At 32.3% G+C, this 61933-nt stretch overlaps 6 protein-coding genes and 1 pseudogene across 8 annotated transcripts in view; all 7 read left to right on the top strand.

The window, feature by feature from the left end:
• The first annotated feature begins 6775 nt into the window (after positions 1-6775).
• Positions 6776-9305, top strand: LOC146911379 (uncharacterized; annotated as a pseudogene).
• Positions 9306-12803: 3498 nt separating this feature from the next.
• RBOHB (respiratory burst oxidase-like protein) lies at positions 12804-19286 on the top strand. Its single transcript, XM_085724579.1, has 11 exons — positions 12804-13479; positions 14096-14255; positions 15270-15318; positions 15919-16032; positions 16358-16786; positions 16892-17278; positions 17380-17475; positions 17597-17815; positions 17958-18031; positions 18217-18731; positions 18872-19286. Exons 1-11 carry the CDS (start codon positions 12945-12947, stop codon positions 18979-18981), a joined length of 2688 nt encoding a protein of 895 aa, XP_085580705.1. The 5' UTR covers positions 12804-12944; the 3' UTR covers positions 18982-19286.
• A 2187-nt stretch (positions 19287-21473) lies between these two features.
• Positions 21474-23079, top strand: LOC146911377 (uncharacterized). Its single transcript, XM_085724580.1, has 3 exons — positions 21474-21613; positions 21705-21780; positions 21880-23079. Exons 1-3 carry the CDS (start codon positions 21542-21544, stop codon positions 22812-22814), a joined length of 1083 nt encoding a protein of 360 aa, XP_085580706.1. The 5' UTR covers positions 21474-21541; the 3' UTR covers positions 22815-23079.
• Positions 23080-27229: 4150 nt separating this feature from the next.
• Positions 27230-27857, top strand: LOC146911376 (histone H4). The gene has a single exon (XM_085724577.1). It carries the CDS (start codon positions 27307-27309, stop codon positions 27616-27618), a length of 312 nt encoding a protein of 103 aa, XP_085580703.1. The 5' UTR covers positions 27230-27306; the 3' UTR covers positions 27619-27857.
• Positions 27858-31272: 3415 nt separating this feature from the next.
• RAD9 (cell cycle checkpoint control protein family) lies at positions 31273-36707 on the top strand. The gene is made up of 11 exons (XM_085724576.1): positions 31273-31418; positions 31511-31630; positions 31719-31827; positions 32771-33022; positions 33090-33202; positions 33390-33454; positions 34193-34443; positions 34512-34668; positions 35287-35327; positions 35412-35586; positions 36403-36707. Exons 1-10 carry the CDS (start codon positions 31314-31316, stop codon positions 35549-35551), a joined length of 1353 nt encoding a protein of 450 aa, XP_085580702.1. The 5' UTR covers positions 31273-31313; the 3' UTR covers positions 35552-35586; positions 36403-36707.
• A 4057-nt stretch (positions 36708-40764) lies between these two features.
• Positions 40765-41439, top strand: RALFL22 (ralf-like 22). Its single transcript, XM_085724575.1, has one exon. The coding sequence runs from the start codon at positions 40874-40876 to the stop codon at positions 41255-41257; it is 384 nt and encodes a 127-aa protein (XP_085580701.1). The 5' UTR covers positions 40765-40873; the 3' UTR covers positions 41258-41439.
• A 15319-nt stretch (positions 41440-56758) lies between these two features.
• Positions 56759-61933, top strand: part of LOC146911373 (ATP-dependent caseinolytic (Clp) protease/crotonase family protein) — a 5558-nt gene continuing 383 nt past the window's right edge. The window contains exons 1-10 of one of the 3 annotated variants that reach the window (XM_085724574.1): positions 56759-57091; positions 57292-57396; positions 57713-57835; positions 57944-58003; positions 58771-58867; positions 58959-59032; positions 60473-60526; positions 60623-60706; positions 61105-61232; positions 61349-61573. In XM_085724574.1, the coding sequence (XP_085580700.1) occupies positions 56828-57091; positions 57292-57396; positions 57713-57835; positions 57944-58003; positions 58771-58867; positions 58959-59032; positions 60473-60526; positions 60623-60706; positions 61105-61203 (960 nt within the window). In that variant the 5' untranslated portion in view covers positions 56759-56827 and the 3' untranslated portion in view covers positions 61204-61232; positions 61349-61573. Of the gene's footprint in view, positions 57092-57291; positions 57397-57712; positions 57836-57943; positions 58004-58770; positions 58868-58958; positions 59033-60472; positions 60527-60622; positions 60707-61104; positions 61233-61341; positions 61574-61933 lie in introns of those variants that run through there. The other 2 variants (XM_085724573.1, XM_085724572.1) reach the window with 2 other exon arrangements.

Raw genomic sequence — 61933 nt, 5'->3', positions numbered from 1 at the left:
GTTGTCCAAATAACATTTTTAATATAACAAGATTGAAAATGGTTATCTATGATCATGAGAAATCGATCTATTAGGAAAACAATCCATGAATCTTTTGAAGTCATAAATTCCACCAATGATTCAAACCAATTAAATCGTTGAGCTCAATTTTTTTTTTTCTTTTGATCCATGCACATTCTGGTTGCACATCATGAATGGTTGATCATAAACATTAAAGTTATAAACTTACACATCATGAATCCTTCTTCTATTCACATACCCACTTTATTAGTGGGATATTTATGTCAAATATCAAATATCTATCTTCCTTTCCTCCTATTTTTACTGATACCCATTCATTTTCATTCATATAACTTTTTCTCTTTTACTTTCTTTCCTCACACTTTCTTTTCGAACCCAAATATAACATAAAACTTGTGAACTCGGTTAAAGAATCGAAGTTCAATTCTACTAGAACCGACCTAATTTTGGTACATTTGAAAGAGGATATGGATGCAAAATATCGTTTTTTTTTACTCCGTATTTGATAATTTAAGCCGCCCCTACGCACCCCTACTGCTGCTGCTTTCAACGTCAGGCTCATGTAGTAGTATTTTGTGTCTGTCCTTTCCAGTTCATAATCTGTAGCAAAATCTAATTGTAAAACCTTCAATATGATTTTTTTTTTTTTAAGCAAAACCTTCAATATGATTAGGAGTGGGTTGTTGTTGAAACTTAGAAACTTTTTTTTTTTTTGACAAGTTGAAACTTAGAAACATATAGAACCATAATTCCTGTTCGCATGCTAACGTGACACCTTAAAGATACAAAACTGCTTATACAAATCAGCTTAATACGATTTGTTTTTCAAAAACAACTTATTCAAAACAGCTTATTTATACAAAACTGCTTAATACGATCTCTTTTTCAAAAACAACTTATTTATCCAAAACAGCTTATTACAACCTCTTTTCAAAAAACAGTTTATTCAAAACAGCTTATTTATGCAAAACAGCTTATTACCACGTCTTTATCCAAAACAGCTTATTCAAAACAGCTTATTTATCCAAAACAGTTTACTACAACCTCTTTTCAAAAAACAGCTTATTCAAAACAACTTATTTATGCAAAACAGCTTATTACGATCTCTTTTTCAAAAACAATTTATTCAAAACAGCTTATTTATACAAAACAGTTTATTACAACCTCTTTTCAAAAAACAACTTATTCAAAACAGCTTATTTATGCAAAACAGCTTATTACCACGTCTTTATCAAAAACAGCTTATTATCCAAAATAGTTTATTACAACCTCTTTTTCAAAAAACAGCTTATTCAAAACAGCTTATTTATACAAAACAGCTTATTACAACTTCTTTTCAAAAAACAGCTTATTCAAAACAGCTTATTTATCCAAAACAATTTATTACAACATCTTTTCAAAAAACAGCTTATTCAAAACAGCTTATTTATGCAAAACAACTTATTACGATCTCTTTTTAAAAAAACAATTTATTCAAAACAATTATTTATACAAAACAGCTTATTACCACATGTTTTTCAAAATCAGCTTATTCAAAATAGCTTATTCATCCAAAACAGCTTATTACGACCACTTTTTCAAAAACAGCTTATTGAAAACAAATTATTCATCCAAAACACCTTATTACAATCTCTTTTTCAAAAAAAAAAACTTATTCAAAACAGCTTATTTATACAAAACAGCTTAATACGATCTCTTTTTCAAAAACAGCTTATTGAAAACAGCTTATTCATCCAATAAGCTGCTTTGCATAAATAAGTTGTTTTTGAAAAAGAGATGGTAATAAGCTGTTTTGGATGAATAAGCTGTTTTTGAAAATGAGGTCGTCATAAGCTGTTTTGGATGAATAAGCTGTTTTGAACAAGCTGATTTTGAAAAAGAGGTCGTTAAAAGTTGATTTGCATAAATAAGCGGTTTTGAATAAGCTGTTTTTTTGAAAAGAGATCGTATTAAGCTAATTTGCATAAATAAGTTGTTTTGAATAAGTTGTTTTTGAAAAATAGATCGTATTCAGCTGTTTTGTATAAATAAGTTGTTTTGAATAAGTTGTTTTTGAAAAAGAGATTGTAATAAGCTGTTTTGGATGAATAAGGTGTTTTCAATAAGTTGTTTTTGAAAAAAAAGGTCGTAATAAGCTGTTTTTTGATGAATAAGCTGTTTTGAATAAGCTGATTTTGAAAAAGAGGTCGTTAAAAGCTGATTTGCATAAATAAGCTATTTTGAATAAGCTGTTTTTTGAAAAGAGGTTGTAATAAGCTGTTTTGGATAAATAAGTTGTTTTGAATAAGCTGTTTTTGAAAAAGACGTGGTAATAAGCAGTTTTGCATAAATAAGTTGTTTTGAATAAGCTGTTTTTTGAAAAGAGGTCGTAATAAGCTATTTTGGATAAATAAGCTGTTTTGAATAAGTTGTTTTTGAAAAAGAGATTGTAATAAGCTGTTTTGGATGAATAAGTTGTTTTCAATAAGTTGTTTTTGAAAAAGAGGTCGTAATAAGCTGTTTTTGATGAATAAGCTGTTTTGAATAAGCTGATTTTGAAAACGAGGTCGTTAAAAGCTAATTTGCATAAATAAGTTGTTTTTTGAAAAGATGTTGTAATAAGTTGTTTTTTATAAATAAGCTGTTTAGAAAAAGTTGTTTTGAAAAGAGATCGTAATAATTAGGTTATATCTAAAATTGTCAATTTGAATTATTATGAGGGCAAAATTGTCAATTTGTATGCTTAACCCCTCAAAACCCCCCAATTTGGGGGAACTTTAAAATTGAACAAATGAAGCCCTTCTAAACCCCCCAAAACCTTTCCCTTGTTTTTTAAAACTCGCAAACAAGGGTTTACCTCTCCATAAGCCTTTCCTTCCCATCCCTTCCCCTCCAAAACCCAACTCGCAAACAAAGCCTTAAAGATAAACACGTTTAATTTGTAATCGTTGTCTATTTCTTCCTCTCACTTTTTGTTCTTTGAAGGAATCTTCTTCCACTCACTATTTAGGCGTCTTTTTGTTTTCCAATGGTCTTCCATTTATTACAGAAAATAACACAGACAGTGATGTCAAGTGTATAAGAATGCTTGAGTCATGAAAAAAGTTTAAAGAATGCCATATGCGTTCAAATCAACTTTCCCATATCTTGACATTTTCCTTATACCATTTATTATTTATGTTCACCTTTTTGTTTCAATAAAGGGTTAATTATGTTTCTAGTCCCTATAAAATAGCGACCTTGTAAGTTTAGTCCCTACTTAATTTTAATAGCATTTTTAGTCCCTATAAAAAAAATTTACTTATAATTTTAGTCCCTGCTAAAACAAAGTTTGATTAATTATCCTTAAACTCTTAAATTTTTGAACGATTTTTTTGAGACAAGATTAGAACACTGTGAAAGGTTCGTTTACTAAAATTTAGAATTTTCTGACATGAAATGAATTAAATATGAATTTTTTAAAACGACAAAAGTTAAAGATAAAAAGTAATAAAATCTGGATGTAGAAATCAAATTTTGCGATAATTTTTTGCGGACGAGCTTTTAGTAATGTTCTAAACATGTCTGCAAAAAATTGTTCAAAAATTTAAGAGTTTAAGCATAAATTAAACAAATTTGAATTGAGTAAGGACTAATACTCAGTGCAGAAAAACAAAATTAGGGACTAAAAATGCTATTAAAATTAAGTAGGGACTAAACTTACAAGGTCGCTATTTTATAGGGACTAGAAACATAATTAACCCTTCAATAAATTGAACTATACGAAATTGATCGGTCTCTCCGAAAAAATCAAAGGCTAAAATATGATTTTAGTTTTTGCAAATATGTCTCGTTTTAGTTTTAATCCATGTAACTTTTTTTTGTAGTTTTTGATCCTTGCAAAATGTTTTGTTTTTGAAAATAGTTATATGCACTATTTTCAAAAACAAGGGACTATTTTCAAAAACAAAATATTTTGCAATGACCTTTTTAAAAATCAAAATATTTTGCAGGGACTATTTTTCTACAAAATTAGTTCAGTCATCATGTGCCACATGTGCAAATCATCACAAAAGTGGGACCGGGGACTAAAACCAAAATAAGGAATATTTGTAGGGGCTAAAAACTACAAAAAAAATTACAGAGACTAAAACCAAAACCATATTTTAGCCAAAATCAAATGAATTTAACGTACAAAATGTGTATCACCGAAATAATGTATCCCCTCCATTTTAAAATAAGTGTCGTTTTAGCCATAATAATTTGTTTCTCCGTTTCAAAGTGAGTGTCGTTTTAGCAAGAAAAATTTGTTTTAAAATGAATGTCACTTTCAATTTCCAATGCAATAATAATATATTTTTTCCTAGTGTATCCTTCAATTAATATTATATACATTACTTCCAAAGTATTATTTTTTCTTTAATGAAAAACAAACCAATAGTTGATTAAGATAATTTGGTAAAATAACATCTCTCTTTATTTTAATTAATACATTTCTTAATATTTAAGTAAAAAATTTAAACGACATTAAAACGAAAAGAATATAAGATATATAAAAAAATAAGATATAAAAATTGCACTTTATATTATTATTAATTGATACTACTAGTAAGACAGAGAGTATCTCTAAAAAAAAAAAAAAAAAAGACAGAGAGTAATTAATAAGAATGGGAATTAAGTGGAAAGTTTCAGGTCAAGATTTTGGGTTGGAGGGACGTCACGGATGGAATCAGGGAAGAAGGGCCTGAGTTGAAATTGTTTCTCACGCGCACAGAAAAGTCAAAACAATGCATGGCTTTTCTCCACTGTGGTCAGCGGCTACAATACATATATGCTGTGCAGTGCAATGCATGCAACTCTTTATTGATTCAACAATAAAAAGTGAACTTTTCATTTTAACACTCTTTCAAAAGACTCACACTTTGTCTCGTGAGTTGGCAGGGACATTGCATAATTTATGGAGGGACTGGGGTTCGAATCTCGGACACTCCACTTCTCCATAATTAATTGTGTGAGCTCCAGCCAATAAGCTACTAGACCAAAAAAAAAAGACTCACACTTTTTGTTTAAAAAAAATACTCATTCCGTTTTAAAATGAGTGTCGCTTTAGCCAATTGCAACAGATTAAGGAATGGAATAATACTCCATCCATTTTAAAATAAATGTCGCTTTAGCAAAAATAATTTGTTTCAAAATGAATTTCATTCTCACTTTTCAATGTACTATTAATTACCTTTTTTCAATAGTACCCTTAATTATTATTGTCCACACAATTTCCAAAGTATCATTTTGTACTTTAATTTATAACGATGACAAATGCACCAATAACTAGCGAGGCTATTTTAGTAAAAGTATCATATTTATGGACAACATTATTTCCTTCCTTAATTTGTGCGCAATTGACTAAAGCGACACTCATTTTAAAACGGAGGAAGTAACATTGATGTTATCTATAAAAAAAATTGTTAAGATAATATTGAAAAGTGAATGTTTATATCATTTCTCATGAACTAATAACATCTTTTTTTTAACACTTCGATTTTTATGAGAAAGTCACTCTATTAATTTGAATTTTGAAGTTCGATCGAGAGTTACCAAGTGTTGTTTTTGATATTATAAGTATTGGTAATTTTTCTTTTTCTTTTGTGAATTACTAGATAGACCCTATACATATAGAGTGGTGTCAACAACACTCTTTTCAACACTTTTTTAAATACCCACTCACGTGTTAGTTTAAATGAAGGCGAGTCTGATACTTTAAAAATGAGTTTCAAAGTGGTGAGATATAAATTGATTTCATATAATAAAAGAGTGAATATTAGAGAGAGTGTTGAGAATACAGTGTCCATAACATTTCTCATATATAAACCAACAACTTTTACTAATTGGACTCATATCAATTAATTAAAAGTCTAATTATCCCAAACACTATCGATTGTAGTTTCAGTTCCTTGGCATGATTCAAACCCCTTTATTAAAAGTATCATCCACGCACAACTTTAGAGACTAATCTTCTCGATGTAACTGAAATTTATTTAAGAAATTAATCTCTCGTAACAAATATTCTTTCGTAAACACCGGCACGAGATCTTTCAAAACCTTTTAAATATATACGCTCAATGTGCAGCCGCGCCCGTATATTATCACTTTTCAAGAAAAGTAAGGTGTTTAAATCCTTGGATTCATGGACTTGAGAGCCATGATTCACTCTAACATTTTTTTTAAAGAGGAAAGATATTTGTACAACCATTTTTTGACAGCTTCTGTGATAACGTTCTCTTTCATACTCACATTATGTTTTTACTTTCTTTCTGGTTTTTGTGCCAATGCTTTATTTTCTTTGAAAATTTATGGTTGTATATAAATTTTCATGCAAACGGTTGTTCAAATAACTCAACTATTCTTTAAATTGAGAATATGTGGCGTTTGTTGGGATATGAAGGGAGTCGTAGGGGCTTTCACATCAGACAAAGCAACTGTACAAACGAGAGAGACGTCACAGTCTTGCCAAAACTTTAAAGTCATGGATTTATGGGTCCTCTCGTTATAAAGTGTTCGACTTTTACTTTTTTATCCAATGTAAGACATATAACTCACACTTACACACAACGGCGTTCACTTTCAATTATTTTAAAATATGTTAATATTTTGATTCAATATATGTTAATTTATTTGTTTATAGGAACATAATAATTAAATCAATATTCAACTGGAATCTTTCCATATATAATATTTGCTGAAACAAAATTTTCTTTCGTCTGAATGGGAAGCAAAATAGTTTTTTTTCCATGGTGACATGTCTAATCGCCGTCGCTGTAACACTATTAACTTGGTAAATGTTGATGGAGTTGGTGTTGAAGGAGTTCAGAATATCCGTATGGCAGTCTTTAACCATTTTTCTAGTCATTTTAAATCTATAGGTGTTGATCGGCCGAGTGTGGGCAACATCCCTTTCCGAAAATTATCTTTTGGTGAGGGGGGTAATTTACCTAGACCGTTCTCGTTGGAAGAAGTGAAACAAGCTGTGTGGGATTGCGATAGTTTCAAAGGTCCTGGTCCGGATGGCACCAATTTCGGATTTTTAAGAGTTTTGGGATTTGGTAACGGAAGATTTCATGCGGTTTATGGTGGAATTTCATCGTAACGGAAAATTGACGAAAGGTGTTAACTCTACATTTATAGCTTTGATTCCAAAGGTAAATAGTCCGCAAAGGCTCAGTGACTTTCGTCCTATTTCTCTGGTGGGTTGTATGTATAAGGTGCTTGCGAAGGTTCTAGCTAATCGTCTTCGAGGTGTTCTGGGCAGTGTTATTTCAGACTCCCAATCAGCATTTGTCAAAGGAAAGCAAATTTTAGATGGTATTTTGATTTCCAATGAAGTAGTCGATGAAGCAAAACGTTTGAATAAGGAAGTATTACTATTCAAAGTTGATTTTGAAAAGGCTTATGATTCGGTCGACTTACTTTATCTAGATTCAGTGATGGCGCAAATGAATTTTCCAACTCTTTGGCGTAAGTGGATATCAGAATGTGTGGGTACAACGATGGCTTCAGTTCTTGTAAATGGTAGTCCGACTGACGAGTTTCACTTAGAGAGGGGCCTTCGACAAGGGGACCCTCTTTCTCTGTTTCTTTTTTTGATAGCTACAAAGGGGTTTAATGTCTTGATGAACTCTTTGGTGACGACAAATTTGTTCCATGGCTACGATGTTGGAAGCATGGGTGAGATTACTTTAACTCATCTACAATTTGCAGATGACACTCTCATAATTGGCAAAAAGAGTTGGTTGAATGTCAGATCTATGCGGGCAGTGTTATTATTATTTGAGGAGATTTCAAGGTTAAAGGTGAATTTCAATAAGAGTATGCTGACAGGTGTTAACATATCTGATACTTGGTTAGCGGAGGCGGTTGTAGAAGGGGTTCCATTCCTTTTGTTTATCTGGGGCCACCTATTGGTGGTGATTCGCGAAAATTGAGTTTTTGGAAACCAGTGGTTGATAGTATTACGACTCGCTTGTCCTTGTGGAATAATAAATTTTTGTCTTATGGAGGTCGCTTGATATTACTGAAATCTGTCATGTCTTCGCTCCCGGTTTACTTTCTTTCCTTCTTCAGGGCTCCCACATGTATAATCTCTTCTATAGAATCTATTTTTAATTTTTTTAGGGGGGGGGGGGGGGGTGGTGAGGATAATAGAAAAATTGCTTAGATAAAATGGGATTCTATTTGTGTCCCAAAGGAGGATGGAAGGTTGGGGGTTAGGAGGATGGGTGCTTTTAATTTATCTTTGTTAGGGAAATGGTGTTGGAGGATGTTGATAGATAAGGAAGGCCTTTGGTACAGAGTTTTAAAGGCCCGTTATGGTGAGGTAGGGAGCGGCTGCAGGAGGGTGGGAGATGTGGGTCTTCGTGGTGGAGAAACTTGTGTGTCTTATCCGTAGTGGGGTTGGTGAGGGAGTGGGTAACTGGTTTGATGAGAACACTCGCCGTGTTGTTGGTGACGGACAGACTACTTTATTCTAGCTCGATAACTGGGTCGGGGACATGCCTTTATGCCTTCAATTTCCTCGGCTCTTTAATCTAGCGGTGAATAAGGAGTGTTCGGTGGAGGAGATGGCGAGAAGGGGGTGGGAGGATGGAAGGAGGGCTTGGGTGTGGAGGCGTCGCCTATTAGCATGGGAGGAGGATAATGTGAGGGAGTGCATTTTATTATTACATAACATTGTTTTGCAGGATAATGTTTATGATACTTGGAGATGGCGTTTAGACCATGTTCACGGTTATACAGTCCGCAAAGTATACCGTCTGTTAACTTCCAACGAGCAAACAGATAGAAGCATGGTTGATGATGTTTGGCACAGATACATTCCGACAAAAGTGTCTCTGTTTGTGTGGCGCTTGCTTCTCAATCGTCTTCTCACGAAGGATAATCTGTTGCGGCGAAAAGTTGTTCAGGTTAATGATATTGTGTGTGCCTATGGGTGCGGTGAATCAGAGTCAGCAAATCATCTATTTTTAGAGTGTGACGTGCCCAATAAGGTGTGGTTATATGTGCGGCGCTGGATAGGCATACCGACGGTGCTTCCTTGCCAGGTGAGGGAGCATCATACTCAATTCACGTTATTAGCAGGTATTCCTCGAAGCTTTCAGTGTGTCTTCAAAGTAATTTGGTTTGCTTGTGTCTGGGTGATTTGGAAGGATCGTAATGACCGCGTCTTCAAAAATACGGGTTCACATTCCTCCGTCCTCATAGAGAAAATCAAATTGCATTCTTTTTTGTGGCTGAAAGCTAAATGACCGTCATTTCATTTATGTTATCATGACTGGTGGCAACACCCGCTTCTTTGTATGGGTGTTGGCTTGTAAATATTTTCTTTGATGGTGTCTTTGCTTCCCTGGCACCATCTTGTTGTAGACTTTTGAGCGTTGTTTTTCCTTAGTACACCTTGTGCGGGGAATTGCAACGTCTTTGTTATTATATATATCATTTTGATTTGTTAAAAAAAATAGTTTTTTTTTATTTTTACGAAATGGGAAACAAAGTTTTTTTTTTGGACAAAAATGGGAAAAAAAGTTAAGTAGCAGACTTTAACAAACAAATTATTTATCTAAATGACTAGATATAGTCTGTATCTAGTCCGAAGCAATTTATTTATTGTAAATGTGTTGACGGGCTACGGTCTAAATACTGTGCTTTTCTTTTTAATTAATTGACGGTCAAATATCCATACAAGTTGTCGTTAGATAATTTGTCAAAAAAAGTTGTTGTTAGATAAACCTTGCCATGGTCTCAAACTTCAAACCATTGTTATTTCGAAAGGTAAAAAGAGAATTGATTGGAGAAAAACTCAGCGGTGTGAACGGAGGTAACCTTTTTATGAAGTTGCTTTCAACTAACATTTCTCTTCTCATAATGCAACCAGGAAAGTATTTTTTAAAGTAAAATAAATTTTGACCGGCCACAAAAACAAGACAGACAGTTTTTTTTTTTGTTTTTGTCTACAAAAACAAGACATGTAGCTTAATAGTACAAGGTAGTGAAAATGTGGTAGTCCAAATAGATCCGTCAAATCCAATAAAATTTAGGTTATTACTCTTCTTATTTATAAAGTCGCTCAAAAACCATCTCAGTTAAACTGACTTAAAAGTGATTAAACCGTTTTAAAGTGTTTAACTTCACAAGTGGTTATTTAAAAAAGGGTCTTTATCTTGTGCTGTAATGGCACAAGTTAAGAAAAGAATATGTACAAGTTAAAAAGATAAAATTTAAAGTTTTCAAAATTAAGAATACACAATTTTTATGATTTTATTTCTATTTTTAGTTTTATATATTGTGCCCAACAAAGATCGGCAAGACATAAACAAGTAAACAACGCTGTATATAGATGGAATATTCAAAAAAAGTAAACTCCTACACTTCATACTTCAAAGGTTGAGATAAGGTTGAGACAAAAATCCAAAATCTATCGTGAATGACCACGGAAACTAGTTCCAAACACCTGATACATGCCACTAGTATGAAAAACACACTTACGGTTAAAATAATAGAACAACCCGTGAACGATTTTTTTTGAAAGGAATTGAGACTGAAATTTGTTATCTTGCATTTTGGCACACTTACATGCGCCATTTTTGCACTATAATTCCAATGTACTTTTACGGTTGCACCATGCATTTTAACACACCTTTACAATATATGGGATTTGCTAGAACACACCCACTAGTTTTTATGTGGGAGTGTTTTAGCAAGCTACACCTTAAGGTGTATTTAACTACTTTTTAGTTATAACTTGCTAAAACACACCTTCTAAAAAATAAGTGGGTGTATCCTAGCAAATGCCTATAGGAGTTGCTAACATACACCCACTTATTTTTTAGAAGGTGTGTTTTAGCAACATTCACCTTAAGGTGTATTTAACAACTCTTTAGTTATATTTTTGCTAAAACACACCTTAATAAAATCTAGTGGGTGTATCCTAACAAACCCCTTCATTAAAATAACAAGTGACGTAAACTCTAAATTTAAGAAATGCGTATAATATATTATATATAGAGTTTCGTCTATATATAGAGAGAAAGAGAGTAGTATTACACAATGATAGAGACAAGTGGGCAACAACCGCAAACAAAAGTCAAATGATAAATTTTAAATTTAAGATGTACAATTTTTTATTTTCACAAAAATAGTCATATTTATGGAATTGTTTTATGAGAAAAAAATATATACCATAAAATGATTTTTACGATAAATACGAAAATCTCAAAACTAAAAAAAGATGTGACTATTCGAAGAATTGTGAATAATTTACTTAATACGGCCAATAAAAATTAGGGTCATGTTAACCGGTGCTCCTGCGGCACTGGTTAAACATATAAAAAAAAAAAGGAAATTATTAACATAAAAAGATTTGACTTTTTATAAATTAATTACACAATTTCAATGCATTAACTACTATATAATTTCCTTTTTAGTATATGTGTCCCAGAGACATCAGTTAGTATTTTCCTAAAAATTAATTACATGCCGATCACAATCATATAATGTAATTTTTATCCACAGGTTAATTTTTATTCCACTTTCAAATATACTGACCTTGTTAATTTTTATTAGGTGATGAATAAATTACGACAACTTAGAAAAAACCATGAAAGAAGATAAATTTGGGAGAGATATCTTAGAGATTAAAATAAGAAAAATGCTAAATAGTACGGAACATGTGGCCACGAAAATTCACGGACAGGCTAAACTGCGGCAAATTTTTTTTTTTTTAATAGTATGTGATTTAATTAATTAAAAGAGAGTTTAATTTTTTTTTTTGAAGAATAAAAGAGTGTAAGCACCTTTTTATTTTATTTTTTCGTGAAAGGTTAGCACTCTTTTTTTTTTTTGGTCAAGAGCACTCTTTAATCTTTAACACTATTTTTTTGTTTGTTTGAGGGAATTAATATTAAGCAAACGGTGCAAGTGCAACAAATTGAAACGGTGCTGACCACCCTTTTCTTTTGAATTGCATAACAATGAAGACATAGTGCATAATAATAGATACCCTTCAGATTGCTTATATGTTCAAGCGTCCGTGAATTTTCGTGAAAATAAATCCCGTACTATATAGCACTTCTCTTAAAATAAATTGTTGAAAATGTTGCTGCACTACTGCAGATTTTTTATTACTATGAGATCATCCCCTTATAGATAGAGCAATCCCAGGCCACATTAAATCTTTGTTGGGAATTTAATAGAAGGGAATAAGTGGCACATATTGGCTTGCTAGATTACATATATCACACTTAATTGAGGCTTGACAATCACCTCTTCTCACCTCATATCCAGTACCATCGAGTTTTATTATGACCTGACCTCGTGACATTACTATTTGAGGTAATTAATTTTGTTCCAAGTGTAAGTGACATACAGGTGTAATGCCATTTAGCCTCCACTTCCGCCCAAAAATAAATAAATGAAAGTCATTATCTAGTTGAAGAACAAAACTTATCTGTTGTCGTCTTCTTCTTTGAAATTATTTACGTGAGAATAGAAATACCGTAGTTCCTTCCTTTTTCACTAGTTTGATCAAAAACCATTAACCATTAATTCATCTAGTAGTACTTAGGGGGTTTGAATAATTTGAATCCAACAACTCTAATGCGCGCGTACGTCAACAACGCGCCCAATGACAAAATTGTCCACATGCGCATTATAATACTCATGCCTCCATCTTTGACCCTACTCTCTCTCATCTCTTATTTCATCCATCCATACTCAATCATCACTTTCACTTCTCCTCTCTATATATCTACAGATATTATTTTTCCTCCCCTCTCAATTTCACATATCTTTGTTCATTTCTCCCCCAAACATATTAAACGATCAACCGTCCAGCCTTTCAATTCGAGTTTATTCATTCAAACTTGTGTTCCTCTAAATATTTAAACATACACTATTACACGAGTTGATCATCGGAGATGGAGATTAGTCAAGAGAAAGAGAATCATCATCATCAAGAAATATGGTCGGAGACGGAGAGTAACGGAAGCAGAAGCACGAGAGTAGGCTTGAGTGGATCACTAAGCGGACCTTTAAGCGGTCCGTTAGTTTCCAACAACAAGAAGAAAAGCAGCAAGAAAAGCGCCAGGTTCAGCGATGAGGTGGAGGATTACGTGGAGATTACACTTGACGTTCGCGATGACACCGTTTCGGTCCAGAACATTCGAGGCGGTGATTCTGAGACGGCGTTACTGGCTAGCCGTTTGGAGAAACGGCCATCAACTCTGTCCGTTAAACTGAAGCAGGTTTCGCAGGAACTGAAACGCATGACTTCTTCAAAGAAGTTCGATAGGGTTGATAGGGCGAAATCTGGTGCAGCTCGTGCACTGAAAGGACTTAAGTTTATGACCAAAAACGTTGGTTCTGATCGTGGTTGGTCTCAGGTGGAGAAGCGATTTGATGAATTGGAAGTTGATGGAAAACTCCCCAAAACGCGCTTCAGCCAGTGCATAGGTATATATATTATGCATCATTGTTATTTTGTTTAATTTCCTACTACCTAGCCACTAATTAGTAATTGACTAGTATGATAGAAAATGACACTAGTTAGTAAATTATTCATATATTATCCACTAACCATACAACATACTAGTATATCTTTGTGTCGAGAAAAAAAAAAAATATACTAGAATAGTTGATGGGACCAGTCTATTATGGCAAACTAATTAATTTTCGAATATAGACTCCACTCAAGATGTTCACTTTTAATGCACTACAACAGTAATACTATCAACAAACAAATGATGTCTTTTTATTATCTTAAAAGAAAAAAGATATGTAGGTGTAAAAATGATGAGAAAAATATCATAGATGTTAAAATTGAAAACTCAAAATAGAGATGTAATATATAGAAATGGCTTACGATGGATGGTACTATGGTAAGTACTTAATGTTTGAACTCATGATAAATTTTAACTGAATTTTGATGAGTGAGTGTGATTTTATAAAAACTACACTTTAAAATTTTAATAAAATTACGTCCTTATTGTAATTTTGACAAATTCATTCTGATACAAACATGCACTAGGAATGTCTTTCAATTCTTAAAATTGACGTGAATGTGAAATAGGAATGAACGAGTCAAAGGATTTTGCTGGTGAGTTATTTGATGCATTGGCTCGTCGCCGAGGGATAACATCAGCCTCCATAACCAAGGATGAACTGCGCCAATTTTGGGAACAAATTACGGACCAAAGCTTTGATTCAAGACTGCAGACCTTCTTTGATATGTAAGATTTCATTTCCTTTATCGTTATTGTTTTATAATAATTAATTTTTTATGATTGCTTAGGATATGCCATAGTTAATTAAGAAATTAATCATTTGATCAAAAGAAAAATCGTTATCAAGACATAAGAAAAACAACGCCGCACTCCGTGCTATTTTCATGTGAACATAGAGTACCGAGTCATCGTACTATTATTGTCTTATTTTTTAATTATTAGTGTAGAAAGTATAGAAACCATACAAATTGCATTATGATGATGGTGATGATGACAGGAACGTACCCGAAGAAAGTGATGAGAAATAATGGCCACATGAAATGGTGATATTTTGTTGTGGGGTTGGCAGATTTGAAATCAAACACCTTTTAAAAAATGTAAAAAATGTTTTAAATTTGTTTCATGCATGGTAATGGTATTTCGTATAATTTTTTTTTTTGTGCTGAATGAATGGTATTAAAGTTTGTAACGTGGTATTTTATTGAAGCTAAGCTTTGTGACATCGTTTAATTTTTGGATGTACATTATTTTTCAATTAGTTTCCTTGTTACTGATTGACGGCTCTTTATTCTTGAATAATTCTTGATATTATTTTTCTAGAGATATAACATTGCTCAATAAAAAAAATGTATTTTCAATCTTTTGTTAGTTCTCCCAATCTTGGGAAAATTTAGTAGTATATGGATTGTGAAGAAAAAAGAATCATGAAATCGAATGCAAAGGAATCGAATGAATGGGTAAAACTGTTGGCTCTAGTTTTGAAAGGGAAAGATGGAAATAATCAAGGATTGGGTTGCCCCTTTAAGGAAAAGAACGAGTCAAGGAGTTGTTAACTTAGATTGACAAATTAAAATTTTCAACCAAATTAGTAGCAGCTATTTAAGAAAGAACAATAGTATACGCGTAATATCTTAGTCAAAAATTAGAAGCCAAATGTCAACATTATTGATTTTTGAATGGGTCTACACCCACTCCTTACCTTAATATCCATAATTAACAATTTATTTTAAATCATGCCAGGGTGGACAAGAATGCTGATGGGAGAATCTCCGAAGACGAAGTTAAAGAGGTGAGAATTTATTTACTGTTGGCTGGCTACTCATCACTATTTTATAAGCATCGGCTGGCTACTCGATCACTATTTTATAAAGCATCTTTAGAAGAAAGAAGAAATGGAATCACTATTTTAAATTATTAGATAAATTTACATTTTTTTTTTACAAATATATACATAAATAATACTTTTAATTTGTTTTGGAAGATAAAAAATAAATATTGAATACTACTACATCCTAAGTCACTAAAATGGACGAAAGAAGTTGACTGGTAACAATTTCAACCACCTTTTTTTTTTTAAAGAAATTTCAACCACCCTGACAACATTGTATTATTTTACTGTTTCATTTTTACCAATACAATATTATATTATTATCTCTAAAAAGGGTAATTTTTGCAAACCGTGGGAATAACTCCTGTATCAAATACCCTTTCAAAAAAAAAAACTCCTGTATCAAATATAGCACTGCTCTAATATAAACAGAGTAGTTTGCAACTGAACTGATAATGCATTAAATTAAATTATGTTCACATTGTAATAGTGGTTTAGTATTACTAATTTGGCAAGAAACTTTGTGGAGTTATGAACATTGTTTTATGATGTGTTTAACAGATTATTACCTTAAGTGCTTCTGCTAACAAGCTGTCAAAACTACAAGAACGCGCGGAAGAATACGCTGCTCTGATCATGGAGGAGTTGGATCCAGACAACCTTGGATTTATTGAGGTTTGTATTCTATTTTTAAATATTAAATTCCAAACAAACTAATTAAGCATTGAAACGGCACTTAAATTGGACCAGTAGTATGAACATGTGATTTTTCTAACTAGATTAGTTGGTTAACTTAAGGCGTTAAGCAATGTAAAAGGTTGGATTGGATTACTCTAAAAGGAAATACTCAATTAATGTCAAGGATGTGAAAATATAAACATAGAAATATGTTGGACTTTATTAAAAGCAAACATGATTAACCATCTAACAGTTAGTATAATCTAGTAATGCATGTTTAAAGTTTTTCCACATAATTCTTATATTTTTCTGTCATGTGCAGTTACACAACTTGGAAATGCTTCTTTTGCAAGCTCCAGCACAGTCAACCCACATGCACACAGATAGTAGAGTTTTGAGTCAAATGTTGAGCCAGAAACTAGTTCCTACCAAAGAGTACAACCCCATCAAGCGTAGTTTACGATCACTGAACTACTTCATCGAGGACAATTGGAAACGAATTTGGGTTATAGCACTCTGGCTTGCCATTTGTGCTGCCCTTTTCACATGGAAATTCCTTCAATACAAGAATCGTGCAGTGTTTCATGTCATGGGCTATTGTGTCACAGTAGCGAAGGGTGCTGCTGAGACTCTCAAGTTCAACATGGCTTTAATTTTAATGCCTGTTTGTAGAAACACCATCACTTGGCTCAGGAGCAAGACCAAGTTAGGAGTTGTTGTTCCCTTTGATGATAACATCAACTTTCACAAGGTAAATTTCCCATATTATTTCTTCAATTTTATTTTATTTCAATTATATCACTTTTATTAAGTTACTGACTTTAATATTGCATCTATATATTTGCATATTGCTTAGGTGATAGCTTTTGGCATTGCAATTGGTATAGGGTTACATGCTATTTCCCATTTAACATGTGACTTCCCAAGGCTATTACATGCAACAGATGCTGAATATGTTCCCATGAAGCCATTTTTTGGGGATGATAGGCCCAACAATTATTGGTGGTTTGTAAAAGGTACAGAGGGTTGGACTGGGATAGTCATGGTAGTGCTTATGGCCATAGCTTTTACTCTGGCCCAACCTTGGTTCCGAAGAAACAAGCTTAAGCTCCCTCCACTTTTGAAGAAGCTCACTGGTTTCAATGCTTTTTGGTATTCACATCACCTCTTTGTCATTGTTTATGGTCTTCTTATTGTTCATGGATACTTCTTATACCTCTCCAAGAAATGGTACAAGAAAACGGTATGCAGCAAAATCCCATTCTTTTAGTAAAATTAATTGCACTTTGGGTCACTTAGTTTGAGTTATGTCTAAATTTGGTTGTGCAAAATTCATTGACACAGACTTGGATGTATCTTGCCATTCCTATGATAATATACGCATGTGAGCGACTACTTCGTGCTTTTAGGTCTGGCTACAAAAGTGTCAAGATTTTAAAGGTACATATAAATTATGAAACTGTGAACTTATTTTTTGTAAAATTCAAATTCTCTTGCCAATGGCATGACAGGCCAAATATACTAAATTAAATTTCTAACATTTTTTCTTTTCTAAATAAAGGTTGCAGTGTACCCCGGAAATGTGTTGGCCTTGCATGTGTCTAAACCACAAGGATTTAAGTACCACAGTGGACAATATATTTTCGTTAATTGCGCAGATGTCTCCCCATTTCAATGGCATCCTTTCTCTATTACATCAGCCCCTGGAGATGATTATGTAAGTGTTCACATTCGGACTGCAGGTGACTGGACATCACAACTGAAGGCTGTTTTCGCCAAGGTATATATAAATTTTACACTCGCAACCATTTTTCTTAATTTGAAGTGGTAATGTTATAAGTTAGTGTTGTACAGTTTCTCAAATATGTTCATTATTATGTAAATGCTGTCGCTGACTATTTCATCTACATGATCTGATGCAGGCATGTCAGCCAGCAAGTGGTGACCAAAGTGGTCTTCTAAGAGCTGATATGTTACAAGGCAACAACATACCAAGGTTAGCTATCTTTGATATTGTCTTATGTATAACTTTACGTTTTTGAGTTCATCAATTTGTTTACCTCATAGACTTAAAACCCGTATAGGCTTGTGCAGAATTAGAGAAGAATTTCATTTTTTGTCATTAATTTCCATAACTTTTTATTTTTTATTAATTCTAATAGAATTGAAATGAAATTGTAGGATGCCAAAACTATTGATTGATGGACCTTATGGAGCACCAGCACAAGACTACAAAGACTATGAAGTAATCCTTCTAGTAGGTTTAGGAATTGGTGCCACCCCATTGATTAGCATACTCAAAGATGTACTAAACAACATGAAACAACAAAAAGACATAGAACAAGGAGTAGTAGAAAGTGGAGTTAAAAACAACAAAAGAAAACCATTTGCCACAAACAGAGCCTATTTCTATTGGGTCACTCGTGAACAAGGTTCTTTTGAATGGTTTAAAGGTGTGATGGATGAAATTGCAGATTATGACAAGGACGGATTAATTGAACTTCATAATTATTGCACAAGTGTGTATGAAGAAGGAGATGCTAGATCAGCTTTGATCACTATGCTTCAATCACTTCATCATGCCAAAAGTGGTGTGGATATTGTTTCAGGGACAAGGGTTAAAACACATTTTGCTAGACCAAATTGGCGTACTGTGTTTAAACATACTGCTCTCAAACATCCTGGCAAAAGAGTTGGTAAGTATCAATATTGCACTGTTGCTCTTCATTCAATTGCAAATTTTATTTGGTCTTAACTTGTTTCAAGATTCGAACTGTTGATTGTTTTACCATCATAGATAATATGCTTAACTTAATTTCAATATATTTTTTTCCAGGTGTTTTTTACTGTGGGGCGGCTGGATTGGTTGGACAACTTAAAAGTCTTTCTCTGGATTTTTCAAGGAAAACCAACACTAAATTTGAGTTTCATAAAGAGAATTTTTAGATTCTTTTGGTCAGAACACGATATTTTTTTCTTCAATTGTAACCTAAGTAGTGAAGGAACATTATTTATATGTAGTTTGCTGCTCTCCTTTTTTGTTATAGTCTTTTAGATGTAGATAAGCAGCTAGCTAGCATTCTATTCATAAAGTTGTACACGTGTGTAAATCCGTTGCATTCACTTCGATGTAAAAGTGAAGTCATGTTAGATATAATAGAATCAAAGAAATCATCAAACTATGATGATTATTGTAACACATAATAAACTCTTCTATTTATACAAATCAAAATATATTTCACGTATAAAAAGTTGTAACTGCACATTGCTATGAACAACAAATTTGGATTTGTTGTATCTATTTAAACCAGTACAATATCGTCAAGAATATATACACTTAAGAGTATTCATATATTTTGAATTTTGACAAGTGGTTGTGGAGGATTTTGACAGAGTCCATACCATTTGTAAGGGACTTTTAGAGTATATATACGGGTCTGATATAGACGAGCTTCTTAGATACAAACTGGTTTTCCAATGTGATTCAGAAAGAAATAGGAAATGGAGATACATCTTTATTTTGGAAGGAAAGTTTGGGTTGAGAGCATCACAGACAGCCCCTCTATTCTACCTAAGCTTTCCCCGCCTTTTTAGGATTGCTGAGAATAAAGATCAAAGAGTGTCGGAAATGAGATTTTGGCAACATAACACTAGGAATTCAAGCTCCAACTGGTGCAGTCTGCTGAGCTACAAATTAGAGTCACCACGTATTAACACACTGTGCAACAAAATTTTGCTTGTATTTACCTTGTACTTCTCATGTGAGTGTTGTGGTAGGCAATGTGTACTCTTCTGATTTTTTTTTTTTTTTGAAGAAGAGTACTCTTCTGATTGTTAGTTAGATTTCAAGCGGTTTTGCATATTTATGCTAGTTTGCTCTCTATAAATAAAAGAATAAAACTTTTGGAAACCTCTATCGATAAAAGATGCATTTTTGGTTACTAAACATACTTACATAATGATAATGGGTATGCAAATATAACGATAAATGGTCTGTACGTACTTCTTTCCTTTCTTTTTTCGAAGGCAAAAGAGAATTTTATTACTCAAGAAAAACATAGCCTCGCATAAAGAAGACATCACCTATATATTCATGGGTCACAGAAAGATAATATGGAATCATTTTGACTATTCAAATCTGGCCTCGCTAAAGGTAAGGTCTACATACATAGCTAATTCACCCTACATCACATGTAATGTAAGGTGATGTTATTTCTTTTGCGCAAGCGAGTCCTGTCTCAAAGCTCATGAATGATATTCTATCTTAAGTCTGGTCTTATTTATTCATCTCCTTGCAAAACACTCATCTTGCAGTAACCCTAAGGTACAAAACTAAACAACCAACTATCCTGATTGTTTCTTCTTCTGTACACCTCTCAAACTTACCCTCTACTTATCCGTCTGACCGAAAGCGAGGGACAAACACCTATTAACTTTACTTACTCATGAGTAGGGATTGAATCCATATCTTATTTTTGATCAAGGCAAACAAGGTCAACTTCTTTACTAATTCTTTGGGAAATGCATTTGAAAGAAATTTGTTTACAAAATAAATTAATTCAACTAAGAACTTTAAAACCACCTTGGTATAGAATACTCCTTGACTCACTCGTCTTAACTACTGCAGCTGGATTCGCGAATCCATGGGCTTAGGCTAGATATGTATTTACATCACAATATCACCCTATACTCTTCTCATGTGGAAGATCGTCTTTGGATTGAGCTAGAGCTTCTGATTCCGGTTGGTGGGAGGTTCAGGGAGTGATAGGGCAACAAACAATGAACTAATTAAGGATCGATGATCACCAAGAGATTTTGACACCACGTCTCAATCCAAAATATGAATGCATATGGTATATGAGTTACCACTCTTACATATTCAACCTTTAATTCATTCGTAATCGATGCGAGATTAGTCACTCACACTTGAACTCAACAAATAAGACAATGTTTCGAATAAAACCTGTCAAACCATGCATTTTCTTAAAAATCAATGTTTTAAATACATATTGGCCTTTGCTCTACATTACAAAAATTATTATAAAATAAATAAATATCAAATATTTAAAATTCCACATCAAGAGGCATATCTGGGGATGATTGTGAATGGCAAAAGAAGAAATAAAAAAAGTGAAGAGGCATCTGATGCTATATTGATAAGTTTGTGTGTCCAAGTGGATGGATGGATTGGTATTAATTAAATTTGTTTGAATAACACTGAATATGTATATCCCAACAAATACAATACATACGATTCCGTATTTGTATGAAGAAACTTTTCATGCTATGATGTTTTTAAATTCTATTATAAGGTGATGGTGATGATAACTTTATATTATTATTCTGGAAAGATCTAGGAATTTCTAACCATATTCTCCTCCCATTCTTCTTCGTGATCACCTTTTATATACCAAAATTAACCTTAAAGCCTTGTTCTTAATTAGTAACATTTTAGCATCACCCTCCTCTCTTTCTCAACATCGTTATTGTTTCTTTTCACTTCCCAATGGAAGCAACAGAAACACCACCGCCACCGCCACCGCCAGAAGAACAACAGCTACAACCTCTTATGTGCAAGGTAAATCAAACATTCATTCATTCCTCTGCATGCCGTTTTAATAACTCTCTTTCATTACTTCTAACATACGTTTCTGTTCTTGTTCTTTCAGAGCTGTACGTTAAGAGTCTCCATTCATTGTCAAGGTTGCATGAGAAAAGTCAAAAAAGTTCTCCAAAGCATAGATGGTAACAAATCAATGACATTCAAAAGTCAAAACTCAATATCTATTATTTTTTGTTTTCATTTCACGACTTTGTTAATACTATGTTCATTTGTTAACTCAGGTGTTTATCAAACAACTATTGATTTGAAGCAGCAAAAAGTAGAAGTAAAGGGCACCGTCGACACCGATACACTGATTAAAATACTAACACAAACCGGTAAACGAGCTGAGTTATGGCCTGATACAGAACCAATCAAAAAGAAGAAGAAAAAGAAGAAGAAAAAGAAGAAACCAAAACCAGAGAACGGTCAAAACACAGATCAGAAACAGAGTGACGGAGAAAGCAGTGATGAAGGTAACCAGACCGATGGTGGCAACGAAAACGAAGCTGTTAAGGTTGTTGTTGCTGCTACCGAAGGTGGTGGTGGTGGTGGTGGTGGAAGGGGTGGTAGATGGCCACCCGGAAGAGGCGGTGTACAATTTCAAGAAATAAAGCCAGAGGTGAGACATGTTATGAGTTTTCCAGCCGGTAGCCAGTTACCGGTTGCAGAGAAAAAAGTTACAATCGCCATGGAGAATGCGGGGTTAAACGACGGTGGATACAGAAGGAATGGAATTTACTATCAGGGGCAAAGAGGGAATAGTGAAGGTTTAAATGTTACTTTCGAACCTCCTTCTTCCGGTGATTGGAATCAGAATCAGATGCATGGTCATGGGCCTTATGGGCCTGGGTCTGGCCCAGGACAAGTTTCATTTATGGGCCCACCATCTAATGAGAGTCCACCACGGAATCAATACCCACCGCATTATCATCACCCACCAGCTTCTCCTACGGTGTGTGGTGGAAACTTACATACAGCGTATCCTACTTCTATGAGATACGGTGCATCGTATTGTACTTCGTCTTCACAACCGTATTCATACGCTTATACGCATCAAAGTCATGATTTTGATGACTCGGAATCTTATACTTATACTACATCATCTCGTTCACGTACGTCAAATTCCTTTGAATTATTTAGTGATGAAAATCCTAATGCTTGCTCAGTTATGTGATACACTGAAGATACTGTAACCATCATAACGAATTTGCTTAATTAATTAGTTGGTACTTAATTAATGGTAATGGTCATTGTTAATGGGTTTTACTCTGATTGTGGAGGATTTAATGTGAGATAGTACGCTAGAGTATAGTAGTAGATAATTTATGTTTTCTGATGTTAGCTTTATTTACGACAAAGATATCCATTCTATGGAATAATACCAATTTGAAAATCGATGTATGTAATTCCAAGAAATTTTAATTTTAGTTCGTTCATTACTCCCTCCGTCTCTAAATTATAGTCATTTAAGGTTTGTGCACAGTTATTAAGGAAATGATTAATTGGGTTGATTTTGATAGTAAAATTAGTGTCATTTACTAGGGTCCGTTTGGTTCGAGAATTGGGAGGGGAGGGAAGGGAAGGAATTTTAACGGAGGGGAGGGGAGGGGGGATATTTTAATTAAAAGTGTGTTTGGTTCACAAGGGGAGGGGAGGGATTTTAAAATTATTTTATTGTTTTACCTTTAAACTTAATTAAATAAGGATAATAAAGTAACGAAACAATAACGATGTAATCGATAACAACAGATGTAGACGATGGAATAATGGATTAGTAATAGCGTTGTTACAATTACAAGTAGTAATAAAAGTTGTTGCAAGAAAAAATTGTTAATAATATGAAATAAAAGTTGTTACAAGATAATATAACCTATAACCTAATAGAGAAATGATATTTTGACAACCACTTTTTAACAACTTTTGGACAACTTTCTCTCTCATACTCACATAATGTTGTTATCCTCTCTCTTCCTTTTTCTCTCTCCATTGTTTTTGACCAATAAGAAGTGAGAAAAACAAGGTTGTCAACAAAGTTGTCATCAAATGGATGTCAAAATATCATTACTCAACCTAATAATAGTAAAAGTTGTTTCAAAATAATATAACCTAATAATAATAAATGTTGTTACAAGGATAATATTGAGATTTTAAATTAATATAAGGATAATTTTGGCAGTGCAATAAAACTTGCTCCCCTCCCCTTCCCTTTCTAAAAATTGAACCAAACACTTCAAATTAAAAATCTCTCTTCCCCTCCCTTCCAAAACTCTCGAACCAAACGAACACTCTTAATTTTGTATTCGTTTTCGTAAAGTTTTAGTAAATAGTGCCTATTATTCTAAGAATGAATCCCACTGTGACTTTTTGGTAAGGCTTTTGTACCAAAAAGTTCGATTACTCTAGGCTTCAAGAGTACATGTAGCAATCAAAGTAATTTTTTTCCTCTAAACACTCGAATCAAAGACTATTTTATCGAATAACATTCTTAAATTTGTGAAAAAGCTTGTGTGGGCACATTCCTTGTACGCATAAAGTAATTTTTGTGATGCGATGCTAGAATTTTAAGGGGATGTGTTCAATTAAGATTTAAAAGAAAAGTTATGATACAGAAGTCTTGAAGTGTGTGATAAAAACTTTTGTTTAAATTAAAAAAAATGAATGGTATTTAGGATTTTCTATGATTTTAATATTGAGTATAGAGTCTTTCAAAAAAAAAAAATTGAGTATAGAGATCTTGCAGTGTTCAATCAAAACTTTATACAACTTACAAGAGATATGACACAATGAATGGGTATGAAAATGTGAACGTTGATTTTGGTAAAATTTTGTAGAAACTTCACACTTAAATTTGTAGATATGAATTTATATTTGACATTGAGTATGTTTTCTTATTGTGTTTTTGGTGGGGTGGTAGAGAATTTAGTAGTTTTAGTAAAGAGGGGATGGGAGAAAGACAGGGACTAAGGAGATGGTTGTGGTGTGTGAAGAAGATGAACAAGAAAGATGAATTGTTGGGTTTTAAGAGTAGTGATTTATGAGTTTGATGAATTGTTGGGTTTTAAGAAGATGAAGGTGAAGAATGGTTGATGAAGAAAGAAGGGTTGGAGCCACATATGCGTCATAGAAAATGAAGAATTGCTTCTCGCATACCCCGTTCATTTTCCTTTTTTATTTCCTTCTTTTAATTAATAAAATACACATGTGGATTTGTTTTTAAATTTGAAATTTATACACGTGGCATCCAACTCGCTTGATTGGGGTGCCACATATGCGTTAACCGAGTCAAAATTGACTTCTTGAAAAAGGGGCTAAGCATAGGAGTCCACATTTGTTACCCCTTTTTTTTCAATAGGGGGCCGAAATTGCTGCATTTTGAAAGCTAAGGGAAAGAATGTGTTTAAGCCTGATTTTTGTTTTATAACACACACGCGCGCAAGCGCGCGCACACCAAGTTTTGCCACAAATCTTACTTGATCAGAAGAACAACGTCCAACGCATAAATTGATGGTTGAAGAGGCGGGGATATGGGAGGGGTGCCTTCAGAAGACACTCTGACGTTTAAGTCAGTTTGTGGACAAATAAGAATATAAGAGTCTATAAATAGATTGATCGTACCTTGGAGGACTCTTTGAGTCGTCTTTTATAAAGTTGTAAAGGGAGATAATATTTGGTTGACAGTTACGAAATGTGACGTTATGTTGCGTTGTTTAATCGTCCAGGTGTTTAAGAGGGACATAGACGTTATGATTCCAAAAGAATCTTTAATTTCTCTGCTTATTTGAGTTTCTTTATCAAGTTTCAAATTTTGTCAAAGATGAAGCATAGTTTCATGCTTATTAATTGTTATCTATAGTTGTTTTTTCTACGAATATTAAAATGTGGGATGAGATTATTGACCACGGGCATTGATTTTGTGTTTGTCTAATGGATTTCTTTTTTATTTAAGATGGTTGAAGTACTTACCAAAAAAAAAATTTGATTTGGGTATAAACGAATATGTCGTGACAAGATGGAGTTTTTGATGAAGGATGCGATACACTATGTTAAATGTTAATAATTGATTATTCATTAATAGATATACTCGTTTTTACTTTTACCATTGGAAGAAATTTTTGAACTTTTACACTTTCCCCATTTTATTATATTTTTCAAAAAAGAAATGATATAAAGTTTTTCATCTTGGAAGAATGATCTTCCTTTTGACAATTTTTATATGTGGATTTGATTTTTTTTCCCACCTATTTTGGATGATAGGTTAATGATTGATGAGGGAAAAATGGGAGAAGATGACCGTTTCAAGAATTATACTCCCTCCGTCCCATAATATATGACACAGTTGACCCTATTACGCATGCCAATGCATAATTTTGAGCTTAAATATCTTGAATAATATGTTAGGAAAAATTATGAAAATTTGATATTTTGAAAATACTCATCGAGACGAATCTAACGACATCTTATATGATATTATTTATATTTGTATATTAGTAGAAAAATATGGTCAAACTAAGTTAGGTCAAAATTGCAAATTTTCAAATAGGTCATCTATTGCGGGACGGAGGGAGTATGATTTTATTTGGGTTTTTTATGATGTCAAATGAGTAACTCTCAAATTTCACTATCAAATTGGTTTATGCATACACGAGGTGACATGGATGGACATATCAACGTTTAACCGACGAACATGACGGAAAAACTTTTTTGATAAGCATGAAAGAAATTTGAGGACGATTTTGTTATTTTGAAAAATTTAGAACGTAGCATATGTTTCGTTCCACTTTTAAGGTGATTAGAATTTATTCTAAAAGTGTAAAATTAATTATGAGATGTTTAGCTGCAAACGAATCAAATTGATTTTGTTTTCAAAACTGATTATTGTAGTTTTTTATTTTAAAACTGATTTCAACACATAAATTTATAGTTTAATTTTATCTTTTTTAATGTATCGAAGCACAAATTATTCTATCTTTAACTCACTTTTAGTTATAATAAAAATCAATTTTAACATCTTTAAACAAAATATACACAAAATTGACCGATGTTACACGGATAAATTAACTTATTCGTTTTTTTTTTGTTGTGGAGGCCAGGGTTTGAATCCCAGACCTTGCATATATTATACATTGTTCCTATCAACTGAGTTATGCTCACGAGGACATTTATTCGTTTTTATAAGAACTAAAGAATCTTTTTTTTTCATCAATTAAAACAAAAGATTTGACAAAAAAAAAACAAAAGATAAATATTTACATGTAAAAAACACATTTACATGTAATTTCAAGTCATGTTTGTGAATTTGAATTTATACAATTTGCTACTTCTTTATTTAGTTCAATTCATTACACGAGTTAAAAAAAATAGAAAAATACAGTAGAGACACATTGCCACGTCATCGATCCGCGAGAAACAGCTACTCAAGCATTACAACATCAAAGAAGGGATACTGTTCATTGCATATCATCGACGGTTGTAAACAAACAAATAAGAACGACACGGATCGCAATCGTCATCCATCGATTAAATTCCAATCAACGGCTAAAGCCATTCGAAATTTTCTTCAAATCTCCATATAAATACCTGAATTGAGGTAGTTTCATTACACATTTTAAAATCAATCTTCGTCTTCTTCAAATCTTCACGGTTTCTTTTCTTCACTACAAGCGAAAATGTCAGGCAGAGGAAAAGGAGGAAAGGGATTAGGAAAGGGAGGAGCAAAGAGGCACAGAAAAGTGCTTCGTGACAACATTCAAGGAATAACCAAGCCTGCGATTCGTCGTCTTGCAAGGCGTGGCGGTGTTAAGAGAATCAGTGGTCTCATATATGAAGAAACTCGCGGTGTCCTCAAGATCTTCCTCGAGAATGTGATTCGTGATGCTGTTACATACACTGAACACGCTAGGAGGAAGACTGTTACCGCCATGGATGTTGTTTATGCTCTGAAGAGGCAGGGAAGGACTTTATATGGTTTCGGTGGTTGATTTTCGGATCTGATTTAGGGTTTCGTTTGTTCTACTTCGGTTTGGTTGTAAATGTTCCTTTATTTCAGCATATCGATGATTTGTTTATGTTTTAGTGCTTTTGATTAGATTAGTTTTAGATCTGTTTGAATTGAAATTGCACGATCTGTTCGTGATTCTGGAATTTCTAGTATCTGGACATGCATATTTGAATGAATGAATGCATATTTGAATGAATGAATGCATATTTCTTTGCTGCAGTTATCCTTGTAACTTGCATATTTGTTTTTTTAATATTTATTTATGTGAGAGTGTGAAATATGAGCAAATACGTTGGTAAACCGTTTCAGATATACTTATAGTTGGATAATTGCTCTATACATAACAATACGTTATTATTTTATTTTTTTGAAGATGCTAAAATGAAGTATATTATCATAACAAAAATGCCTTCCTAGCACAAGGTGTGCTAAGGAAGAAACACCTGAGAACAAACAAGCATCTGAATAGTATTTACAAGGCTAACGCTTACCACCAAAAGGCAATATAAAGGTAAAAAAAAAAAAACCGTTAGCCAATGCCAAGAATAGAAAACGGACTAAGCCACCACCCGTAAACAGTATGTTATTATTAACTCTTAAGATTGTCATCTGCTTAATTTGATTTTTGTAAAATTTTGGACAATAGTTAGTAAATGGCAGTATTTTTCTCCCTGCTTAAAAATAAATAGTATTCTACTCCAAAAACAAAATTAATTAATTGAATTATTGCTTTTTCTTACCAAAACTTTTACTCCAAAGAAAGGAGCTTGTTTGCAATTCAATACGAGCCAAGTTTTATTCAATTACATTATACTGCTAGTCATTCAGAGTGGTTTGGAAGATTCAAAACATCAATCAATGTTACTCTAGCTTTAATGAATTTAGTATGAATATTGACAGATTCCAAATTTTCAAATGAGACTTGAGAATTTTTTAAGCTTATGACAAAGAACCAACATAACACTAACAACTTACAAGAGGCTGGGGCGGATCTCTATTGAGACCCCCAGGTGTCGTGGCACCCCCCAAGTTTACTATATATATAGTATTATCCATAATACAGCAAGGAATTTTCAGTTGTTCTAGCGGATAGGGGGTGCTTTTTCAAGGCTAAAGGTCGTGTGTTCGACCCTATAGCCAATATATTTTTGATATTTTCTTGTGCATTTTTAATATTTTATCAAAAAAAACGTTCCCAAGGAGAATCGAACCCGCAACAAAATGCTTATTTAAAGCAATTCAAACCACCAGATCACTTATTATTGTATGATATTACTTGAAATATTGTAATATATAAACGTTCATTAAAAGTGGAGTATACAAAAGCATTTGGCACCCCCAAGAAAATAAGTGAAGATCCGCCACTGAAGAGGCATAAACGTTTCGAGTAAGGATATCTCCATTTTCAAAATAAAATGAGTAAGCAATTCGAATAGAGAAAGACATAAAAAATAGATAGTGTGTACCACCGTTAAGTGTGCCTCACCATTACTTTTTTTTTTTGACAAAACCATTACTTAAAACTGACAATGAATCGAATCAACTTGACAATAGTTCATAACTTGATTCAATAAATAACTTGTTGAACCTCGTTTATGAATTAAATGAGATGAATTTGAACTTAAAATTAAGTTCGTTAAATAAACGAGCTGAACTTAAACTGTATATAGTTCGACTCGATTGGTTCACGAGTTGGCTCATTTCCACCCCTACTGTCACTAATTATTTTATGCTTTTTTTTAAACTTTTTTCATGTTTTTATCTTTTCAAATGAAAGAAATGAGTCAGAATGTGACATATGACAACCTTATTTTACAATAAAATAAAATAAAATTATGAAAGAAAGAGAATAAAACAAAAAATCCATGTTTCCGGTGGTAGTTGGGCAATGTCATGTGACATTCATGCCATAATGATGCATAAGTGGATCAATTTTCACCTGGAGGCCATATTTTGAGAAATTGAAGGAAGAAGAAGGATGTCTAATTGTACCCGGTAGTCAAACTAATTACATATCATTATTATTGGATTACAGTGTCACACTGTCACTGCAAGTAAGAAAATGAACGACAATACGAGAATTAATCCTTATGTCTTAAATTATAAGTCTTTTTAGAAAGAAAGAAAAAATTGTCTCAAATTCTAGGTATTTTACAATCTTAATCTTAATATATATAAATGTTAGACAATCTGACCTAACCCTAATCCCGCCCTTTTTGGCGGGTGAATATTTTTTATGAAAAAAAAGGTTTTTCAAGGATTCGAACCGGGTACCTCTTGGTACCACTTTACAACTCTCACCACTAAATCACTTCCTTTTTGATTGAAATATTGTTGCTTCCAAAATTGATATACCACAGTACTAAAACATTTTTTTAAAGACGCAAACGCCCTAGCGGTTCCTTTTCTGATAACAATTTCTTTTCATTTTTAATGGTTCCTTTATTGATGGCAGTATTTATTACTATTATTGTTGTTGTTGTTGTTGTTGTTGTTGTTGTTGTTATTTTCTGTCGTTTACCACATAAAAGTTCCTTTTCATATTTCTTCTTATTTCAGTTACCACATAAAAGTTCATTTTCCTTTTCATTTTTATAGAATTAACGGCCCTTGCGGTTAGGATCAGTTTCTTGGTGTATGCTTACTACGTGTTACGATATTAAAGTTGTATTTTTAAAATTGTTGATAATTTGATTGATTCCGATGATAATTTTGTCAGCCTCTTTGTTTCTCATATATTATTACTTGAAGTTATTTATTCTGACTTTTTATTTGCAAAAATCACTACACTAGATTATAACATTACTTTGATTTCTCCCTCTGACTTTTCAAAAATGTTTACTATTTTTAATTTGTTTATTTTAATTGTTCTTTTAATATGAATGTAATCGAATATGAAGATTGAGAAAAAAGAAATTCAAGAACACAACCTGGTAATATTATTTGGTAAGAAAATAAATTTAATAATTTAAATTAGTGTAATTTTTGCATTTTTTGTTGTTGTTTTTTGCAGTCGTTTCATAGGATAATATTGAATGTACAATCAATATAATATTTATATACAAAACCCGTGCATCGCACGGGTTAGAGTCTAGTTTCAATGAAATATTAATGTCACTTTTTCTATCTTACCATTAACTATTTTATTACTTTATCTTCTTTCAACTCTTTCATTTATCTTTCTCATATTACACCTTTTAGTCACTATTATAAACTCATTTATCTTTCTCATATTACACCTTTTAGTCATTATTATAAATATAAATCTATATTTTAGACCACATACATCATTAATTGGATGAATATAAAATGTAGATTTTTTCTTACAATAATGATTGAAAATGTGTATTTATTAGGGACAATTTTATGAAACAACTTATAATATCTATTTTCTATACAAAATTAATTACATCTATTAATACATCTAAAATGATCAAAACAATTTATAATTTGAGACGGATGAAATATTTATATTTGAAAAAATTACAATTGTTTGAAAGATCTTCCCTTTCCTGTAAAAAAAAAAAAAAAATCAAAAAAAATAATGGACGGTTGATGTCAAATGTCAAATCAAATTTGGTAACCTAGAGCGTATTATAATTTCCCCCTTCTTCTTCTTGTTCTTCTTCTTCCCGCCACTGGGTGTTAGTTCAGAGAGCAAGATCGTGTCGTAGAATGGAGTTCACACTGAGCGATAACTCTCTCAAAACCTTCGCACGATGCATCACGTGCCTGGCACGTATTGGAAACGAGCTCTCAATTCAAGCCTCTTCCTCTCAGGTAACACTCTCTACTTCGTATCACATTTGAATTAGGGTTTTCGAACCATAATTTCAATAATCACTTATTTCGGTGCTTTTGATTTGTTACAGCTTCTTTTCCACACTATCAATTCATCACGTTCTGCATATCAATCCATCAATTTCAAACCTAGCTTCTTTGATGTATTCACAGTTTCTAGTAATCCCGTGCAATGTAGTGTGCTTCTCAAGGTTATAATGGTCTTTTTTTTATATATATTTTGCTTGATTTTAGACTGTGTTTGCAAATGAAGAATTCTTTCTGATATACTTTGATTAGGCTGTTTGCGCTGTTCTTAGAACACCTATTGCAAATATTGATCATTTGACTGTGAAACTACCGGATCCGGATGCTCCCAAAGTTCAGTGGATTCTAGATTGCTACAGTGGTAAGTTGATTTATTTAATAAATTAAATCCACAATCTCGGGTAGTATACACAGACACCGCACACGATACGATACAGACACATCAGCACCAATAATATTATTTGAAAAAATAACATAATTGAATGTGTAATCACATGTGTCTGTGTCCGTGTTGGACACCGGACACGCCTTCGATCATAAGTGTTGGTGCTACTTAGCTGGTAGTTGGTTAATAAGGAAAATATTATAGTATCATGGAAGGCTGATCATTTGATTAACAAGCTTGATTGTGTAGTTCGTTTTCGAATTGAAGTTTGTGGCCCTTTCTACTTTGTAAATGTTATGGAATCCAACCTGCCTGTATAATTTAGATATCGATAACATGGCCCTTTTCCTAAGTGGGCTAGGTGTTGACACTTTTGTTTTTTTATCGGCACTGTATGACATCCAATATTTTGGTAAGCTAAAGCTACTGAGGGTCTGTTAAAGCCCATGATTCAATGTAAATCAGTCTGGCAATTTCGAAATCTGTCACATGTGAAAGTTTTAATTTTAAAACTGTATAGTAGCAATTTTTTCTTAAAATGATCTCAAGGTCAAGGTTGAGGTAATGTTAAACCATATCTGTACCGGGATATCTAGTAATATCTGGGTTACTATGTAAATGGTGGGAAAATACTTGGGTGACATAATGTCACCGTGACATTAAATCTGGGCCACACAAAGGTGTTGTGTTGTGTGGCCTAGATGTGTTGTATGTGTTGTGTGGCCCAGATGTTGTGTGGCAATGTGTGTTGTGTGGCCCAGATTTAATGTCACGGTGACATTATGTCACCCAAGTGCTTCCCGTAAATGGTGCTAGGTATCTATCGTCTAAGCTTTTATTTTGTCACCACTTAATACATGTTTGTGTGTGCATATTTCTCCCGTGTGTGAATTAAAAATGATATTTTATTTAACTGCAGGTATGAGAAAAACCTATTGGATTACTTGCAATGTTGAACCTGACATAACACACTTGTCCCTTGATAGGCAAAAATTTCCAAGCAACTTTGTTGTGAGGCCTCGAGATTTGAATAGGTTACTTGCTAATTTTCAGTCATCTCTTCAAGAAATTACTATCATTGCAACAGAACCTGCTTCCGTACCTCCTGATTCTGCAAATGAAATTGGTGGAAAGGCCGTTGAACTTCGGAGTTATATTGACCCAACCAAAGGTAACAAAGATGCTTTTGTTGGCATATTGATCGGCAGTATATTTAGCCAACGATTTTTTTATGGCAGACAATGATTCATTGCTTCACACCCAGCTATGGATAGATCCTAAAGAGGAGTTTTTGCAGTATGTGCATAATGGGGATCCAGTAGATGTGACTTTCAGTGTAAAAGAACTGAAGGTACAGTTAGCCAAGCCTTTTGATTGCAGTAGAATGTTTAAGTTTTATAGACTTTGACAGAGGTTGCTGTTAGATTATATTAGGATTTTTATCATGTTATCTTCCATAATGTCTGTTAATCTTTCTTCCTCTCGTTCTAATGCTACCTTTTAGGAATGTACCTGATGTTTTTATCATCAAACTGCAGGCATTTCTTTCATTTTGCGAGGGCTGTGAAATTGATATCCATTTACATTTTGAGAAAACTGGCGAGTAAGATGAACTTTGAGCCCATATATTTGATCTTTACATGCTTATCGAATATATCGTAGAAATAGTGTCACAATATATGTTTTTTTTCCAGATGATATAGTTTTAGTTAGAAAATTGAGAGAAGATATTAATTGGAAGTTATGGATATGAAGGCAAACCTCAGTACATGATTTTTGCCTAAGTAGAAGTAAAACAAAGTATGTGGAGTGCAAGTTTAGGATATTATTGACAAATAGGTTCCAACATAGAGCTGAAAATTGGAGAACAGACTATACCGCAAATCTCATGTTGTGAGAGTACCTTGGGTCCACTATTTAAAATGATAGAGAGATAGAGGAAGATTAAGATCCAAGCATTATGCATGAAATGTTGTACAGAACTAGATTCTGGGTGTTAAAAACAAATAAGGAAGTAAACATAATGTCGCAGGCTTGCAGAGGTTAAAACGTTACAATTGAGATATAATATAGAAATAGAATTACAATCATTTGAGAGAAAATTGGGATAGTCCCGATAGTAAAGCAAACAAAACTGTAGGCCAAATCACGAAGAGAAACATAGAGATGAATTATTTCTGTTGTACTAATACACAACAAAACTTTATAATGTCAGTTTATCCATGTAGCCGACTCCACCTGACGAAATAACATTTGGTTGTTTTGATGTTGTGTTTGATAGTTATGAATTATGATGTGTTGTTAATCTTTATTTTTGAATGATATTGTGTTTGGCAAGCAGACCAATTCTCATGACACCTAAATTTGGTTTGGAAGATGGGTCCCACTCAAATTTTGATGCTACCCTTGTACTGGCAACCATGTTAACATCTCAGCTTCATGAAGGCGCTGCATCAGAACCTCCAGTGGTGGCTGCTAGAACACATGCTCAAACTGAAGAAAGAAATGAATCCCCCTTGCAGCAAGAGAACTGCCGAACGAATGCATCAGAACTTCCGTCTGACCACACTCGTATTTGGTCAGACCTCTCAGGTAATTTCAATATTGAGATGTATGATTTGTCATTGATCTAAATTCTCAGTAGCATTTGCATTTTGCAGCAACTGCAGCTAAAAATGTTAGTGGTATGGAAGAAAGGCAGGCACAAGAAGGGACAACTTTGAACGATAATGAACAAAGAGATATTCAAAGGATTAGTACAGTGAAAGTTACAAGAGGAAAATTATTTGCAGGAAATAATCCCATAGATTCCAATTTGTATCCTTAATGTTACTGTTTGTCATAATATGTTATCATTTCCAGCATCATGATTTAGTCTACCCATAATGTGAGGGTGCAATGTTGCAAATCCCACATTTCTTACCATTTGTTTTTCTGGTCGAACTCTCATGTAGCTGTTACAATGCATGTATGTTCATACCATATCATGAGAATGAAGCCCTTTATTTGGATTATAAATTTTCGTTTTGAATTCCTTTCATTTACAGCACTCGCTAACTGCATCATTCCATGACATTGTTAACATGACCGTCAGAAATATACAAAGCATGTACACTTCAAAATAGAATTTATACAGTGTTGGTCACACTTCAAAATCTCCTAAATTGCATCATTTTATTATATTTATAATTGCTTCTTCTTGCTTTTAAAATATCAATATGCTCTTTAGATTTAAATTTGGACTCTCTTTAGATTTAAATTTGGATTGTAGTCAGTTGTGTTAGGTATTATAGTTTTTAAAATTGGATGTTTACTTGTGTCTTTTTTGTTTGGTATTTGGGTCCTATTTTGCATCCCTGCAATTTAGCTAAAAGGTTTTGTTGGGACTATGTTTGACATATGTTGGATTAAGTCTTTACCTTGACTGGTATCTAGCTGCCCACCAAATGAAAATGATCATGTACAAGAGCCTCAAGGTTAGTTATCCAGGCTGGTTAACGAGCTTGTATGATGCTCTTATTGTTCCTTCAGTGACTGATATAATTTATGCATTTATCTAGATATGTTGCCAAATAATGGTCAACCATTTTCACAACATCATCCTAGTAACTGGGTAGATGCTGAAGAGGATGATGAAGATGACGCTGATGAGGAGGAGCCGTACATTCAAGCAACACCACCATACTATGACGAACAATAATTCCTAGAACTCTACTGTAATGTCTCTTTATCTTGGTAAGTGCTCTGGCTTATTCTCGTAAAATTCTGTCTCTTGAAGCTTTCTGACTGTGGTTCGTAGCCCATCATCTATGATTTCAAATTACCGTGTAGCCATAAATGGTTCATTTTCTTGTGCATACTATGTAATTAGGGGAGTATTTTGAAGAGCCTGTTTAGAACTTATATGTCACATCTCATAATATAAGCACTTACGTTGTTTTTTGGATACACTTATATAACTTATGACATGTCTATAACTTATTTTAAACTTATTTCAATTGGTACCCCAGATTAAACTCCTTAAAATTGGTACCCCAGATTAAACTCCTTAAAATATGTCTTATCAAATGCACCTCAAGTCTACCATTTAGAAGTATGATTCTTCGTTTTGCAGTTGCATGCGCATCTATATCAACGCTCAAACCAAATATATTATTGCCGTAACTCTGTCATACGCATCTTCCCTTATCCACACACCACAAAAATTGATTGCAATGCAATCAGTCTAATTTCTAAGCCATAAGTGATCTACATGGTCAGCTTCCTTAGATCACAAGGATACAAAAGTTGGATGTTTTAAATTTATGGTTTTAGATTTGATCATTAAATTTATGTACGAAAAAAATATTGCTAGGAGGATTTTGCCTTTGGTCCTTAAAAGTAATACTTAATTTGATTCAACCTTCCAACAAGTGGCTTATGGAGGAAAATAATAAAGTGAACAAATGAAACACAGGAACTGAAATAAAATATTGACCATTCTTTAGCTGCTCAAAATAATAAATAATATATATGCCATAACTCTCATCTTTCTGTTGCATCTTTTGCCAGCTAGTTTTTGTTGACAAAGAGAACTGGTCTTGGGCCACCAAACCCATTCAGAAGGATAAGGAAGTAGCTACTCGTATTATTTTACATTTGAATATCAGGATTTCCTGCAAGATTAGTTATGGGGGTTCGACTACATTGGACTTGTTCAACTGTTTAAACCAAATTCCAGAAAATCGTATATTTGACATTGGTTTTCTGGATTCTTATTTTCCTGACATGTGAATATATGTTCTGCTAAAAGTCTTTCTTGAATATATTGGGACGATTTGCTACTTGAAAATTAGTGAACAGTACAGTTTTTATCATGAATATACCATCAATTTAGTCTTTAAAGTGTCGTTCCTCCCCTCCAATTTAGCATCTTAAGTATATAAAAATAATTAGTTCTTGAAATATACGAAATCTGTCGATATACTCTAAAAAATATATGAAAAATATGTCATGTTAGTCCCTAACATCTCAATAGCCTAGACTAAATTGACTGATTTTATATTTAGGAACTAAATTAGAGACTAAATTGATAGGTTTATTCTTTTTATCAATATTTCATTGTGATTTTTAACAAATTACTGAGTATTTTTGCTTGAACTTATACTTTGAGTGAGTATATATTTGCCAAAAGCAAATTAGAGTATATTCTTTGGGATTTGGGAGGACATCTCAAAGCGAGGCTGTGGCTGCTGACCCATTCCCCGTCCAATGATTGAATAAATCAAAGTGTGGCGATTAAAAAATGATACCAAAACTTGTTCAAAAAAAAAAAAAAAATGATACCAAAAGTATTAGACGTTTTTGTCATTGCCTGGTTTGTTAGATAAGAGTGGACATTTCTCTCAGATAATTTATAAAAAAATAAGGTGGTAGTATTTTTGTTCATAATTTCATCTATTGAGCTGGAAATGGGTGGAAGCTTCGAAAGTTGAACGCGTAAACACCGTCTAGCAAAATCTGTAAATGTAGGTCCCTTCCACCTTAACTCCCCTCTTCTTTTTTGTCTTTTTTATAACCCGTGAGTTTTTGGAAAAATATATTTTAATAATTCGAAATTCCATCTGGTGAACGAGCAAATTTGACAAAAATTATATTGTCAAACAAAAAGTTTGACAAAGATTTGTTTCAATCAATGATCAAACTTGAGTATATTTTTAGATGGATTTGTCCTTAATTGAAGTTTTTCAATGTCTTGAGTTTAACTCTTTGAATTTCTGTCTCTTTGCACTTGGTTGATTTTGATGCTCCGAATAAAAATGGAGCTTTTCATATTTTTATAACTAACTTATTGTATCATCATCACCAAAAAACTAACTTATTGTATGTTTTTTTTGTTGTTGACGGGTATATTTATTTTATTATTCTTTACAAACTACTCTCGTTTGTACATGTGACAATATTTCTGGTTTACTTATAGCTTCATGCCGGTTAACAATACTAGTAGTTTATTATTGATGCTATAGACTAGTCGGCATGATGATGTACATTTGAAACTCGTTCAAGAATGTAAAGATAAATGCTTGATAATAAAAAAAAGGAAAATGCTAACAAGTGCCCTAAGGGCATTGTTTAAGCATCTAAAAGTAGCAATTTTTGCATTGAAAATTGTACGGTTATGACTTTTAAAAGTGTTTGACTTGTATTTTCAAGACATAGTTTCTTTTTTTAGGTTCCTTAAACAATGCCCTTAGGGCACTTGTTAGCAAGACCCTAAAAAAAATACTTGACAATTTCTCTACATAAAATAATACTTGACCAAGAAGCAAGGCAATCAATATATTTAACAGGCAATTAGGTAAACAATTTCAATAAGAAATTAACATTTATTGTCTATATACAAGTTTCATATACTGTATAGAAAAAAAAAAGTTGTTCATTTAATCAAACATGGAATAGAGATTCCTTAAAAAATATAGAAATGATTTTTGCATAAATTCTATGAGTTATCGTGAACAAGTACAAAAAAAAAAAAAAATTGGTTTTCCTAGAACATTAATGTCCCAAATGCAATGATGAAGAGGAAACTAAATGATATATATATATATATATATATATATATATATATATATATATATATATATATATATATATATATATATATATATATATATATAGGGTTATGATAGAAGACACCTTTTGTGAAGGTGTCTTTTATCAAGTTACTCTATGAGCATTTGTTAAAAGACACCAACTACTTTTTATGAAGGTGTCTTTTATCAAAGTTATAACTAAAAAAGTGAAAATCACACCTTGAGGTGTGACTTGATAAAAGACACCACACTACTTTTTATGAAGGTGTCTTCTAACATAACCCATATATATATATATATATATATATATATATATATATATATATATATATATATATATATATATATATATATATATATAGGTGTCTTCTAACATAACCCATATATATATATATATATATATATATATATATATATATATATAGGGTTATGATAGAAGACACCTTTTGTGAAGGTGTCTTTTATCAAGTTACTCTATGAGCATTTGTTAAAAGACACCAACTACTTTTTATGAAGGTGTCTTTTATCAAAGTTATAACTAAAAAAGTGAAAATCACACCTTGAGGTGTGACTTGATAAAAGACACCACACTACTTTTTATGAAGGTGTCTTGTAACATAACCCTATATATATATATATATATATATATATATATATATATATATATATATATATATTTTCAACTTTAGAGCGTATATTAACTCATATATTGTTTTCCGTCATATCAATGTTATTTCAATTCATTTGATAATCTTATTAGTCAATGAAATTGTAGGATTATATGATTTGTCCAAAAAAGCCATGATAATAACTTTTTTTTTTCTGTGTAACGGGTATGTTAAAGATATTCACGATACGGTTTGGTTTTATTTTGTAACATAAAGTCGTTTAATCTAAAGATAAAATGGTTCTCAGCAAGTGGACAATGAAATTTGTTTTTCGAATTTGTTGTCATTTGAGTTAACGATAAAAACAACATATAATAATAAAATCAATAACGATTAATATTTTTTATATGCTTAGAGGATACAATACAAGGTTGGCTATAGTGGGAGAATAAAAAGCGAAGCAATAAGGAGGATATCCTGATTAATTATCACCTCCATAAAAAATTAACAATCGACGTACTAATATTGGATGTTTTAGAAAAAAATTATATATGTTTGTTACAAAAACGGTTTATCTATGTGATTTTGTTCTATTTTTAAAAGTAATATAAATTTTGATGGAGACAATTTTCATTCATAAAGTGTAAAAAATATCTGTAATAAGTGTGTTTTCTTCTGCGGTGATAAAAATTGATTTTGTAAAATTGATTGGACTAAAATCAAGTTGTCGATAAAATGTTATATGTTTGAATACATTCGTGTAAAAATGAATCGAAAAATAAATTGACTAAAATCAATTTTAGAGAAACCAAACATTACAAAATCAATTTCACACCTTCAAAATTAATTGTGACTTATCCAAAAATAAAACCAAACATACTATAAATTATTTGTGATTTTTACTTACATAAGTTTCGATATTAGCACCTCTTTCTTAACCTACAAATGATGTTTGTTTACAATCAAAATATTTGACATTTACACAATTAAAACTATCATAGTCATTATAGCAAGGTCAAACATATATACGAGGTCTTAGAGTGTGTTTCTCTAAATGTTTCAATTTCAATTTTTTCGATGTTAATTTTTGGAGCTACGACTTTAAGTTGAAGTCCATAAGTGAATGGTGTAATTAAATCTCTCGAATTATTCAGACCTTGGCCAAATATGAGTTTTAGAAAAACAAAATCAAACGTATTTAAATTTAAATTGTTCGATCTCAATTCAACGACCACGATGCTTCTCTAGGTGTAGAAAAATTGAGCAGTTAGAGCATCTACAATGGTGAGGTCTTCACCATTTAAGACCTGGTACGTAATAGATACTCCCATTGTGGAAAAAAAATTGGAGGTTTTAAAAGATCCAAGGTCTAACTTAAGACCCTCATTCTTAAATGGGTCCACATCATTTTTTATTAAAATAATAATTTTCATGGCTATTAAATAATATTTGTGAAACCCTATTAGACCCTTTATTAGAGAATCTCTATTAGAGTGGTTGAGTACTTATTAAGTACTATTATTAAAAAATTATTAAAAAATGATGTGTCCATGTAGGACCTATTTAAGACCTCAAAATTGAGAGTCTCCATTGTGGATGATCTTAGAACTTAGAATGTTAGGTACAAAACCCACTGTTGAAGTGGTGAGAATGGCATTTGATGTAAATAAAACGAATTGTAGTGTCATTATTCAACACACGAGTCTTTTAAATATGACATTAATGCTCAGCTCCTAAACCTCTTTGTCCTTATTAACCCATTCTTTTGCAAAACCAAAACCAACAACTCCTCCTCAAACAACCAAACACACAACCTCAAACTCAAAATCAAAATCAAAATCAATGGCATCGAATTTCTACTCTCAACTCTTCCTCGTGATTTGTGTCACCCTTTTGATGACAACGATGATGAGTTCTTCTCCAACAGTAGATGCAGCTGGAGGATTCGAACTTGGAGGAATGGAATGGATTCATCAAACAAAAACAGCCACCTGCGAAGGTTCCATCGCTGATTGCATGTTACAACAAGGTGAAGAAGAGTTTCAGTTTGATAATGAAATCAACAGGCGTATCTTAGCAACCACCAAGTACATCAGCTATGGTGCGCTTCAGAGGAACACTGTCCCTTGTTCTCGCCGTGGTGCTTCTTACTACAATTGCAGACCCGGTGCTCAGGCTAACCCTTACAGCCGTGGATGCAGTGCTATTACGAGGTGCAGGAGTTAAATTTTCTTTATTTTTTTTCAATTTTTGAAAAAAAAAAAAGTTTATGATTAATGATGTTGGGTTGTGAATTTTTATATACATTAATTAATATTGGATTTCGATGTTAATCCATTTATTCGTGGGTCACTGTTGTGAGTTGTGACTCTTTTATGATGAATATACTGTGCTATTGGAGTTGTTAATTAATGTTAATTATGTTTATTACGTATTACGCGTTATGTCCATGTCTGTATGCCAGCGTGTGGGTGTGACTGTAATATGTTGTCGTTTTCCTGATGATGTATGAATAATTGAATTAATGTCAGTGATTCATTCATTGTATAGTTTTTTTTTTTGTCTTTTTTCTTTTTACCGTTGTTATCCACTAGTACATTTTTTAAATTCTTTCTCAAATCTAGAGGAATAGAAATTTCGAAATTCAATTTCACATAGTTACCGTTGCCTTAATTTGTTTAAAGTTAAATGCTTTGCTTTAGGTGCCGGCCTAAGCATAATGCTTTCCTTTTCATGTTTGCATAAATAAAGCATATGTATAAAAGAAAAGTGATACTTTTCCTTCAAAATAAATAAATAAAAGTGTTGCTTTAATAATTGAATTGGAGTTGAAATAAGTTTGGTTTTGAAGGATTGCCAATTCGATTAGTTCTTTACCGGTGACATTATTTGTTGTATGTGATTGTGAGTGATCATGTAAAGCAAAATTAGCTAAATAAGGCAACGGTAAATTTTCATTTATTTCTTTACATAAAGTTCATGTCCTTATCTCGTTTTGTGTCGTCCTATAGCTTTGGTTAATTTCACTATTAATAGAAAAATAAATAATAATTACTACTTACAATTATTTCCTAATATTTTATAGTAGTAGTACATGTATTGTTAAGGTTTGATGAGTACGCAAACACGCGGAAGAAAATAGATTGGTAAGAGTGATCAATGGTTAGATTAATGGGAGGTATACGCCAATTGCCGGCAGGAAGAGTTCTTCTACTATCACATTATTTTCAAAATATATACTGTAAATATAGTTATTAATTCCCTACCCTTTATATATTTTAGTGGTTGGTTGGTAATAATGATGGTTCAATCACATATCAACTTCTTACTCAGTCCAAGTTAATAGTGGTCCCTTTTCCAAACTCTGTTTATACTATTTATTAAAAAAAGACCCACAAATTACTATTTGTGTATCCCTTTTCAAAATGGGAAGCACGTAGTGAGATTTCTTTTGTAATGAAAAGCCACCAACTATCAATAGGTGAGATTCCATTGGTCATGGTGATGGGACCCCATATTAATGTGGAATGGAAGGTTGATGATTTGGTATAATTTCCTTACTTACCAACTAACTGAGCTTACCCAGTCATTTGTGTTTGTTCATCAGTTTTTTCCTTGGTTAAAAGTGTTTGGTCAGCACTTACATTCATAACCTAACACATTTGATTTTGGAATTAGAAGTGTAATTTACTTTACTTTATGGTGTTCTCGCATCACATGTTGAAAAGTTAGTAGAGATCTCTTGTAGACTTTTTTTTTTTTTGACAAAAGATTTCTTGTAGACTTGCAAAGGCAACATTCTGTTATGTTTTCAGAAAAGTTGAACAATTTGCACCCTTCAATTTATGGGGGAACCGATGCTTGCTGCCAATGCATTTTAGAGAAATTCTATTCTAATATGATCACAGGACCAAAGAAATAGTGTTTGGTCACACACACATAAAGAAATATTTTTTTAATAATAAAGAGGAAATTGATAAAAAAGATGATTGGATATTTTGAGGAGAATTTTTTTATGTGTGTGTCCAAACATTATTGATTTGGTCTTGTGACCATGAAAGAATACCTCTTAAATTGGGCATTGTGGGTTAGTTTGCCAAGAGAAAGTGGAATGATTTTTAGCGTATGTTTGGATTTTGAAAACAGTTGCGGTGACACCGCATCACAGAAGTTAGAATCTGTGTATATCAACACAGAAGCTAGAATTTGTGCAGATTTGGATGAACAATGAGATTGACATAATCACGATGCATAACAGTAAATTTTTAGCAACAATTACATTTTTTAGCTTCACAAAAGTACGGTGTGATTTTCAATATACTCAACCAAACAGACATTTTGTGCTTCCTAACAATCACCATACTATCATTGGAAATCAAGTTTTTCTTAGCCAACCTGATTCCAAACAAGACCTAATATATCATGTTCAAGGGTATATTAGGCCCCTTAAAAAGTAAAAAAGTAAGAAAAGTCTAAGATTTTGGGCTAAAAGGTTATGTGTTTAAAGGCTCTCACCCAAAAATTAAAGAGAAATTAAATACAGTTAAAACAGGAAAATAGAGTTTCCTAAACAAAGGAAATACTACCTCCGTTCCTTTTTAATTATCACTTTTTGACATTTTACACAAGCCAAGACAATCAATAATTGTTTCTACTTTTGATGCAATAAGTCATACTTTTACTATAATGACCTTATTAATTTAACATCTCATTTCATATATTTATCTCTCCGCAATAAATAACAAAGGATAATATTGGTAAAACAACATTTAATGATGCATTGAACTTTGAAAGTGATAGTTAAATAGGAACAAAAATTTTCTCCAAAAGAGACACTTAAAGAACGGAGAGAGTAATATTTAGAAACAGTAGTATATCTCGCGAAGCAATTTATCCTGACGGGATCACGACTAATTTACAGCCATATAAGTTTGCTCCTTCCACAATACAAGGAGGGCAGTTTTGCAATTAAGAAAAAATACATTCAGTACAAATTAACTGTCGTGAAAATTTCGCTAGCTTATCCATCGGGATAACTAGCATTATTCATTTAGAAAATAGGCACGCTGCTCTCAATTCCACAAGTTTGTTGGATTGATGTACCTATATTACCTTGCAAAATTTGACGAAAGTTGCACTATGCCCCCCTTTCATGTACATAATTATCGAAAGATGCGTGCAGAAGTTATATTCTGATTTCTGATATTTTCAGAAGTTATGTTCGAATATTCTCCAAAGATAACTTCCAATTCACCATTTGTACTGATGATGATTTTCAACGTAAGCCAGAGCAAATGAGAGATATATCGACCAAAAGACCAAGTAACATTGGAAGAAAAAAAAACCTCTAAGAGGACAACCACGCCATTTATGATATCATTATCTTAAGAATCTGCCAATATGTCACACGCCACTTTTTTGTGCGTTTGTTTGCGACAATGTTTGTATCTACTGTCCCATTTTTTCTTATCGGTTTTGCTATGACCCTTCCATTTTCTGGGTCTAACATTTGAGGTATGTCTAAAAAAAAATCGCCTCAAACCCATCAGTTGCTTCATGGTTTCTGTTTGTCTGAATCAAACCTTTAGTTTGATCATCATTTTTGTGATCAATATTTAGTTATTTCTCCGGTCACATTTGGTAAAGATATAACTAAACAGTTGTTTCTGTCAAAAAAAAAACTAAAAAGTTGTTAAATACTTCCTCCGGTCACATTTATAAGTAAAAAACAACTTTTTAGGTACATCCAATAATTAATGTATCTAACCCATAAATATAGCCAGATACATTAATTATTCAATGTACCTAAAAAGTTATTTTTTTTGTTTATAAATGTGACCGGAAATAGTACATGTTAAAATGAATGTTGTTAAAACACTTCTTCTGAATGGATCATAAATCTTTTTGATGTTCTTCTTAGTCTCAAGTGGTGAACTAAACTCCACATGTGGAATTGAAGGACCATTATGCCTCGTTTCTTTTATGCGAACATTTTATTTTTTTTTGCTTTTTTTAGGGGACTAAAATGAGACTTCATCTCTTAACTATTTCTTTATACATTATAATTAAAGGGTCATGCTAACTGGTGCTCCCGGACACTAGCATACCAAAAACGGAAATTATTACCATAAAAGGAAACTGTTTTTGACTTTTATAAATTAATTACACAATTTTAATGCATTAACTATAATTTCATTTTTAGTATGCTTAACCAGTGTCCCAGAGGCACCGGTTAGCATTTCCCATAATGAAATTATCGATTTTGTATTTTTAAACGCAACAATGATATTTAAACCTCCTCTAAAAAATATTTAAACCTGACTAAATCTTCAACACTTATTTGACTCTTAATTTTATTTTAATATCTATGATTTATTTTCCATATCAAGATGTTTAATGCACGACAGCACGAGCGTCCAATAGATTATTTACATGACTATATCAAACCATTTTCTGATATTGAATTCATCTTTATATAATACAAAAACATACATCTATAAGCAATAGTACACGTGGCGTCTTCATATTATCCATCCCATTTAATGTTTTTTCATCAACCAATCAAAATGGATCTTTACTCATTCATTTTCTATTAGCCAATCAAATTAAATCATATGACTCATTTATTTTTCATCAACCAATCAAAGTTGATTATGACGTATTCTTTCCTATATATAGACAATTTGATTTTCATTATTTTCATCTACCTCTTTCTTCTATAAAAAAATCATTGCTTTCAAGCCCATTCTCTTTTATTTTATTTATTTATTTATTTCTTATTTTTTATTGTTTTATTGTTTAATTTATTTAAAATTTCTTATTCTTATGTTACTTTATATTGTGATTTCTTGTGTTGTTGTTTTCTTATTCATATTCTCTCTTTTCAATTATTTTTTTGTGTTTATAAGTTTTTTGTTTTTGACCGGATCTTTAGTTTAGACATGGAAGTCAATCAAGAGAAAAGAAGAAATGCATCACATATCAATCAAAAAATATATCGAGGATTTCTATAACCCTTTTGTTTTATTTTAATCTCTCGATACTCGCAACCTTTTCTATCTATTTATTTTTCTTTGTTTAACTTTTCTTATTTCTTATGTTTTTATTTTACTTTTGATAATTTGCTCTTTTATATTTTACTTTGGTGATTATATTTGATTTTTCTCTATTTTTCCTACTTTATACTTGAGATGGAAATCAGATAGACAAGAAGAAATGCATCTCATTTTCACAAACCAGATTGAATTGATAACTTTGGAGTGACATCTTCCAATGATCTTTTTTTTGAGAGGAAAATGTTACTTTTCTGTATATGTCAAAAAAGAAAATCGTTTTTATGGCATCTTTAATTTATTTTTTAGGTAAAAAATTCATTTTTCTTTAACTAAAAGGGAGCAAGGTGCTATACTAAAATTTTAAGTGCATTTCAAAAAATAATAAACCCAGTAATCATTTATGCTTTATTTCTTTATCCAAATTAAATATATAAATGAATTCATACAATTATTAAAATTAATATCCTAATTAAAGATTATTAAATTATTATGTTTTTTTAGAGAAAAATATTAATTGTTTTATTCAAATCCATATTTTTGTATTCAATGCATTCATTCTATTATTAAAACTAATAATCACAATGTTATACCCTAATTTTGGACCTAAAAATACTAGCTCAATTCTTCTTTTCTTGCATTTCAAGTCATTTGAATATGTCTCTGATCAATTGTATCTTTCTCTACATCTTATTTCAATATTACTTGCAAAATTCATGAAAAAGGGTATTTTAGTCATTTCCTGTATCCAAACTCATTTTAGTCCTTTAAACATTGTTTGAGTCTTTTCAACTGGTTTGAATAAGTCTTTATTTCAATTCTACGTCAAAATCCATTTCAAGAAATTGCATTTGAAGTCATTTTGAGTCAGTTTAGCCCTAGGGGCTTTTTAGTCTTTTCATGTGTTAAAACTCTAAAAATTGTCTCCGAGTCTTTTAATTTTGCTTGCATAGGTTCTTGCTTTGATTCCTTGTTAAAAAACATTTTAAAATTGCATTTGAGTCGTTTTAGTCCCTAGGGGCATTTTGGTCTTTTCACACGAAATTTTGGCAGAGAGAGGTTACTTTAAAGTACCTCATTTAGTAGTTGGTTCATTTTAGTCCTTTTTGTTGATTTTATTTTTTTGGTTTCACTTTACGTTATTTTCCATTTACCAATTTTAATTCAATTTTATTTCAATTTTCATTTTAGCCCTAAAAGTTTCTAAAAATTGCACTTTAGTCCTTTTTCATTTTATTTCTTTTAAAGTCTTTTTTAATTTAGGTTTTAGTCCTTTTAGGTCAAATTTTTATTTTAAGTCCTTTTAGGTCAATTGCAATTAAGTTCTTCAGTCTTAAAATTTTTGCAGTCCAGTCCTTTTTCAAATTGCATAATGGTCCTTCAAGTTCCCAATATTGCAAAAAGGTCCCCAAAGCAAGAGACTCAGCAAGGCCGAATTTCACAAGTCCAGTACAAGTGTCACAAACTTATTGGTTCAGAGTATCACACCTGGCCTATAAATAGAGGTCAACTCATCAATGCACAAAAAAGATCCCCATTCAATCACTGACACATCATCAGAAAGCCCTAACAAACTTTCTCTCTCCTCAAAACCCTAGCCACCGTAACAAACTCTCAACCACCACACAAACCACCGTAACAGAATCAGAAACCACCCTAATTACCTCAATTCATCACAAATTCGTACCAATCATCACCAGAAAACTCAATTCAACAATTACTGCACAAGATTGATTCAAACTCATGGAAGATTCTCAGAAAAATCATCATCACTGAATCTTCACCTTCGCAATTCAAGCAAAGATTCATCAAAGACGAATTTGCGATCACGAAGGATTTGGTGAGTGAAGAAGAAGAAGAGGATCGAAGCAAAAAACGAAAAGGATCGAACACCAGAAAAGTTCGAAAAAGACGAAGAGGAAGAAGACGAAGAAACTTCGATTTATTTTCGAAGTTTCAATCAAAATATACCTCGAAGACGAAGAAGAAGCTTCAACATCTTTCTCCTCTTTCTGTTGGTTCGAATCTCCAGTTTTCAACAGGTATATTCAAAGAACCTTCTCGTTTTTCACTTTAAATCATCATCGAAGGCTCAAAATTGAAAATAAACGGTGAATCGAAGTGAAAACTTCGAAAAGATTCAATAAAAGTTCAAAACGAAACCCTAAACTGGAAAATCATGAAGATTCACCGTTTATTTTTCAAATCAGAGTTCAAATTCGTCATCAGTGTAGAAAATAAGGTAAGTTAGGGTTTCGTGTCAAGAAATTTTGAAGAAGTTCCAAAAAGCTAAAAACCGTAAGGATTGAGTTCCGATCTACATAGATCTAGACCTCTTTTGTGATTTCTGGTGTTAGATTCATGTTTAGGACGAAAAATAAACGGTGAAAAGCTTTAGATCGTAGAGTTTTGATGAGTTTGGGTGGTGGTTAGGTCTCCGGCGGCGGTGAAACCCGCCGGAGAAGATGACGGAAACCTAGAGAGAAGGGAGAGAAGTCTGAGAAAAGAGAGAGAAATAAGTGTTGCAAATGAACCTGGACCGGTCCCTTTCACTTATATAGAGTGCTTGAACCAGACCGGTTCACATGAACAGTCTGGTTCACCCTTGGGCCAACGTCCTCACCGTCTGATCTAGGGTTAGGTTGATCTGGATCAATCCAACGCCCCTGATGCGTTTGGATGATCCAGATCCTTTTTTCCCTTGGGCCTGAGTTCCTTCTTTCCGTTTTCTTATGTTTGTTATTATATTGCATGCTGTTTCTTGCTATTTGCACCCTTGCCTGTCCAAAACTTTTCATAAAAATTCCTAAAAAATTCCTATGTGTTCTTGATCTTTTTCTTGATATTTTTGTGATGTTGTTATGTGTTAAGTCTTGGTAAAAAAAATGTGTGTGGTATTTTCTTATTAATTGTTACTATTTTAGTTGAAATTTGTGGAGTTTTATATGTTCTTGAGCTTTAAAAAATGCCTTAAAATTCTAAAAATTTTCATGTATATTTCTTGTTATTTTTGTGATATTTTTATGCATTTTGTTCACTGAAAATTTTGTTAAAAATATATTAACACATTTTCTTGCATTATTTCTTGATTTTATGTGAAAAAACCTCTAAAAATTTGCCCAATTCCATTCTATGTTCTTGATGACTATTTGATATACATGATATATGTCTCTATGAATCTTTAGCTACTGTTTGTACATAATTTTGATGCTTGTGTGTGGATCTTGATTAGTTGCTTGGTTTACAAGTTACATTTGTGAATAAATAATGCAAGTGTGCCTAAATTCACTTAAAAATGCAGGGTTCATCATGTGGCTTTAATTCTCATTTTAAAAAAACTGAATATATACTTTTGAAAAATGTATTGAATTATGAGAGCTATAAGCTATGTGTTTCTTGCATTCCATGGGTGAATTTTAGTCATATTTTGCACTTGTTTTGGCTTTATTTTGTGTTAGTTTCCATGCTTTTGCTATAGTATTCCTTGCCTTATTTCCCTTTATATTATCATGTGCTACTAACCATTTTCTTGTGCTTCATGTCTCGTACATTCCATAAACATATTCCATCATTCAACCTTAGCTCCATCTCTTGCACTTTAATTCCTATGCTAAGACTTAGAAATTTTGCAATTTCCTTTATGTCTAAATTCTTGCAAGACCATAGAATGTATCTAGGCAAATGATGTAAAGGACAATGGACTCTAATGATGTACACCGACACAAGCACCGACGCATGCACACACCCCACTTTAGATGTATGGCTAGGATATGCATGTTTAGATGTATGTTTAGGATTGAATGTTTAGATGAATGCCTAGGATTTACACTTAGAAAAAATCATTTTCCAAAAACATGAACAACATCACTCAAGTGATTTTCTTAATAAACCCTGGGATCCAAAATCCCATTGATTTTCTCTTTTATTTTCTTAATCAAATTTCAATGAAAATTAATCATACTTGACTTCTTTTTTCAAAATAACTAATCAAACCCCACTTTTTTCCTTAAATCTCATGCCTTTAAGGCCTCTCAATCTCCATTCTTCAAAATTCCAATTTTCAAACTTAAAATCAATCAACAAAAACAAAAAACATTTTTTGGAAGAGAACTGCGGTGGATTTGATCCCTTAAAAGGGTACGTAGGCAAGGAATCAAAATTCCTTCAATTCAAATAAAATAAAAATTCAAACGCTTTCTTCTCCCTCCCAATTCTTGATTTAGTAAACTCTTAGGTGCAAATATCACTTTTCAAATAGCATTTAAAAATAAAGCGCGCGCGTAGAAAATAAAGACGGTTCCTATAGGATACTATAGTCGTTATGGGTGCCTAACACCTTCCCGTAGCGAAAACAACTCCCGGACCTCGATTCTCAAGGGTTTTGCTTATTTTTTCCCTTCCCAAGAAAAAATGAGATATCACCGGTTAAAAAGGTTCAAACGTAATCAATGTTTGACACCCGAAAACCAAGATAAAACACACAGATGCTTTAAAACCGACTCCATATTTAACTCTTTCCATAATCTTCGCTTCATCCATCATTTCTACAAAAAAAACAATTCTCTCACAACACTTCTATAAACTTGAAAATTTAAATTGATTGATTTTGAAATTGTAATTACTATAATTTAATAAAATGAAAATCAGGTATTTTGGCTCAAGTCGTTTATTAACTCCAAATAAATAATTTTTTGAGAGAATCTGAATTTTAGTTACTTCACAGTTGAAATTTGAATTAGTAATGTTCATTTCTCCTAGGAATTGTAGGGTTAACACACACAATAAAAATATCAAGACACATAAATAATCAAACAATATAATTTCCACTAAACGTGCATTATTACTTTTCTAAGAATAATCAGATTAAATATTTCATCATATTTTACACCAATTTCTTTATTCAAAATTGATATTGCAAAGGTATGTACTGCAAATTTGATTCTATTTAATGATGGTTTTTTGGTTCATGCTACTAACAGTTTGATTTTGTATTTTGTTTGTGTTGGATTGCAGCCTAATATATCACTTCCTCAGTTAATTTTTTTTTTATCATGTAATATTTTAGTGTTTTATTTGAGAAGTTTTTTGACAAACCACAAGAAGACATCTCTATTATTTGCAAATGTCTTCCTAAAAATTAAAAGCACATCTGACATCTTTACATTCTAAAAAGCATTAAACACTAATACACCTCATAAAAAAGTTTACACATGTGATATATTTGACAAGACAATGTGTTAGTGTAAACATGCATTAATATTTTAATTACCTTATTTATAAGCGGAAAGTTGTAAAAGTCTTATAATTGACAAAACTAAATGAATTTTCGATTACTTATTAATCATGTTTCAATGGCAGCCATCAACTTATCATAATTTTTTGATTACTCAACCAATCAAATGAAGTAAGCCAAATGTAAATTTTGTTGGTAGAACAAATATAACTTCCTAACAAGCAAAATGTTAAATGCTTTTCCTCTCAACTTTCAACAATAACATAGCATTTTGACGTGTCATTTTTTCCTTGATCTTTAATTTCCATTTTTTTTCTTTTCTCAAATAAGAAATGTACAATTAATGTCATTGCAACGACCATTGAATATGAGTATATGTCATTGCAAGGACCATTGAATTGCTTATAAAATTGAATTAATTCAAATTATTTATGGTCAATTTGTTTTCAAAAAAAAAAACAGATTCTAAAATTATGTCTGATTATTCATTATACAATTGATTTAACTATAATGTTAAGAGTAGTCTCATTTTATTGTTTTACAAAAGATGCAAAATCATGTTAGCATTTAATTGTAATATCAATTGTCTAATTCAACGTATTTATTAGTTTTCTTTGATTGTGTTTTTTCCATGATGTTAGAGGTTGTTGGTATAAACTCGAACAAAGAAGAAAAAAAATAATTTTTTTTATAAAGAAAAAAATTAATCTAACAACTAATCTCTCTATTAACAAAAGTCTTTCCATATTTCAAGAGTACGCATGTCATCTTAAATTTCTAAAGAGTATTAATTATTTCTTCGTGTCATAAAAAACGTATAGCTAAAAAAAACGTATGTTTTAAAATAGAGATTACGGGTATTTAAAAAAAAAAGTATAGCTAATATTTGAGTCTGATATTGAGAGGAAAACAATATTACGTGGTTGATTTAAAATCATGTAGCTAAAAAGCAATGTGAGGAAAATCATTTTAACTATTGTTTTAATTTACGAAAAAAATCATACATAATTATTTATTTTTTTATAAGCAAGGAGGTAGGGAGGACATCAAGATGAATCCACAACATCCCAACTCGATTGACACCCTGCACAAACATCCATCGTCTGCCGCCTACTCTATATATATTATACATAGAGAAATTATTACATGAACTCTCACCTAACACGACATTCTTACACCCAACCAATTAAAATCCAACACCTCAGTAAAATAATTAAAAAAAATATTAAAATCAGGTTTTTTTTTCCTTATTATTTCTGACGTTTTCTCTTTATCCTCTCCCCACTTTCTTTAACTGATCCGCACCACCACCCCTAACTGATTTTAATTGTTGGGTTTTTATTGGTTGGATGAGAGTTCACATAAGAATATCTTTTTTTTTGGCACTGTTACAATGTAACGAGGAAAAAAGAAAAGAAAAAAGAGGGAGAAAATAAATTAAGTTCCAAGCTTATCTCTCAGTATGAGAGATTCCATGTCAGGCGGAGGGCAGTTCCAGTGAGCAGAGCACCTTGCATGTGATCCTTCCTTAGCCATAAATCATCACCTTTTATTATTTAAACTAATTCCAATGTAAGATGTGTCATTTTTATATAATAAGTCAGTCAAATGGCATGCTTTTGTATATTTGCATCATATTCTAAGTTATTACAAACATCATCGCATAATTTCCTATTTTGTACATTATTGAACACGTAATTTTTTTTATTTGAAGAATGAACACATAAATTATTTTTCTTTACTCTTTATATAATAAACATTTTTCTTACTTCAAATCAAAAATATATGTGACATCTTCACATTCTCCATCTTTTTTGATGTTTTTTTATTTGTTTAGTTTATGTAATTTATAAAACATGAAATGACTTAAAGAGAATACTAAAAAATAATTATAAACTCATTCAAATCTCAATTCACAATAAATGAAAATGGTACACTCCTATAATACGTGATTTCTTTTATGGGAAAATTGATAACATTAAGCACCAAATAATATAAAAAAATCTCACTTTAATTTGACATGATATACATGGAACTTTTGTTCAAAAAAATTGCATATATAATCAATTATCATTGATTAAGTACTGTTAGGTGGAGAAAAATATCTTGATCATTTTTTTTCAACCAATCAAATCAAACCATGTATCCTTTGTTTTAATTTTTAACTGGTCAGAGTCAAGCAAATCATCATAAGTTTTTATATGTTGAATTGTACATTACACAAGTGAACCAATAAAATAATAGCATAGTACCAAATTTTAATATGTAAATCAATTAGAGTATAACATGCGTCACTTTTTATGTTGCGAGCCAATTAAACATTTTAGAATTAACCAATTTCGCATCATATTTTTTATTTGTTTAAAATGTAACTTGCTTCCATTATTTTCCTATATATAGTATATGTTTCTTTCATCATTTTCACATGCATATTTCTTCCAAAGAATGCTGTCAAACTCCAAAAAAAAAAAATGTCATTACACCAAGATCCGATAACTTCTCTGAGATCAATTCGGTCATAGAATCATGAAGCAAAGTTGTTCGAATCATTCATGCTTGGTTCGTTCATGATGTCATCTGTGACACACATCCGTTCTATCTAAATATGGTTCTCATGGATGCATCAATATGTATTTTATGAATGTAATTTTATTTTAACTTTTTAAATTATTCTAATTTTTGAATTTTTATTTGAAATAATTTTTATATTTATTAAAAAAAATAAGCAAATGGAATCAAAAAACTAACAAACCAGTTCATCATAAAGTTCAGAGTTATAAGGGAGTCTGCAGTGGGTTGGATCATTATATTTGGTTAAAAGAAACCCTAAAAAATGATATTGACAGCACATCTTCATCAAAAAACTTAAGACATTAGGTATATTGGTCATCTTACTTACATGTTGCTCAATATCTACTCTTGCATCTAATATAAAAGTTTAACTCACACATGACAAATTAATATCTCTCCCTTAAATGTGAGACTCTCTGTGTCTATGATATGGTGAAATAGCCGAATAAGGTGTCAGTACAACATGATAAAAAAGTAAGAAGACGAAAGAAATGATGAGGGAAGATAGTAAGTTACAAAAGATGTTTTGCTCTTTTCTTTCATGAGGGGAATAAATGACGAGGGAAGAGAAAGTAAATTACAAAAAAGAAAGAAGACGAAAGAAATGATGAGGGAAGATAGTAAGTTATCGGTAATTTTATGAGTTTGTTGAAGGAGTTAAAGATTATTGAATAATTATGCTACCATAAAATTAGACTCATTAAGAAAATGTCACATCAATTATAAATGTCTAATAAACATGTATTTTATCAACTCAACATAACACATATTTTGTCAAATTTCATATTGACACTACATTTTAATTTAAATTCTTTAGATCCATGTATGTGGATAATCTCACTTATATATTATTCAACATCTACTCTTTCATCCATTGTATAAGTTTTACTCATCTCACCCTCAAGTGTGTGACTCTCCGCGTCTTTAATTATGTGACATAGTCAAACAAGGTTAAACGAAGGCACAACATGGTCAAAAAGGTGATTTGATTGTAATCGAACGGAGGGAGGTTTATGTTCTTTTCTTTCGTGAAAAGAGAAAATGAAAACTAGAAAAAGAAAGAAGATGAAAAATATATTTGAGATTGAGAAATATGTCTAATGAAAAAGAAACTTTAGATTGAGTGAATTGTTGGTGATTTTATGGACATGTTGAAGGAGTTGAAGATTTATGGGCTATTAATTTACCAAAAAATTAGACACAATTTAAAAAAACGTTTGAACATTTAAAAATGTTTAATAAACACGTATTTTGTCAACTCAGCATAACACATCATCGTTTTTATTTGGTTAAATTCTAACAAAGATCAGAATCGAAAGAATTTGAAATAATAGAAATTGGTTAAAAAATGTTGCATTAAAACGGATGACACCCAAAAAATTAAATTGGATATAAAAATTAAACAAATGAAATCTAAAAACTAACCAAGCCGTTCATCGTAATGTTCAGAGTTCTGAGGGAGCCTACAATGGATTGTATCATCACATTAGGTTAAGAGCAACCACACAAATGAGATTGACACGACATCGTCGCCTAAAACCTTAAGACATTAGTTATATTGATCATATGATTCATCCATTTCTCAACATCTACTATTGCATCCAAATAAAGTCAAATAAAGTCAGACCGAAGGCACAACTTGGTAAAAAAAGGTGAGTTGGTAGTGGTTTCATATATAAATGTTTTTGTTAATTTTTTTTGAGGGATTATTCATTTATTTCATGAAAAGATAGAAAGTAAATTAAAAAAAAAGAACAATAAAAAGAAATTAGAACATGATAGAGAAATGATAAGGGAAAAAAAATTAAGGAATGTTAGTTTCATTCGCGTGAGTATAGGAAATAGTGAGTTGTTGGTAATTTTACAAATTTGTTGAAGGAGTTAGAGATTATTGGTATTTATGCTACCAAAACAGTATACTTATCAAAATAAAAATGCCACATCAATTCAAATTGTAAAATAAACATGTATTTTGTCAACTCAGCAGAACACATTTACACTTTTCCATCGTCAGATCCTACCAAAGAACAAAAGTGAAGCAATTTGAAATAACAGAGATTAAATAATATTTTTTTTGCATGAAAGCGAATGACATCCAAAAACTAAAATTTAAACAAATCTCAAAAACTAACAAAATAATTTATCATAATGTTGAGAGTTCCGTTAGAGACTATTGGGTCGTATAATCATATTAGGCTAATAGCAACTACACAATTGAATCATATTAGGCTAAAAACAACTACACAATTGAGATTGACATCACATCTTCACCCAAAATTTTAAGACATTAGGTGTATGAGTCATATCATTTATATGTAGTTCAACATCTACTCCTACATACACTGGAATTTTAACTCACTTGATACATTCACATCTCTTTGTTAAATGTCAGACTATATGTGTTCGTGATCCACCACAAAGAACCACGCCCGTGCACTATCTCACAATGTTAAATTGCGATATCGTACAACTGTTAGGCCTTCTGAAGGACCAACCACTGGTGTGAATCGACACATTTGAGAAAGTTCAACCACACATGTGAGGATGATACCACATTTTCATCCAAAATATTAAAACTTAAGTATGAGTTTTTTCATTTATTTGTTGTATATTGAGCTTGAACTGCATTTGATAGCACAATATCCTCTCTCTTAAGTATGATGAAATTCTAGCCCGTACTTGGCACGGGTTTCTATACTAGTATCATCCAATCTATTAGCCATATTACATCATTTTTTTTTCTCTTTCCTTCCATTTTAAGATGTTTAATAGATGAGCGTCATAAGTACATTTTTTTTTAAATAAACAAAATTAAATATTGGGTCAGGAACAACTTAAAAGTATCATCTACCAAAAACAATCACACGCTTCATACATTCACTCTATAGTATCCCCAGCAGTTTTCAGTGTCGTGTGAGAAAGTGCAACAAAATCACCACCATGGCGACATGCTTTCGAGTACCCATATCCATGCCCGCTTCATCTACTCGTTTCACTCCAACAAGAAGATTGAGAACTCTCAGAACCGTTAACGCAATAGCCAAATCCAAAATTCCTTTCAACCCTAACGACCCATTTCTCTCCAAACTCGCTTCTGTCGCTGCTTCTTCCCCCGAAACACTTCTTAACCCTTCTTCTTCTCCCGATAATCTTCCTTTTTTGGATATTTTCGATTCCCCTCAACTCATGGCCACTCCCGCTCAAGTAAGTTATTCCAATTTCTAGAAATTCAAGAAAATTAGAGATTATTGTTGCTTGTTATGTGTGATTTTAGAAGTAGTTTCGATTAAGGTTAGACGGTTTTAATGATGATAATTACAAATTGAGTACTTAACATCTTTGGTTAAATATGATACGCTCTTTGCATTAATTTTAATTATTATTATCTTCTGTGGTTGAAACAGCTTGAAAGAAGTGTTTCATACAGCCAACAACAACGACCCAAAAGACCACCTCCTGACCTGCCATCGCTTCTGCTCAACGGTCGAATTGTTTACATTGGCATGCCTGTAAGTGTTCAATTGTGCATTGATTTATGTTTTCTTGAGAAAATGACACAATTGAATGTAATTAAATGTTTCGGTGTCGGACACTGGCATGTGTCAGACACCGGACATGCCTTCCAAGTGTGGTGCTTCAGAGATTATGATGTTTGTAACTGTATTGTTTGTAGTTGTATTATTACCATGACAGGATTGAGTTTCAAACTTATATGTATTATCCCTCTTAATGCTCTGAATTGATTAATCCTTTTATTTTATTTTATTTTATGGGAATTGCTATTTGTACAAACTGTTATGACTGTTTCTTGTTTCTACCTATCAGTTGGTGCCGGCTGTCACGGAGCTTGTTATTGCAGAGCTTATGTTCCTGCAGTGGATGGCTCCTAAAGAACCAATATATATTTACATCAATTCCACCGGGACTACGCGGGCGGATGGAGAAACGGTAATTGGCTGACACCTTGCTTGTTATATTGAAATGTTTGATGTTCTGTCCGCTTGGACACATGCTTTGTATGGGTTCAACTCATGCATTTATTGTTTTTGACTTTAGGTGGCGATGGAGACAGAAGGTTTTGCCATTTATGATGCAATGATGCAGATGAAAACTGAGGTTTGTTTCTTCTCATTGACAATGCACTTCAAATAATTTTTTATACTTCTTGTTGACTTTTGTTGATGATTGTACTTGACAGTAATATGATGACACAATTATTTTGGGTTGCTTTGATTTATGGAAATTGTGAAGCGTAATGTAATTATGATGACTTTAACATTACCACATCAACTATTGGGCTGTGGTGTAAACGATTCATACTGCTGGCAGCATGGTGGCACATTAGTAACTTATGTTTATAATAACTGCACGCATTCTTTTTAGTGCCACAGTTAAATTTTACTCCCTCCGTCCCTATATCTAACCACCCATTTGACTTTATTTTTGTCCCTAAATCTAAACCCCTTTTCAAATTACTAGATGCATTTAGTATTTTTTCCTAAACATACCCCTAATTAATACTACTAACTTATCTTGAAATTTAAAAAGTCAAATTTAATACATATACAAACAAAGGACAATATGGTAATATTAACACACAAAACAGACATAATAATTATACTGACAACTTTTCTTAAGAAATGTGAAAAAAGCAAAGGGGGGTTACATTAAGGGACGGAGGGAGTACTTCATATGACCTGGAATTTGTTTTTGATTTAATCTGAGTAATGTACTTTTAAAGAATTGTGATGGATAATAGGTTAATTATTTGTGTGCTCAGGATCATGTGTAATCATGCATCCTTTTTAAGCGATTTGTTCATCTCTTTAAATAGCATTTGAAAATATCATGTCCCACGTATTTGGCTTTTGCGTCCTGAGCAGATAAACACAGTTGCTCTTGGAGCTGCTGTAGGTCAAGCCTGTCTATTACTTTCGGCAGGGACTAAAGGTAGACGCTATATGACGCCACATGCAAAAGGTACAGCGTGGACCCAATTGTTTCTATGTTTTTGTTTATAGTCCTTTAATTCCTCACAGATTTGATACTTTTCTATTGGTTACTGTTTCAGCCATGATTCAGCAGCCTCGTGTTCCATCGTCTGGGTTGAGACCTGCAAGTGATGTTCTTATTCATGCCAAGGAGGTTAGTCAAATTTATTTTGCTACACTGTGTTTTTATATTGGGAATGACGAAGTTTGTTGTGTTTTTGTTTGATTTTTTCCTTCTCATGTTGTCGATGTCTGACAATTGGCATGTTCATGTAGAACTTCCGTCTGCCACACTATTTTAAAATACAATATCTTAGTGTATTTCCTTACTATATTTGAGCACATTTTCAATTTATTTCTTATTATCCAAACCTAGTGTCCATAATCAGCTGGTAAATTTGAATGTGAGCATCTTTCTAGTTCATGACTTGTGATTTATATTCACTCAAATGTTCCAGTTACAAATATCCTCCATATATTTGGAATGGATAGTTCTTTCTCACTTCCATGTGTAGTTTTTTTCTCTAATTTGACTCTAAGGCTATGTTTGGTAATGTCAATAATCTAGCTTATAGAGTATTGGAATAGCTTATAAGCTTGTTTGATCAAATGAGACGTGTTTGGTAAACAAGCTTCTCTCACCAGCTTATAGCTTTTTTTGAGATGCTATTTCAAGTAGCGTTCGAGTTTACAGCTTATAGCCTCTCACGTTGTTATCTTAATTATATTATTTCTTTAACCTTTTGCCAAAAAATAATAATTACCCACTAACTAAAATTAAAAAGTGCACTCGTGCTCCTTCCATTGCATTCTTCTAGTGTTCTGTTACCACTTATTTGTTTTTAAATATCACAAATAGAAAAAAAGCCATGATGCAATGTTTGGCGAAGTCCAACTTCGTATTTCAGCTAAATTATTGGATTGAAATTTGAAACCCCATCTATGCACAATCGGTAATCATCATTGTTTATTTCTCAAGTCTATAAACATTACATGTAGTTGGATCTAGACAATAGAAAGTTAGAAGCATCAACAACAATATATATAGCCTCACTCTAATGTTAATATGTTTTGCGAGTGAATTTTACATAAAAGTTACACAAACAACTAATTACACATAAAACCACTACAGGTTTAGAAATGAGTGACTTCGATGTGTACTGCACAATTTGTCCTTGAAGGTTTAAACCATTACAAGAAAGAAGTGACAAAGAAAAGGAGGGGATGGGAACAAAATTCAAATCATATTTTTTCTTGTTTGTTTTATTAAATGTTTTTTTATACATTTAAAATTAAATTATGTTCTTTTATATTTATGAGAGCTAAATTTACCCAGCACTTTAACGTCAACTGACTAGCTCTTCAGCTATCAGCTATCAATTATCAGTTATAAGCTAGCTTTTAAGCCATCAGCTAGCTTATGACTTAGTTTAACCAAACTGAGCTTAAATGTGAGCTTAAATGTGAACCTGAACATTTTTCATAAACCTTTACTGTACATCTATCTATTTATCTTCACTCTTGATGTTCTTTTATTTAAACCTAAATGTCCAACTATGTCTCTAAATCTTTGCCTGTACTCCAAAATTTTCAGGTGATGGTAAACAGGGACACTCTAGTTAAACTATTGGCCAAACATACAGAAAATGTGAGTATCTTGCATTAGGTATTGGATATCATATTTATTCAATGGACACGAGGGGAAATCTAATATTTTGTTATTTGCTTCTTTTAAAACTACTAGTCCGAGGAGACAGTTTCCAATGTGATGAAGAGGTCATATTACATGGACGCATTATTGGCTAAGGAATTTGGGGTCATTGACAAAGTAAGTGCTTATTTACATCGGGTTAAGAGTCTGTTTGTTTCATGAATGATGCTAGTAACACTCATTTTAACATACTCTTCCTAACACTCACTCTCTTATTGGTTGAAATACATATAGGTTCCACCACTTTATGTGGAACCCATTTTCAAAGTTGTGGGACCCAAATGTATTTCACCCAATAAGAGAGCGAGTGTTGGAAACAATGTTAAAATAAATGTTGCTTGCATTAATCTTGTTTGATTTTTTAATTAAAAAATCAGTTATTTTAAAAGATTCAGTTTTCAAAATTTGTTGAGTAAATTACTTTGACACACTATTAAAATCACGTTTTTAAAAGATTCTTCAGTCTATGCTCTCATGCTTTGCTGACCAAACTAATGTTGGAACACTGTTCTCAGATTCTTTGGCGTGGCCAGGAGAAGATTATGGCAGACGTTCCTTCTCGGGATGATCGGGAAAACGGTACTGCTGGTGCTAAAGTTGAAAATAGATTTTAGTTTCTCTTTTGGATACACATCATGCTAATGTGAGTCAATTATCTTCCTCTCTAAATATGTTACTGCGAAATGTGGAATGTATTTATCTCACTTGTTTTTGATGAATGGTGCTGCCTGCCTCTGTTTTGATGGATGGAGTGTAAAGGGGCCTTCTGCATGAAATTTGATTGCATGAAGCCATGAACTACATAGATGATGTGTCCTTCATAAAAGCTCCTATGCTCCCCTGGGAATAAATTCTGGAGATTGCAGTATATGGTGCAGTGTTTGGAAAATTAGAAAACCAATTCTGAATAATTTAAACCTGTATAAATTTCAAAATATTATAGTTATTGTCTTATTATTATTTTTGGATAACTTTTGCCTAAAACATGTTTTTGAAGTACCTTTAAATGTACTTTTGGTTTCTATTATTGAATATTTGTTTGAATTGTAGATATAGTGTAAAATAGGGATAGGGGGAGACATAATAAGCAACATTTGGTTCATACAGGAACTGGTTTGTTTAAAGCCAACTCCTGTGTTGAACTTCTTAAACCTTCCCGCTTTAAATAATCTGGCAAGTTTGAGATAACCCATTTTGGCACATCTAGTCAATAGTATTATTGCAATGTGATGTGCATCTACTCTACTGTATCTAGACCTTTTCTTGGAACACCCTAGTCACAGCTTGATATCCTTGTCTACTTGGTTAACAGACTTGCTATAGCTTTTAATTTCCTCTGACATG

The sequence above is a fragment of the Medicago sativa genome, chromosome 7, assembly GCF_051527215.1.
Source record: "Medicago sativa cultivar Bolivia chromosome 7, Bolivia_mono, whole genome shotgun sequence".
Lineage (NCBI taxonomy): Eukaryota > Viridiplantae > Streptophyta > Magnoliopsida > Fabales > Fabaceae > Medicago > Medicago sativa.
This window is presented reverse-complemented; position numbering and strand designations above follow the sequence as displayed.

Bases quoted from the DNA above. Each gene is read 5' to 3' on its own strand.
- RBOHB (XM_085724579.1), top strand. From the start codon at position 12,945: ATGGAGATTAGTCAAGAGAAAGAGAATCATCATCATCAAGAAATATGG. The intron at 13,480-14,095 runs GTATATATATTA...AATGTGAAATAG, and splicing joins GCGCTTCAGCCAGTGCATAG to GAATGAACGAGTCAAAGGAT. The intron at 18,032-18,216 runs GTTAGCTATCTT...ATGAAATTGTAG, and splicing joins CAAGGCAACAACATACCAAG to GATGCCAAAACTATTGATTG.
- LOC146911377 (XM_085724580.1), top strand. From the start codon at position 21,542: ATGGAAGCAACAGAAACACCACCGCCACCGCCACCGCCAGAAGAACAA. The intron at 21,614-21,704 runs GTAAATCAAACA...TTGTTCTTTCAG, and splicing joins TACAACCTCTTATGTGCAAG to AGCTGTACGTTAAGAGTCTC. The intron at 21,781-21,879 runs GTAACAAATCAA...TTGTTAACTCAG, and splicing joins AGTTCTCCAAAGCATAGATG to GTGTTTATCAAACAACTATT.
- LOC146911376 (XM_085724577.1), top strand. From the start codon at position 27,307: ATGTCAGGCAGAGGAAAAGGAGGAAAGGGATTAGGAAAGGGAGGAGCA.
- RAD9 (XM_085724576.1), top strand. From the start codon at position 31,314: ATGGAGTTCACACTGAGCGATAACTCTCTCAAAACCTTCGCACGATGC. The intron at 33,455-34,192 runs GTAAGATGAACT...TTTGGCAAGCAG, and splicing joins CATTTTGAGAAAACTGGCGA to ACCAATTCTCATGACACCTA. The intron at 34,444-34,511 runs GTAATTTCAATA...TGCATTTTGCAG, and splicing joins TATTTGGTCAGACCTCTCAG to CAACTGCAGCTAAAAATGTT.
- RALFL22 (XM_085724575.1), top strand. From the start codon at position 40,874: ATGGCATCGAATTTCTACTCTCAACTCTTCCTCGTGATTTGTGTCACC.